Below are 72,089 nucleotides of genomic sequence, written 5' to 3'. Positions count from 1 at the left end.
AATGTGTAATATCAAATGCTATTCCAGATGTCCATTAGTATCATGGGCTCACTGATCTCTTTTCTTGGACCACTTCTCATCCTGTCAGTTGTTTGCATGAAAAATGCTTGACAGTGTTATTCCCATTGAACACCTTGATTTTACAGTAAATAGGATCTCCTTTTTCAGCCCCTTAATTTAGGTCAGTCTTTCTATATTATCAAGCTGACCTAGGGCAGCATCTTAGCTCTTTCTTAGGAACTTACAGTCAGCTAAACTTCAAATCCAGAAATTTTAATTTAATACATTTCATAATGAAATATATAAAATGGAATTTTGCAATAAATTTAAGGAAATGGAACTTAATGTATCTTAATAGCTTCTCTTGAATCTATACTTTCAATTGTTAATAAGCCATATCACTGAAGAAATTATTTCAATGATTGATTATGTATCTTCTAACTCAATTTTAATTTGTTAAAATCCATAAATAAGAATCTTTAAAAGATATATGCATAATAGCCTCTGAAGTAGTCATGTATTTCTTTTAAATCAGAAGAATAGAATTACTACTGAAATATGTGCATGTAATTTAGATTATATACATCTTAGCAAGTTAAATATTCATTATGGGAAATACTGAATTATTTTTTATCTTTCAGTAGAAACTTTGTTAACTGATATCCATTTTAACCAATTCCCAAGCAACAGAATTAATGCTGGCTAATTTAAAGGGAAAAGCAATTTGTTGGAAGCCTATTAGGTAGAAATTTGAATAGCTAGGCTCTGCAAACATGCAGTGATGGGCAGCTTGGAAGCCAGTCAAACAAACTAGGAAACTATTTAAGGCAGCTGGAACTCCAGCCACTCTGCTGCTGGACATTCATGTATCAGCTCAACACTACATGAATCTTCTATTTCCAGCTTCTGAACACTGAAGTCTTAAATGTGAGTAATTGCTCAGTTATGCTCAGTCTTATTATCATTTTCCTAGAAGCCAAAGTTCTGAGAGAGAGAGCTTGGCTAACTGACATTGGACACTTTTGCCCTGGCCCCGAGTACATAAAAATAGAGTGGAACTTTCTCTTTGACTTTCATTGGAAGAGATGTAAAGAGGAACTTTGCCTTTCAACAAAACTCACACAAAGGGGCTTCCCTCAACTAAGAAAAGGATTTGAATATTGGGCTACAAGAAAAGGCAGATGCGCATCCAAGTAATTATACTTATTATCACTCCATTCCTTTTCTTCTCAAAGTAAACCTTCCCACCTTATACCCAAGGGATTCAATTTTTAAAAATCATAATTATAAATTTCCATATTGGTTGTCTAGATACAGAAGAAGGCATTTTACATATCACATATTAAAAGGAAAATCTTGGGTAGAAATGAGTTTGAAAATCCATGTGAAGGACAATTTAAACAGGAGAATATAAGAGCAATTCTGCTTCTGTTTAATGCTGTTATGTAATGCAGAACACATTTCATTAAATTCATAAAAAATAATCTTTAATTTACTTGAAAGCATCAGAAGAGTTATAAGATAGCAAAGAAAAAGCAGATGAGAGCCAATGGAAGGATAGAAGCCTAAGATAGAGGGTGATACTGGCATTTAGGGTCACGTTTACCCAGAGGTTATTTGGTACATCAAAGGGGCTGACTTGAAGCTGGGATACTGAGCAATAATTTTGAAATCTTGGGGAGCTTAGAGGCAGGTGGGTAAAGTCCAGAGCCTGTCAAAAAAAGAGCCCACATAAAACCCAATCACATTAAATTGGGAATTCCAGAAGACTCCTCTCTTGTAACAACGATGATTAAAAAAAGAGATAGGTTTTTACAGAAAGAGTGGTTAAGCCTCAAATTATTTTAGTCCAAGAAAATGCCTTAAAGTGATTAAGATATTTAGTTGTCACATGTCTTTTACCAAATCAAACATGAGTCATCTCTGAGGACTCTTTTAGACCTCTGAATATTTCTATGGGTAATTTTTATAAATACAAGGTTTTTCACAGAATAAAAAATTAGTAAGACACAGCAAAGGGACAAGACAATATAAATTAAAACTAACAGAAATAAGAAATAATAAAAGTGGCCCTATATGGTCTCCAAATATTGAAGTAATCAGATATAGACTTCAAAATCACCGTCTTTTCTAGGTACAAGGAAATAAAAGGCAAGATTGAGGAGTCTGACAGAGGACTGGAAACAATAAAAAAGAAAGAATTCTAGAGCTGAACTTTCAAGTAATTGAAATAAGAACTTGATGGATGAGTTTAACAGCATATTAGATAACAATGAAGAGAAAATTAGAAGATTGGAAGGTATGTCAAAAATAAATATCCAGCAGGTAGAACAGAGATACAAAAGGATAAAAAAATACAAAAGTTAGAGACCAAAAAATAGAATGAGAAGGTCTAACACATACATTCCGCTTGAGTCCAAACGGAAGCAAGAAAGAAGAGAAATGATCATGGGTGGAAAATGGAAATCATACTGGGTATGATTATTTAAATTCAACTATAATAGGTAATTATTTCAAATGTGCTTACCTAAATCTCTAAATAAAGTCAAAGAATCATAGTGGATCAAAATGAAGCATAAAAAGAAAAAGTGAAGGAGAATACAGCAAAAGCAGTTTTGGTAAGATAATGGATAAGAACTTTCAAAAAATAATGAGGGACTTCAAGCCACAGATTCAAGAAGCTCTGCTAGCACATATTAGAATAAAAGTAGAAACAAATTAGAAACAAAAGATATGCCTATTATACATCACAGTAAAACTCCCAAAAATCTAATGCAAAAGTGAAAAAACTTACAAACAACAATATAAAAAAAGATTACCTGCAAATAAGTCACAATTAGACAGTTAATCAATTTTTCAATAGAAAAAACAACAGATCATATTTTTAAAGGGACAAAATAAAAGTTTTAAAGATACATTTTCAAGGGGATAAAAGGGTAAATCTTATTTGAATGGTGGCATTAAAAATAATGATAATGTCTTATTACGTAAAAATAGAATAAATGATAACAATAACATATAAATTATGGGGGATAAATAGACTTAAAGTGTTTTAAATTCTTGCATTATCTAAGAACAGGAGAAAATTACAAATAAATTATTCTTTACAATCCAAAAATTGCAGGCTACAATTTGAAAGAAAACCAATTCTATAACAGTAAAAGAATAAATAACTTCTAAGCAAATAGGAAGAGGACCGAGAATGTATTAATAAAATATAATTAGTCCAAATGGAAGCAAGAAAGAAGAGAAACGTATCATGGGTGGAAAATGGAAATCACTGGGTATGATTATTTAAATTCAACTATAATAGGTAATTATTTTAAATATGCTTATCTAAATCTCTAATTAAAGTCAAGTAATCATAGTGGATCAAAAACAAACCCTAATTATGTGCTTCTTACAGAGACACATCTGAAATAAAAGAACAAAACGTTTGAAAACAAAAGATCGAAAAGATATATGATGTGGAATTCAAATGAAAATTAGATAGCTAATCAATATCAGACAATATTTATAATTTTATAAATATTATCCTAATATCAGACAACTTAAAAACTGATGATAGAGAAAGGCATTTCACAAAATGACATGTAAGTCACCAGGAAGGCATAACATGTCTTTTTTTTTTATGACTCTAGATACACAGCCTTAAGTCAAAATTAATAGAACACAATAAAAAATAGAAAACTCCAAAATTATGAAAGATTTTTAACAAAATTCTCTCACTAACTGATTCAGCAAGCAGCCACATACCAACAAGGGCCTAGTAAGTCTAAACAATGAGATTAGTAAACCTCACCTAATGGATATCTATAGAACCTTGCATCTAACATACATTCATTTTAGGTGTATGAAACATTAAAAAAAAAAAACAGGACCATAATCTGGCAATAAAGTAAATCTCAGCAAATACCCTATTTGTTCTCCAACTACAATGGATTTAATCTCAAATCAATTTTCAACAAAAGTAACTAGAATGTCTCATATATTCAAAAATTAAGAAATATTCTTATAAATTCTTTCAAATCTGTAAGTTCAGCAAGGATATCACAATACAAATGAGAAGATGAAAATAGCTTATCAAATCTTGGATGATGCAGCTAAACTTTAGAGAGGCGCTGACAGCTTTAAATGTATGTATTAGAAATTAGTATTAATAAAAGCTTACATAACAGGCAATAAAAACAGGCAAAAAAAAGTACACTAAAGGAAGAAAAACGATGCTAGTAAAATTGAAAATATGGTTGAAATGTACAAATGCTTAGAAAAACACAATTTATAAAAAGTAGCAAAAATATATTAAAGATATGAAATATTAAATCTGTATGTAAGCACCTTTCCCCAAGAAAATTTTAGGCTCAGATAGCTTCGTGTTAAATTCTACAAAATAGTTAATGAAGAAATGATGTCACTCATACAAAACATTTTCCATAGTATTGAAAGGAAGTCTTCAGAATAGGCACTCCCCAACTTCACAGAGACTAGTAGTACCTTGATCAGAAATCGCAAGGAACAATAAAAGTAGGGAGAATTACAGGAAAATTGCAATAAGATAAAAGCAAAAATCTTCTAAGCAATATAGAAACAAAATCCATAAATACATAGAAAGGATACCATATCATGACCAAATTGTGTTCATTCCTGGAATGCAGTGTTGATTTAACACTTAAAAGTCAAACAATTTATTTCATTATATTAACATAATAAAGAATTAAACCATTAGATTGTCTTGATAAATGGCAGAAATACATTTGACAAAATTAAATCATTTGTGTTAAAATTCATAAGAATTAAAGGTAATTTCCATATAAAAACCCTAGAATAACCACTCTCAAAAATCAAATATGTTAAGATTTCCCTTTGAAATTGGGATGTGGGGAACAAAACTAAAATGTCTGTTATCAGTAATATTCAAATGTCTTGGAGAGTTCTACTAAGGAAGCCAAATCAGAAAAAGAAATAAAACATAAATGGTGTAGATAAGAAGACATAAAATTGTCATTTTAATATGATGATTGTATTTGTAGAAAATCCAGAAGATTATAGAGATAAATTATTAGAATTAATAAGCGAGTGCAAGACAAAGTCATATAAAAATCATTTTCATTACTATAAATCAATAAATGGAATATAAAAATTTTAAATATAGATATAATTTATAAACTTTCAAATACCTAGGAACAAAATATGTGCTAGACCTTTATACAGGGAACTATAAATATTATTAGAGAAATTAAATGGAAAGATATGTCCTGTCTAGACCCTTGCTACCCAAAGTGTTTCCAAGTGACCAGAAGGATTGGCAGTATCTGGGAGCTTGAAAGAAAATCATAATCAAGGGCTCCAACCCAGACTTACTGAATCAGAAATTGTATTTTACAAGAATCCCTTGGGAACTATTTGCATACCTTAAAGTCTCAGAAGCCAAGTCTAGAAAACCCTATGGGAAAGACTTCAGCTCTCTCTACATTAATATATAGATTTGTGCAATCTCAATAAAAATTCCAAAAGACATGTGTGGGAGTGTGAATATGTGTTTGTGTGGAAAATATATATATATATAGTATTGTTTCTTTTTCTCTGGAGAGTCCTAATACAGTCACGAATGACATTCATGTTATTAAATCCCAAGATCATTTTCAGCTGTCTCCTTTCTTGGCCTTTATAAGAATTTTATCCCCATCAATGGCTCTCTCTGTTTTCAATCACTCTTTTCCTTTGACTCTTGATTTTCTTCCTTATTGTCTAGTTGCTTAAACTTACCAAGTTTTAAAAATACTGATGCCTGAGTCCTACCTCCAGCAATTCTGACTTAATTAGTCTCAGGTGCAGCCTAAGAGCTGAAATTTATATATATATATATATATATATATATATATACACACACACACACATATATATAAGCTCCCCAGGTCATTAAACGTTCAGAGCCAAGGTTGAGAATCACTGGTCAGTCAGCCCATGAAGCCTGACTCTGGCCTGTGTTCATCTTCCCCTACATAATGGGGAGCCTTGGTTACTCCTTCATTTCTTGATGTTGCATCTTTCCCTGGACTCCAGAAACATCCCTATTCGCATCTTCAATGGCTAAGACTTAACTCCAATCCAAAGGTCATTTTTAACTTTTCAGTATAATGTGAAACTCCATTCCTTCTTTGCTGGAGAAGGGAGCAATATTGGGAAGAGACCTAGTTGTGCTCTAATTGTCCTTACCAGGCTTTGGGTAGGAAACGTGAAGTCCCCTGTCTTTCTCTTTGACGCAAGACAGCTACCACTTCATCTCAACGTGCAACTACTGCATCAACCCTCTATCCTGAAGGCCTACTTTCAATTTCATTAATGCAGAAAAGCTTTACTCTTAACTAAACAGGGTCAAAGGGGCAATAGATAATATTTTTATATTGTTTTTGAAAAGAGGATGATAGAATGAGTTATGCATCCCCTTAATTCATGGATTCATGTGAGCTGGAAGTCAAATTATATATTCTGAAGCTGATGAAGGGGGGTAAAGACCACTAGTTCCTCAGTTACTTCTGTTCCCTAGGCATAGCTTTATCAGGAGTGTTCTTGCTTTACTTGTGTGATCAGTTCACTCTGTTATCACCCTCAGGATTCTCACTTTAATCTACTCAATCTGAAAAATACGCTAAAATTGAAAACTTAGTGCTCAAACTAATTTTTTATCTGAACTCACGCACCAGCCAGATGCAGTCTGTCACATTGTGCTAGTATATGCTGTTTGATGTTGTTCACCATGTCGTTTTTTAAATTATTCACATATTGAATTTAAATTTATGCAATGATATGAAGTAGCAAAGATGTTCTCTTAGTTTGCTTTTTTGCCTCTATTTATCCACATCACTTTTTGATTCAAATGGCAAATCTCCAATTTTGAAGTTTTATGCTGGTGCCTGAAATCCAAGGAGGGTGAATGTTGTTATTTTCATTGATTGGGAAACAAAAATGTACCTCTGATAATTTTTGTCTTTGATTACTGCTTCTTCAAAGGATTTCAACCAGAATGAAAGCCTTTGAAATCTTCAGAGATAAGGAGACATGAGAATTATTCTGTATGCACTGGATAAACAGATGTCTTAGCTTTTCAAACCAAATATGAAAGATAAAATCACAAGCTTCATCTGAAACAGAACAATTTTTGCAGGTGTATAGTGTTTTATATTTTACTAATGTGAAACTGAAGCGGTAATGTCATTTTATTCCTTTTTCTTGTCTAAGAATTTAGTTCCAATTAACATTTCAGAACATTTTTTTTCTTTCCTGTATCAGGAAGAAAGCTACATTCCACAGGCAGGGAAAAGAAATATCTTTTCCTTGCACTTTTGAGTACAAAAATTAGCACTATTAGAAACATATCTATAAATTGCTTGGGAATTTAAGATCCTAATTGAGAAATTCCAAATTAATAAAAGCCGAACTTCAGTCATTTGCTCAATGGAGCAAATAGTGTAAAGTCAGATTTATTCTGAGATGCCCATTGACTTCAGTGAGAGTTTCTCATATGGAATAGTTGTAGAATTAAGCTCAACGCTACTAACAGGAAAAAACAAAAGCAAAACAAAATCACTAATAGACTTTGCACTGTGGCAACTGAAGGCCTCAACTGGGTAACCTATAACCTATCTTCGGATGTTGATGACATGGTTGCTTACGAATTCACAGCGGTACAGAAATGGACTTAACCATGCAAAGAAACAATCACTGTCCATTATGCCTTCAGTCTTTCCAAGACAAAGGCATTTCTTACTTACACAATTATAAGAAAAAAGAGAACCTTGAAGTTCATTGACCAGAATGTTTCCTTGGGCCAAATGAATGTGGGTATTTTTGATGTTTAAATTTTAGTGAAAACTCAAATAATAACACAACTTGCAATGCAAGCGCCTTATTAAATATCCACTCCACTATATTCCAGCCAGTTTTTGAAAACATTGACAGCAGCTATTCTATTGGAGACATTCTAATCCTTTGGGTGTTGATAAAGAAAAAAATGGAGCGAGTCTGCTTAAATGCGTCCTCCACTAGGCAGGGGTCAGGTTTGTCCTCAGGGCCTTAGTGCGTGCTTGACTGGAGCCTTAAATCTGAAGATACTAATTTTGAAAATTAAAGATAGAAAATGAGATAAATTGGCAAAAATGTGCTTCAGAGAGCCAAACGGGCCCCCAAATTGCCTTGTACATTCCTAAAGCCAAAATGGATGCTAGAGATATATTCCTTTTATTATAACCAGTAAAGAATTGAAGTTTAACAAGGGGATAAGTGACTTACAAAAGGTCTCACATTCCTTAGGGATAGAAACTTGGCTCTAATATTACAGCTCCAGTGATGAGCTACTAAGGGTTTCTCTTTTGCTCAGACCAGCTTGCCCTGCATATCAATAAGAGCAGTTGCTGCTAACTGGACCTGCCAGTGATTGATTCAGATGCCACGCAGGGCCCTGAACATGACCCTCCTTTGCTCCCTCTCCAATCCAACAACTAACTCAGTGTGATTTCAGGGGCAAAGGAAAAGGACCATCACCTCTTCTTTTTCAAGGTAACTAACTCCCTACTAGACCATGCACATGGTTTGTGCTTTAAATCTGATTTACCCTTCTGCTACCAGCTGGGGAAAATTTTGCTTTTAAAGGTTCATGTAATTAGATTAGGGCAGTTAATTTATTATTGGTAACCACTTGAAGATGGCCACTCAGAACAAGTAATCCCAGGCAAAGGAGCAAATTTCCCAGGCCTTCAAGTACTCACAATGGAAACCCGTGAATTCCTTTATGAATTTCTTTTTGCCATTCTTAGGAAAATGGCCTTCTTTTGGTATTTGTCTCCATCTTGGCTCCTCCCAGTTGTCTGGGGGATTGTAGTTACGAGCCTACCTGTTCTCCAGGTGTACATAAATGCGGCAATTTTAGGACATTCTACGTGCATCCAATGAGACTGGGTGGATCAGGCCTGAAAAGTCTCAAGCCTACTCTTGCTCTTAGGTCTTCATATCTAGGGATGTTTATTTAATACTGAAGACTATAGATAATAGGCTGCTGAGATCCTGGATTCTGCTATCTTCCACTGGAAAGTTTGATTTTTGTTTCCCTAAATTGCTCAATTAATGCCTGATCATCTCAAATTTGTGTTAGTTTTAAACTTTGTTAGTGTGAATCTGTGGAAAGTCCAAATATTTCCTCAAGCCTCTTCAATTTAGTGGGACTCCATCCCTAAGCTGAGCCCTGTGCAGTGTGTTAAGGTGTGACTTTATGTTTGCTCATGTTCAGAGTAGGTCTAGAGTAGGTCTTCCTCTAGAATGTGGTCCTTACTTCTAAGGCAGCCTGTCTGACATCTCAGTTGGATGCCAGATTTGCTAATAAGGTATCTACATTCTCTCTCTAGTCTGGCAGGACGAGGGCTCCAGCGCTATATCTTGGCACGACTCAACTTCTAGTATCTTCTTCATCCCACCATCAGCTTCACAGGGCCTGCTATCTAGTAACTCTCAGGAAGCTTTCCCTATTGGTGTACAATCCTACCCTCAGGCGTAGTCTCACAGGAGACTCCTACATGGACTTCTGTGACTCTGCACAGCTACCCCTTCACAGCACCCTTCCCTAAAGATTTCAGCCACTTCATCTGCATCATGCTCTGGTCTCTACCTCCCGAGCCCAGCAGGACCGCTCTCTCTAGCCAGCTGCCATTCTCTTCCTTTAGTTGGTTAATGGTCCCCCAGTGGAGACCTGGATGATTGTGAGACTTTCTTGTTTTCCTTATATCAAGAACCAAAGTATTTTAATGCTTGTGAAAACCCTTATTTTATATATTTTTCCATTTCTCTGTTTGTTTACTAATAGAGGATTAGTCCAGTACCAGTTACTCAACTGTGGTTGGAAGCAGAACTCAAACTGATGCCTTCTTGTGCAAATAATTTAATCCCATCATTCTTAGGTATAAAATGAAAGATCTTGCCTCTAAATGACCTGCTCGTTTTAAATGCCTTGCCAAAGTGCAATGGATAACTCGGGGTTTATTCAAATATGAAGATGTCTTGTTTTACTGAATCTCTCCAAGTGCTATGATTTTCAAATTATGTTTTTTCTTAAGTCCTCATTTGACAACTACTGATTTATGGAGCTGTATTTGCTTTCAATATTAATGTTGTTACACATTAATTCACCAAATATTTATTAAGCTACAATTATGTTTCAAGAACTATAATAACTGGTGTAATGCATAGTTTTTAACTAACAGTTTTTAATATTCTCTTCTTTAATATCTTTCTGTATATTGTAATTAAATCTGCCTCTTACATTTTTCAATGTTTACCTTTATGTTTTTTTAGTAATTCATTACTTAAAACATCATTGATTGTCCACTAAAGATGTACAGACATTGTTGCTTGCTGTGTGTATAATGAATGGCTGAGATGTAGCATCTACGTCTAAGAAGTTGTATCTATTAAAAAACACTTAGCCTTATGAATAGTAAAAGTTCACTAATAAAACTGAGCCCAAATTTTGGGGGATATTGATGAGAATGATTAACTCTGATGAAAGTTCCTGGAAAGGGTTAACTTTAATCTGGCAGACTGGGTGAGAAAAGGCAGTCAAGGTCTAGGGCTTTAATTCTGATCTTAGTACTTACTAGCTAAGAGGTCATTGCCAAATATACATACTTTTCTGTTTCAGTTTGTACACTTTTGTTAGCTTCGGTTTTCTCTCCTCTGAAAAGGGGAAAATAATACTGACTTTGCTGTTTTGTTACGAGGATTAGAGATTTTGAAGTTTAGAGGTATAGAATTGTTTAAGCTTATAGATGCATAAAAATGGTATTCATCATCATTTTGTTATTCACCATGACTATTTTACTGTTGGCATATAGAACTTCATTTATTTCACTATAGGATGGGAATTTTCCCCTGTATATTCTTATTTGTAAAATGTTTTGATACAAACCCTGCATGAATTATCAAATCTTAGAAAATGAAAATATCAGCAAGAATAACATTAAGTTGTACCTTTTTTCCTTCATTCAGGAGTTACACTAGCATTTTGCAGAGTTTCAGGGTAACATTGCATGTTTCTATTCTCCTTGAATATTGCAATAGGTAAAGGAGTTTGTGCTGAAAATTTCCACAACCTGGAATGAATTTTTATATTTATAATATAGGTTATGTAGTAAAATGAACTTTTTGTACTTTTTCAGAAAAAATGCGGCCTATTGTTGTGAATTTGTCATATCATTTCTCCCAAACCAAAGTTCCTTTCCAAAATTACTATTCTGGATTTCTATAACCATTTTTTTTCTCATTTTCTTTCATGTTTCACCATTATTTTTCTTCAAAACATCTCTCAATTAAAGATATTTTTTAGAGGGGCTGGATTGTTTATTGTTCTCATTATTATGTAATCAATATTATTAGGGAACAAATAAATACAATAAAAAGTACCCATTTCAAGTGTATAGTTTTGAATTCTGATATATTTATATTTTCATGTAACTACCACCACAACCAAATCATAGATCATTTCCATTGTCCCCAAATGCTCCCATAGGCTCTTAGAGTTAATGCCTCCCACATAACAGAAAACAGGCAAATCTTTCAGTCACTACAGATTTGATTTGCTCTTTCAAGACGTTCATATACATCAAATCATATAGTATGTGCTGTTTTGTAATTGGATTCTTTTACTAAGCATAATGTACTTTTCATTCACCCATGTAGTTCCATGTATCTGACATTCCTTTTTAGTACTGAGTTGCTATTCCAATATATGGATATATCAGAAAATATGCTTCTCCATTCACCTGTTGATGTTTGTTTGGTTTTTCCAGTTTGGAGCTACTGTAAAGGAAGCTTTTGCTAATACACAAATATTTGTGTGAACATATGTTTTCATTTCTCTTGAAAAATTTTGCTACTGAAGCTCTATCATTAGATGTATACATACTTAGGAGTATTATAGTGTCTTGATGTGTTGATCCCTTTATCATTATGGAAGTTCTCTCCTTATTCTAAGTAACATTCCTCATTTTGATGTACCATTTGTCTCACATTAATATGACACCACCACCAGTCTTTTTTATTAGCTTTTACGTGGTATATCTTTCCTATCCTTTTTCTTGTGTAAACTATTTATGTATTTATATTCAGAGTGTTACATGGTAGACAAAAACATTTAGTTGGAGTGTCTGTTTTTACAGGCTCTTTTTAAATTGGATTATGTAGACCATTTATATTTAATGCCATTTTCAAAGCCATCATGCTGTTTAATTTCTATATGCCCTACTTTTTTGGTTCCTTTTGTTCTTTATATAAACTGTCTTTAGTGCTATCAGCCATATGTCCTTGGTTTACATTTGTGTGTGTGTACGTGAGTGGTGGCTCTAGCATTTATAGTATGTATTTTATTAATCATAGTCTTCCTTATTCTTCCATCTGCTTTCTCCCCCTCACTCTTTGTGCTATTATTTCTATACATTTTACACACATACATGCAAGAATTATACATATAATACATACAAAAAGTCAGTATTTTTATACTTCATTAGTTGATATTCTTGTAAGGAATTTTTAGATTAAAAACTTTTTTACATTTATTACATATTTGCCATCAGGTGCTCATTTCTTTTGTAGACACAACTTTCCATTTAGTATTATTTTTTTCTGCTTTAAGAACTTCCTTTAACATTTTTTGTAGTGTGATTCACTGACAAAAATTCTCTAAGCTTATGTTTGAAACAAAGGAAGTCTTTATTTCACCATAATTTATTTAAAGAAAAGTTTCAACTTATCCCAAAAGGGGTTAACATCCAAAATATATAAAGAACTCATACTCCTCAACACCCAAAAAACAAATAACCTGATTAAAACATGGGTGGAGGTTCTGAACAGACACTTCTTCAAAGATGAAATTCAGATGTTCAAGAGGCCCATGAAAAGATGCTCCACATAGCTTATCATCAGGCAAATGCAAAATAAAACCACAATGAGATATTACCTCACACCAGTTAGGATGGCTAGCATCCAACAGACAAGAAACAACAAATTCTGGAGAGGATACGGAGAAAGGGGAACCCTCCTACACTGTTGGTGGGAATGTCTATTAGTTCAACCATTGTGGAAAGCAGTATGGAGGTTCCTCAAAAAACTAAAACTAGAAATACCATTTGACCCAGTAATTCCACTCCTAGCAATTTTATCCAAAGAAAACAAGATGCCTGATTCAAAAAGACGTAAGCATCCTTATGTTTATTGCAGCACTATTTGCAATAGCCAAGATACTAAGGCAACCTAAGTGTCCATCAGTACATGAAAGGATAAAGAAGAGGTGGTACATATACACAATGGAATATTATTCAGCCATAAAAAAAAATAAATCTTACCATTTGCACCAACATGAATGGAGCTAGAGGATATTATGCTCAGTGAAATAAGCCAGGTGGAGAAAGACAAGTACTACATGACTTCAGTAATTTGTGGAGTGTAAAAACAAAACAAAACTGAAGGAGCAAAACAGCAGCAGACTCACAGACTCCAAGAAGGAACTAGCGGTTACAAAAGAGAAGGGATTGGGAAGGGTGGGGAGGGAGGGAGAAAGGGACTAAGGCGCTTTATAATTCATAGTCACAACATGGGTAGGTCAGAGGGCAGGGAGTACGACATGGAGAAGACAATTAATGACTCTACCACATCTTACTACGCTGGTGGACAGTGACTGCAATGGTTGGGGGAGGGCAGTGAGGATCTGATTATATGGGTGAATGCTGAAACCACAATGTTATTTATGTGAAACCTTCATAAGATTGTATATCAATGACGCTTTAATAAATAAATAAAAGTTTCATTTTGGAATAATTTAAGATTCATAGAAAAGTTGCAAAGATAGCACAGAAGAGTTCCCATATATCTCTCTTCCAGTTTCTTCCACTGCTAACATCTTATTACATCACCATGGTTCATTTGTCAAAACTAAAAAAAACTGACGTTGGTGTATGAATAGTAGCTAAACTCTTGTCTTTTTTGAGGGTTCCACCAGTTTTTCTTTTCCTCTTCCATTTCAGGATACAGTCCAGGGCATCATGTGGCACTTTGTTGTCATGTCTCCTCAGTCTCCCCTGGTCTGTGACAGTTTCTCTGTCTTCCCTGTTTCTCATGACCTTAACGGCATTAAAGAATACTGACCAGGTATTCTTTAGTGTGTACTACAGTCTGGGTTCATCTGATGATTTTTTTCATCAATAGATGGGTTATTCACCATCATTTTTGAAGGAATTTTTTCTGGGTATAGAATTCCACTTTACAGGGATTTCCCTTCCACTCCCTTTCAGCACTTTAAAGGTGGTGCTCCATGTTATCTGGGTCATATAGTTTCAAATGAACATTCTGAGGTAATTCTCATCTATATTATTTTGTATATGATGTTTTGTATAGAGAGGATCATTTTTCCTCTCTATGATATCTTCCCACATCCCATTCTGGCTGTTTTAAGATATTTTTCTTTACCACTGGTTGCAGAAATTTGACTATGATGTAACCTGATGTGGTTTTCTTTTCATTTATCCTACCTGAGAATACAAATTTGAAGAAAATAAACTTAAACATTAATTTTTCAATTATATCCTCTTCTTCCTTCTGGGTTCTGGTTATGAGCATGTTATTTTCCTTAATATTGTACAACAGGTCACTGAAGAGCTAGTAACTCTTTTTTCAATATTTTTTTTTTCATTCACATACCTCAGTATGAAAAATTTGTGATTTCAAGTTCACTGATTTTTTTCTTCTAAAATATGTAATCTGCTGCTAATCCCTTCCACTTATTTAATTTCATTTCTTAGATTTTCTTATAATCTAGACATTTTATTTAGCCCTTTTTCACATCTTCCATCTCTCTCCTAATTATCATTTCTTACTTTAAAACTTTAACACATTTATGATAGCTCTTTTAAAGTCCTTAAATGATTATTCCATTGCTATCATTTGTAAATGTTTTTATTTAATGAGTTTTTTTCTGATTATGGTCTCATTTTTCTGTCTCTCTCTCTCTGAGCTATTTTTTATTAGATGCTATACATTGTGAATTTTATTTTGTTGAGTGCTAGATTTTGTTGTCTTCTTTCAAAAACTGTTAGACTTTGTTCTACCAGTTATGTTAACATTAGTCTGGACCTTTCAAAGATGGTTTTAAAGTTTTATTAGAGTAGAATAATTTTATCTGCTCTAGTTTAGTCCTTTTACTAAGACATGATCCTTCTGGGTCTCTACTGAGACTTGGGTGTTTCACACAGACTCTGCACTGTGCTGGGTGGAATTCAAAATCTGCCAGCTTTGTGAAAGCTCTAGAAATTACTGAGCTAGGATCTCTTTCTCTGTGTTTCTTCTCTGGTCCTTTGCACTGCAAATTTCAGCAGTTTGGGTTTCTTCAGACTTTGACCTCCATCTCCTAACTTAGTTCAGAAACCATTATCCTTGATCATAATCAAGAAATTGCTCACTTGGCCAGATCAGTTATAGATTTACTTCATTTATCTTCTGATTTTCAGAGATCCTCATCTTGTGCTACCTGTTAGCTAATGGATAAAAACATGTTCCTTTTATGCATCTGCTGCTTTGTTTCATTCTTTAGCCTTTTTTTGCTAAAAAGATGAGTCTAGTTCTGTTTAATACCAGGGCTGGAAGCAGAAATCCATCTCTCTCATTTATATCCTCACCATAAGCAAAAGCCTAAATTCAAATTACTTAAAATCTGGATATCTTCAGTGTCCTTTGAAATGATCACCTTGACCATCCAGCGTCCATATCAATCTCCAGAGCATCCTTCAGACCACTGCCAGGTTAATCTCCCATTAGTAGCCCTTTCTTTACACCATTCCATTAAAAAAGAAACCTTTATTGAGTCCCTCTTACCCATCATATTTAATAAAATATGAAAGCTTTTGTGCCAGGATTTTAACATCTCTGCTAGTGCGTTCCTCCCAAGAACATTTCCTTCTAGTCCCTGTGTGTGCCATCTACTCTAGGTCAGCTGCTCATTTTAATATCCTAACAAATACCACATACACTCTGGCTTCATTTAGAATTTCTTAATTTTTCTTGTAATTTATGAGATTCCACTTAGTTTTCAAGGCCTGGCTCAAGTGCCTAATTTCTAGCATCTAGGACCCTGTAATAATGTTAGGAAATTTTGTTCCTCCCATTTCACAGGAGAGAATGCACTGGCCCCCGAGTCTCATACATAGCAGTTCTGAAGTCTGTCATGCCTGAGTATGAATCAGCAGGATAAGAATCCACAGGTTCATGGCATTCTTCCTCCCACTCACAGGATTTGGACAATTCTTGCCACAAAAAAAAATGGTTCTCTTGTTAAAAAATTCTCATTCCAGCTGATAAGAAAATGAAATTATTCCAGAACATTTAAATGTAAATAGATTTTATCAAACATAGTACATATTATGAATGCAGCCTTATTTAAATATCCCATGCTATCATCAAAAAAGTTGTGATCTAAAATGAAATATGTTTAAAAATACATAGAGCAATTAGAGAGCAGTAAAAATAGTTTACAAATGAATATATGCATATAAGCATATATGAAAATATACATATATTCTTCAAAAAAAAGGGAGTATCTTGGATATTATCTAAAAGTTTCTGTGTTTACACAAAATACTTGGCTGCTGGTCTTTAATAAAACTTTGATTCAAGTTTTGGCAAAATGTGACCATCTTTGGTTTCAAGTACTTTCTGTGATAAGTCATGACAGAAATACTACCGGGCTATCTTTTCTCATCCCAGTGTCTGCAGAATTTGGAATTGAGAAGACATAAGAAAAAAACAGAACAAAACAGAGATATATGCATACGTGCAAGCAACTGTGCACTATGTTTACTCTTTCAGAGGTTTCCAGAGTGGGATATGGAAGAGTCAGAAGGCTCCTTCTCTTCAGTCATTCCAAAGGGACTGGTGCATGTGTTGCTTTGTAATTTGGTCCCCAGGACTCCCTGATCAGTGTCTGTTGTTCTCTTCCCCAAACTCATGCATTTTCTGTGGATAACATCTAAAAAAGGTAGCCAGAAAAAATGAAACTCTATTCCAAATAGTTTTTCCCCTCTCTGGCAGCAATAACACTAAAACTTTGTAGTATATTTGTATACACTGAGTGTTAATTTATTCATATTTTGCATGTATATGTAGATGCATGTGTTCAGGCATGTGCGTGTGTTTAAGAACCAATCACTAGCTTTCATATAGAGAGGAATATGGCCAAAATAAATATGCATAAAAATTCCTATTTATTGAAAATGTAACTATTATAGCAACATAAAAAATCAATGTTTGTCCAATTATTTTCTCTAGGCAGAATCATGCGTTACAGCATAGTTTCTCATTAGATTAAATCAAACTGTTCTTAAATACCATTTTACCAGCTGTTACTGGATAAAGGGTGAACAGAACAGTTTGTAGTAGAAAATATGTAGCGATCTGGCAAGTGTCCTTGCCAACATTGCTACCAGCTGTGTATATTGTTTATAAAAAACAAATGCCCTTAGTGGTTTTTTCTTAAATGTGTGGTTTTTTCTTTCCAGAATAATTTCATAAACTTATTAGACAGAAAGGTGTTTCCAAAGCCTATAAAATAAGTTAAATTCACATAATAATTGCAAGTTTTTTCAGGCTTTAATTTGGAATAAAATGCAAGAATCGGGTCACTGAAAAGTAGATGCATCAAAACGGAGTCAAACAGATTTTCCAATTCTCCCATGCAGATTTGTATATAGCAGCTTGTAAAACAAGATTCCACATTTCCAGTAATCTAAACTGGGATCTAATCAAATCATTAATAGCCAAAGCTTCTTAAATGCTATCCAAATATGATGTTGAAAGGACATACTGTCCAACTTTTGGCCTTATTTCCAAGTTTAAATAATTTTTCTTATTTCCAGTCAAACTTTTTTCCTAACAGGTGAAAAACTGAGAGATCCAGATGCTGAAAAGTCTGACCAAGGTTATGCAATTTATTAGTAGGCAGGACCATCAAGCTACATAAATTCCAAGGATACCACTTATGTTATGCAAATGGAGTTTTGTTACTGGAGGTATCAACTGCAATATCTGACTTCAAATCCAATTCACTTTGACTATATTCTGCTGAACAACAAAGGTTTTATAAGTTATAAAGCACAAGGGAAATACAAAGTGTTAACATTCTAAACTATAACAAAAATGAAATTTTAATGGTGAGTTTTATGAAGGCATTATAAAGAGCATTTGGATTTCAAGCAACTGATAAGTCATCCTGAGTATATAAGTGTATATTAGATGATATTAAAGAGTAATTATTTCCTCATTTTATAATCAGTCCATAACCACTTTTCTTCTCATCCTCCTCTCACATTTTAGTTTCTCTATGAGTATATATATATATATACTTAATATTCAAACATAATATTTATATATAATATTATGTTGGGAAGTATAAGAAAGTGTTTGGCTAGCTAAATAGAAAGTTAGTTTATATTGCCCTTCCCTACATGCTTCATTCTAAATATAAAAGATATACTTAGATACTTTTTCAAAACATTGGAATCATTGTTCCTTCTGTGCTTCACCATGAATTTCAGTACATACCTGAACCCTGAATTAAACCATTCTGATTATTAGGTTAAATATTTTTGAAGAAAATAGAAACAGGGAAAAATAACCAAAATTTTTGCCAAAATTGCCATACATCAACATTATGTTGGAGAGAAATGACTGTCCAGGGATGGGCAAGAGGGCCTTCTTCACCAGAGTCACCACCACTCCCTAATGGCTTCTACCAGTCCGCTTCATACACTTACTTATTTGCCAGACAATTACAGCAATTACATTTGAAATCTCTGGTAAATACTGAAAGTGGCTGGAAATACTACTTCAAGAGCCAGATAAGGAATATAATAGCAGATTCCATGCGGCTATCTAGAAGGTCATATTTGAACACATCCATAATGCAGTCTTTTAAGATTGTTCCAACTGATAGTTTTATTTCATGTTTAAAGTAAGTCAGTGGTTCAGAAATAGCTCCTTAGGATTCTACTTAGCCTTTTCATTGGAATATCTTACCACGGACACTTACCATCCTTCCACAGTTCTCACACAAAGCTACACAAAATGACTTTCCTCTATATCCCTGCTGTGATTGTAGGATGCAGGAAGGTAGTGTCTATGTCTTTTTCACCATTAGATCCCCAATGCCTAGCCCTGGGAAAATAAAAAGCACTTAATAATATAATAAAATAAAAGTGGATGAATTATTTGGGAGGATTTAGGGTCTGAATGGTTTGCTGTGGGAGAGGGTGGTGTGGGTAAAATTGTAATATTTCTACAATATCTCGCCTGGCTTTAGTGCATCTGCATATCAATAGGCATTCCTCAGGGGTGAAGAGTAGTTCATCTCCACATCAATGGGTGATTACCTGGGTAAATGAGGGCTTTTCTGAACCTGAGAGGTTAGGGGAGGTCTGGTTTACTTCAGCTGGAGCAGGAAAGAGACAGCCCCGGACTTCAGTTTGTAAGAAATAAATGAGTTTTAAACTTTATTTCTCCCTTTGACTGATTTTGGTTTTAGAGATATTTTGTCCCAGGATTTCCTTTCCTTGGAATTACAGGTGGGTAGACGGTGAATGTTCCCACACTCTGCAATGGGGGACAGAGAGCCACAAGAAAATGTTTTGTCATTCTTCCTGTGGTCAGTTGACTCCTGTCCTACCTTGGCCTCCTTGCCTTGATACTTTGTGTCTGTATATTAGTTCTAATAAGTGTTAGGCCTTGATAAGGTCTTATCTTATCTGTTTATCTATTTATTGAAGCCAGTTGTTTGCCTCCAGAAGGGACAGTTCCTGTTTTCATCCTTCATCCACCTGTAGGAATGCCCTCCTTACAAAGACAGTCAGCATCTTGAACTTGGCTTTAGCCTCCAGCCTCTGCCTCCATTAGTTTCCCTGAACCTTCTTCTGCATCTGGACCTCACTGATTCCCGTCCATTTGCTCCTTCCTTGGAAGAGCAACTACCCTCCCTGTGAACATCAGTTTGGCTCTTCATCCTTCTTTTGTCCCTGAACCCTGTTTCACCACAGACCTTAACCCAGTGCCTTACCACACCTCTGTCTCAGTGCCGTGACAACACCCTGCTTCCATAGAAGTACAGGAACCATCCTACCTACAGCTTCCTGCCCTCATTTCCCTTAAGTTGCTTTGCTCTCCTCAACCTTCCTCCACATCCTTCTCCACTCAATGTCTTTTTCATTTTTTACCAGTTTTATCCAATGATTTGGGGGTAGATTTATGAGTTCACCATTAGGAAGCTTAAGTTTGAGTTTTTCATTTTGATGCTAATTTAAGAATTAGCGTAAATATGCTTTGGATTATTTGGGTGACCACCTTATAACTGCCAAATGATTTTGCCATCCACACTTCAGTTTGTGTTTGCTGTGGTATTGATGCCAAATTGCACTGCTTTCGTAACCCCAGCTTAATGAAAAAATACTGAAGGCAGAATAATATGTAAATGATACTGTCCACTCAAGTGAATTCCAAATAGCAGCACAGACAGAATACCATGTAAATAAACATTTTTTGCAGTAATTCATATAAAGACAAGTGTCGGGAAACTGAGTCATCACAAAATAAGCAGTAGCATAAGCATGATGAACTCAAAATATTTCTGTGGTAGCCACTGGCATCACTGAGCTAACATTTTGTTTTTGGAAACCACATCATTTGTCTCAGAAAATTGTTAGTTTGAATTGCTTGGTTTCATAGAATTTGTATTCCACTTCTCAAATTAATTTTTTAAATAACTTTTTATTATCAAACTATTTATATTAGTGTTGGGGACAGTTGGGAGGGCATGTTATAAACACAAATGCATGGTATCTGAACGCAAACTTTTAAAAATGAAATGCATTCAATCCTGCTAAAAATACACTTCATGATACAGTTTTTGCTGCTGGCACTCTAAATAAATGGAATTCAAAGTATTGCAGAGGACTCATTTTCTCAAGAGAAAGAAAGAATTTGCTTTTTAAAAATAAGAGCTGTGTATTGATGAAATTTTATGTTTGAATGTATTTAAGCAAAATAAGAATAAACATAACAACACTGCAAATCCATGATAAAGAAAAAAAATTGAGGAATGCTGACTTCTTTACATGCATTGCAACTGTTGCCTCTTCTTAAAGCTTTTTCTTGGAAGGCTTATCTCCAACTATGAAATTCAATTAAGTTTACTAATTCATTTGTGACAAAGATATAAGAAAAATATTTAATCATAGGTGTTTGCAATCTGCCACCTCCCCTTGCCTGCCAAAGGAAATTCTGTGTATACCCCCGACTATACTTCCAACTCCAGACTTTTCAGATGGACCTTCAAGGAAAAGTGAGGATCTATCAGGTAATATGAAAGTCGAAAAGCTGAAAGGAAGAAGACAGCTTTAATGAGTTTTTTTATTTAAAAATGAAAACAATCCTGTTATCAAAGTCAGAAAAAGACACTACAAGAAAATAAACCTATAGGTCAATATCTTTTATAAATACTAATGCAAAAATCCTTAATGAAATACTAGCAAAGTAAATCAAATTCAAATACATATTAAAGGATTATATACTACAACCAAGTGGGATTTTGTTCCTGAAATGGAAAAATTGTTCAATTAATACAAAACAAAATCAATCAGTGTTAATATAACACATTAACAGAATGAAGGAAAAAAATACATATGATCCTCTCAATGGATGAAGAGAAAGTATTTGCTAAGATTGCATACCATTTCATGAAACAAACATTCAACAAACTAGGAATAGAAGGAAAAATACCATAGCAAAGGCATATATGAAAAATGCACAGCCAAAGTTATAATCAATGGTGAAAGAATGAAAAGATGGGAAGATCTTTCTCTATCTGGAAGAAGGCAGGGATTCCTGCTGTCACCACTTCTATTCAATATGGTAGTAGAAGTCCCAGCCAGGGCAAATAGGCAAGAAATAGAAATAAGAGGCACCCAAAATGGAAAGAATGAAGTAAAATTATCTCGGTTCACAGATGATATGGTATTACACATAGAAAATGCTAAAATTTCCATGAAAAACTGTTAGAACTAATAAAAAAATTCAGCAAAGTTGTCAGGATACAAAGTCAATACATTAAAATTTGTTACATTTTTGTATATTTTGTGTAGTACTAACAACAAATAATCTGGAAAAGAAATAAAGAAACAATTCCATTTATAATATCATCAAAAAAACACAAAATACTTCAGGGTAAACTTAATCAAGGAGGCAAAAGAATTTTACACAAAAATTATAATTTTTACACAAAAATTGCTGAAAAAAACTAGAGACACCAATGAATGGAATAATACCCCATGTTCATGGATTAGAACACTTAATATTGTAAAGATGTCAGCACTACTCAAAGCAATATTGAGATTCAATGTAATCCTTAAAATTCTAATGATGTTTTTTGCAGAAATAGAAAATTCCATCTTAAAATGTATATATGGAATCTCAAGGGTCTCTCCATAACCAAAGCAATCTAGATAAAGGAGAACAAAGTTGGACATGTCATACTTCCTGATTGTAAAACTTATTACAAAGCTACAGTAATAAAACTGTGATATTGGCATAAAGACAACACATAGACCAATGAAACAGAGAGGAGGCCCAGAAATCAATCATTGCATATATGGTCAAGTGATTTCCAACAGGAGAACTATGATAATTCAGTGGAGAAAGAGCCATCTTTTCAACAAATAGTATTGGGAAAACTGAATGTCCAGATGAGAAATAATGAAGTTGGATCCCCGCTTTTCACCATGTGGAAAAAATTAAGAGTGATCAAAGACCTAACTAAGCCTAAGAGCTAAAGCTATAAAACTAGAAGAAAATATAGGGGGAAGCATATATTTGTCAATATGACACCAAAGCACAAGCAACAAAAGAAAAGGTATATAAGTTAGACTTCACCAAATTAAAAAAATTTTGTACATCAAAGACCACTATAACAGAGTGAAAAGGGAACATAAATAATGGATGAAAATATTTGTGAATCATATATACGTAAGAAATTAATATTCAGAATATATAAAGAGCTCCCACAACTCAAGAACAAAAACAAAACCCAATTTTTTTAAATAGGCAAAAGACATGAATAGACATTTCTGCAAAGAAAATATACAAGTATGTGAAAAGGCACTCAACATCACTAGGGAAAGACAAATCAAAGGCAAAACAAAAAACTATAGATACCACTTCACACCTATTAGGATGGCTATTATTTAAAAAAAAAAAAAAAAAAAGGCCAAAAAACAGAAAAGAGCAAGTGCTATTGAGGATATAGAAAACTTAGAACCCTTGTGAATTGCTGGTAGGAATATAGAATGGAACAGCTGCTATGGTAAATATTGTGGCAGTTCCTCAAAAAATAAACATAGAGTTCCCATAACCTATAGCAATTGAACTTCTGGGTATACACCCAAAAGAATTGAAAGCAGGGTTTCCAACAGGTAATTTATACCCATGTGCATAATAGCACTGGCACACGAAATGTGGTGTATACATACTATGCAATATTACTCAATCAGAAGGAAATTCTGACACATGCTACAGTATGGATAAAACTAGAACATACTATGCTATATGAAATAAGCCAGTCACAAAAAGGCAAATATTGCTTGACACCACTTACATGAGGTACTTATGATAGTCAAATTCATAGAGATTGGAAGTGGAATAGTGGTTATAAGGGTTAGAGGAGGGTAGAATAGAAGTCACTGTTTACTGAATACAGAGATTCAGTTTGGAAAGAAGAAATTTTCTGGAGATGGACATGGGTGATGAGGATAATATGAATGTGACTAATGCTACAGAGATGTACACTTAAGAATGGCTAAAATGGTAAATTGTGTGGTATGTATATTTTACCACAATAAACAAAAGGAGAATACTGATTGCAAAGAGGAGAACAAAAGAGAAAATGGAAGATTAGGGATTTAAGGAGATGGGCTGTCTGGACTTGGGAGTAATTTTAGGTGAAGAGTTGAAAATGGAGCAAATTTGTCCTTTAAGATAACAGTTTTGACTTTATCCTAACTATCCCCAAAAATGTTTGTCAAATTTTTTTGTAGCATTTTGTCTTTCAATACTTGATTTGCTCACTTAGAAAACAAATGGAACATTAAAAAGCAAGGAATGACCTCTTGTAGTGGAGAAGCAGCTAAATATTCTGTTTTAGAATAACAAATGAACAGAAAAATGAGAGGGTAGAGTAAACATTTCATTTGACAATCTGTCACATGCAAAATGGAGCAGCAAGGCTGGTGAACAGACCGCTGCCACAAACCCTTCACATACGGGAGAAACAACCACTTCTCCTCAAATGCTCTTGCTTGTATTTTTCTTCCGTCATTCTCTGTAAAGCCACAAACACAGAGCATATACACATGAATAGGGGAGAAACTGAAAACAGGGCACATTCAAGAGCAAATGTGTAAAAATGAATTTACCACTGAAAAATATGAGAAATGTCTATAGATTAGCTTAAAAATTATAATTTGTCCCTTTAAGATAACAGGAGTTTTCAGCTTTCAATTGAAGTAAGTTCAATAGGAGATGCTTCTTTTCTTTCAAAACATTTTTAGGTCAAAATTCAGTTGAAATATCAATTAGCTTTCTTCTCAGGGCAACACCCAAGTTCATCTATTTTTCTTCAAAGATTTTTTTTTCAAGAAGAAGGAAACCTCTGCTGATTAAAATCCTGCAAATGTTGGGTTGATGCTATCAAAACATGTGTGGTGTCTTTAGTGCATCTGAACTTGTTCCACTCAGAAAAGCTTTTGTCTTCCGACAGCTCCCTCGTTCCCGTTTGCTCTTATGACTCTCTCAACCTCTCAAGACCACTGCCTGATAACTTGCCGCTCTCCTTCTCCAAGTGAGCTCGTCGGCTAATCACTACAGCTGCATTGATCAGGAATCCACTGCTTTGCATCCTGCCTTATTGGATACACCTGAAAACATCCTTATTTTCTTTGCAAAAGTGCTTAAACTCATTGCATGTCAGTTTCTTCACCTATGAACTGGGATAATACAGGCTGGTATATGAATTGATTAATATTCCGAGTATTGGTCAGGGTTTTTTTTTTTTTGGTAGATAATTATTTTTTATTGAAGGGTAGTTGACACACAGTATTACATTAGTTTCAGGTGTACAACACAGTGATTCAACATTTATATACATGATAATTCTAGCTACCAGCTATCACCATACAAAGTTGTTACAATATTTTGATTATATTCCTTATGCTATACATTACATCCCAGTTACTTATTTATTTTACAATTGGAAGTGTGTACTTTTTTTTTTTTTTTTTGAGAGGGCATCTCTCATATTTATTGATCAAATGGTTGTTAACAACAATAAAATTCTGTATAGGGGAGTCAATGCTCAATGCACAATCATTAATCCACCCCAAGCCTAATTTTCGTCAGTCACCAAACTTGTGAAGCAAAACGAACAAGTTCTTACATGGAGAACAAATTCTTACATAGTGAATAAGTTACATGGTGAACAGCACAAGGGCAGTCATCACAGAAACTTTCGGTTTTGCTCATGCATTATGAACTATAAACAATCAGTTCAAATATGAATATTCGTTTGATTTTTATACTTGATATATGTGGATACCACATTTCTCTCTTTATTAATATTATTTTTAATATAATGCTGAAGTGGTAGGTAGATACAAGATAAAGGTAGAAAACATAGTTTAGTGCTGTAAGAGAGCAAATGTAGATGATCAGGTGTGTGTCTGTAGACTATGTGTTAATCCAAGCTAGACAAGGGCAATAAAACACAAACGGATGCAGAAGATTTCTCTCAGAACAGGGGGGGTGAGGTTATAAGCCTCACCTCTGTTGATCCCCAATTTCTCACCTGATGGCCCCCCTGCGACTGTGCCTGTCTTGGGTTGTTCCTGCTTTGAGGAATCTTACCCGTCTCTGGCTAACCAGTCATCTTCCAGGGCCATACAGGGAAATGTAAAGTTGGTAAGTGAGAGAGAAGCCTTATTGTTTGAAAAGGTTAGCTTTTTACTTCTTTGCATATTTATGCCCTGTGGCTTCTATGCCCAGCATTTGTCTTGAGGTATCTTTACCACTTGGAAGAATTATGATACTCGGTAAATTTGATATGAGGCACGAATTCTATTTAAGGGTTGTAATTAGGAAGGAAGAAGAAAAGCTATAGAAATAGCAGGTGGAAGAAAACTTGGGAAGATTATTTCTTTGACATATCTTCTTGTAGAGAAACTTCAGCATGTATAGGTTTTAAACAACTAATTAAATTGCGCACACATATTAACATAATAGGAATACAGTTACATAACCAAAGCAGACCTATAATTACCAGCCATCTCCAGTGAAACCAAGAAAACCAGTTAGGCACCTTAGGCATTTATGAAAACTTATCTATGATATGGTGGATATTGTCCAACTGAACTTGAACAGTCTGAGAGAAATCAGACAAATTAAAACAACCCATTCCTGGGAACTGTTCACATCCCATATGTGCTTTTAACAGTAGATAGTCTGTAGTTGTAAGATTTTGGAGCACTACAATTTGCACTTCTCCTAATTCTTGGTTGAGTTCCAACAGTATAGATCCAGTCAAATTTGTTGTTTTTCTGGATGCACAGGCCAGCTTAGATATCTCCTTCCTCATTCCCATGGCAAGTCCAGGAACCGGTGGGATGAGTGCATCTACAGCTGTAGCAGCGCGTGGATCTTTGTTGGGGTTTTTCAATGATCATCTTCTGGTATGAGTCTTCCCGAGAGTGCTGATGTTGGAAGTTCTTTTTCATATCATATCTTAGTTCATTTTCGGGGTAGCCAAATTAGGCTTTGATCTTCTGTATAAACACAAACAGACCCTTTGCCTACGCTTTTATATGCCCCTTATACCATTGTGTACAACTCATTGGAGGTCACCACACAGGAACTGCTTTTTTTTTTTTTTGGTATCACTAATCTACACTTACATGATGATTATTATGTTTACTAGACTCTCCCCTATACCAGGTCCCCCCTATAAACCTCTTTACAGTCACTGTCCATCATCATAGCAAAATGTTGTAGAATCACTACTTGTCTTCTCTGTGTTGTACAGCCCTCCCCTTTCTCCCACTCCCCATGCATGCTAATCTTAAAACCCCCTTCTTCTCCCCCCCCCTTATCCCTCCCTACCCATCCATCCTCCCCAGTCCCTTTCCCTTTGGTACCTGGTCGTCCATTCTTGAGTTCTGTGATTCTGCAGCTGTTTTGTTCCTTCAGTTTTTCCTTTGTTCTTATACTCCACAGATGAGTGAAATCATTTGGTATTTCTCTTTCTCCGCTTGGCTTATTTCACTGAGCATAATACCCTCCACCTCCATCCATGTTACTGCAAATGGTAGGATTTGCCCTTTTCTTATGGCTGAATAGTATTCCATTGTGTATATGTACCACATCTTCTTTTTCCATTCATCTATCAATGGACATTTAGGTTGCTTCCAATTCTTGGCTATTGTAAATAGTGCTGCGATAAACATAGGGGTGCATCTGTCTTTCTCAAACTTGATTGCTGCGTCCTTAGGGTAAATTCCTAGAAGTGGAATTCCTGGGTCAAATGGTAAGTCTGTTTTGAGCATTTTGATGTACCTCCATACTGCTTTCCACAATGGTTGAACAAGTTTATATTCCCACCAGCAGTGTAGGAGGGTTCCCCTTTCTCCACAGCCTCGCCAACATTTGTTGTTGTTTGTCTTTTGGATGGCAGCCATCCTTACTGGTGTGAGGTGATACCTCATTGTAGTTTTAATTTGCATTTCTCTGATAATTAGCGATGTGGAGCATCTTTTCATGTGTCTGTTGGCCATCTGTATTTCTTTTTTGGAGAACCATCTGTTCAGTTCCTCTGCCCATTTTTTAATTGGGTTATTTGTTTTTTGTTTGTTGAGGCGTGTGAGCTCTTTATATATTCTGGATGTCAAGCCTTTATTGGATCTGTCATTTTCAAATATATTCTCCCATACTGTAGGGTTCCTTTTTGTTCTATTGATGGTGTCTTTTGCTGTACAGAAGCTTTTCAGCTTAATATAGTCCCACTTGTTCATTTTTGCTGTTGTTTTCCTTGCCCGGGGAGATATGTTCAAGAAGAGGTCACTCATGTTTATGTCTAAGAGGTTTTTGCCTTTGTTTTTTTCCAGGAGTTTAATGGTTTCATGACTTACATTCAGGTCTTTGATCCATTTTGAGTTTACTTTTGTATATGGAGTTAGACAATGGTCCAGTTTCATTCTCCTACATGTAGCTGTCCAGTTTTGCCAGCACCACCTGTTGAAGAGACTGTCATTTCACCATTGTATGTCCATGGCTCCTTTATCAAATATTAATTGACCATATATGTCTGGGTTAATGTCTGGATTCTCTAGTCTGTTCCAGTGGTCTGTGGCTCTGTTCTTGTGCCAGTACCAAATTGTCTTGATTACTATGGCTTTATAGTAGAGCTTGAAGTTGGGGAGTGAGATCCCCCCTACTTTATTCTTCTTTCTCAGGATTGCTTTGGCTATTCGGGGTCTTTTGTGTTTCCATATGAATTTTTGAATTATTTGTTCCAGTTCATTGAAGAATGTTGCTGGTAGTTTCATAGGGATTGCATAAAATCTGTATATTGCTTTGGGCAGGATGGCCATTTTGACAATATTAATTCTTCCTAGCCACAAGCATGGGATGAGTTTCCATCTGTTAGTGTCCCCTTTAATTTCTCTTAAGAGTGACTTGTAGTTTTCAGAGTATAAGTCTTTCACTTTTTTGGTTAGGTTTATTCCTAGGTATTTTTTTTTTTCTGCAATTGTGAATGGAGTTGTTTTCCTGATTTCTCTTTCTGTTGGTTTGTTGTTAGTGTATAGGAAAGCCACAGATTTCTGTGTGTTGATTTTGTATCCTGCAACTTTGCTGTATTCCGATATCAGTTCTAGTAGTTTTGGGGTGGAGTCTTTAGGGTTTTTTATGTACAGTATCATGTCATCTGCAAATAGTGACAGTTTAACTTCTTCTTTACCAATCTGGATTCCTTGTATATTTTTTGTTTTGTTTGATTGCCGTGGCTAAGACCTCCAGTGCTATGATAAATAACAGTGGGGAGAGTGGGCATCCCTGTCTAGCTCCCAATCTCAGAGGAAAAGCTTTCACTTCTTGCTGTTCAGTATAATGTTGGCTGTGGGTTTATCATAAATGGCCTTTATTATGTTGAGGTACTTGACCTCTATACCCATTTTGCTGAGAGTTTTTATCATGAATCGATGTTGAATTTTGTCAAATGCTTTTTCAGCATCTATGGAGATGATCATGTGGTTTTTGTCATTCTTTTTGTTGATGTGGTGGATGATATTGATAGATTTTCGAATGTTGTACCATCCTTGCATCCCTGGGATGAATCCCACTTGGTCATGGTGTATGATCCTTTTGATGTATTTTTGAATTCGGTTTGCTAATACTTTGTTGAGTATTTTTGCATCTACGTTCATCAGGGATATTGGTCTGTAGTTTTCTTTTTTGGTGGGGTCTTTGCCTGGTTTTGGTATTAGGGTGATATTAACTTCATAGAATGAGTTTGGGAGTACCCCCTCCTCTTCTATTTTTTGGAAAACTTTAAGGAGAATGGGTATTATGTCTTCCCTGTATGTCTGATAAAATTCGGAGGTAAATCCATCTGGCCCAGGGGTTTTGTTCTTGGGTTGTTTTTTGATTACCACTTAAATTTCGTTGCTGGTAATTGGTCTGTTTAGATTTTCTGTTTCTTTCTGGGTCAGTCTTGGAAGGTTGTATTTTTCTAGGAAGTTGTCCATTTCTCCTAGGTTTCCCAGCTTGTTAGCATATAGGTTTTCATAGTATTCTCTAATAATTCTTTGTATTTCTGTGGGGTCTGTCGTGATTTTTCCTTTCTCATTTCTGATACTGTTGATTTGTGTTGACTCTCTTTTCCTTTTAATAAGTCTGGCTAGAGGCTTAACTATTTTGTTTATTTTCTCGAAGAACCAGCTCTTGGTTTCATTGATTTTTGTTATTGTTTTATTCTTCTCAATTTTATTTATTTCTTCTCTGATCTTTATTATCTCCCTCCTTCTGCTGACCTTAGGCCTCATTTGTTCTTCTTTTTCCAATTTCGATAATTGTGACATTAGACCATTCATTTGGGATTGTTCTTCCTTTTTTAAATATGCCTGGATGCTATATACTTTCCTCTTAAGACTGCTTTTGCTGCGTCCCACAGAAGTTGGGGCTTTGTGTTGTTGTTGTCGTTTGTTTCCATATATTGCTGGATCTCCATTTTGATTTGGTCATTGATCCATTGATAATTTAGGAGCGTGTTGTTAAGCCTCCATGTGTTTGTGAGCCTTTTTGCTTTCTTTGTACAGTTTATTTCTAGTTTTATGCCTTTGTGGTCTGAAAAGTTGGTTGGTAGGATTTCAATCTTTTGGAATTTACTGGGGCTCTTTTTGTGCCCTAGTATGTGGTCTATTCTGGAGAATGTTCCATGTGCACTTGAGTAGAATGTGTATCCTGTTGCTTTTGGATGTAGAGTTCTGTAGATGTCTATTAGGTCCATCTGTTCTAGTGTGTTGTTCAGTGCCTCTGTGTCCTTACTTATTTTCTGTCTGGTGGATCTGTCCTTTGGAGTGAGTGGTGTGTTGAAGTCTCCTAGAATAAATGCATTGCATTCTATTTCCTCCTTTAGTTCTGTTAGTATTTGTTTCAGGTATGTTGGTGCTACTGTATTGGGTGCATATATATTTATAATGGTTATGTCCTCTTGTTGGACTGAGCCCTTTATCATTATGTAATGTCCTTCTTTGTCTTTTGTTACTTTCTTTATTTTGAAGTCTGTTTTGTCTGATACCAGAATTGCAACACCTGCTTTCTTCTCTTTGTTGTTTGCATGAAATATATTTTTCCATCCCTTGACTTTAAATCTGTGCATGTCTTTGGGTTTGAGGTGAGTCTCTTGTAAGCAGCATATGGATGGATCTTGCTTTTTTATCCATTCTATTACTCTGTGTCTTTTGATTGGTGCATTCAGTCCATTTACATTTAGGGTGATTATTGAAAGGTATGAACTTATTGCCATTGCAGGCTTTAAGTTTGTAGCTACCAAAGGTTCAGGGTTACCTTCTTTACTATCTTACTGTCTAACTTAACTCGCTTGGTGAGCTATTGTAAATGCGGTCTGATGATTCTTTATTTCTCTCCCTTCTTATTCCTCCTCCTCCCTTCTTCATATGTTGGGTGTTTTGTTCTGTGCTCTTTTTAGGAGTGCTCCCATCTAGAGCAGTCCCTGTAGGATGCCTTGTAGAGGTGTTTTGTGGGAGGCAAATTCCCTCAACTTTTGCTTGTCTGGTAATTGTTTAATCCCTCCTTCATACTTAAATGATATTCGTGCTGTATACAGCAGTCTTGGTTCGAGGCCCTTCTGTTTGATTGCATTGAGTATATCATCCCATTCTCTTCTGGCCTGTAGGGTTTCTGTTGAGAAGTCTGATGATAGCCTGATGGGTTTTCCTTTGTAGGTAACCTTTTTTTTCTCTCTGGCTGCCTTTAATACTTTGTCCTTGTCTTTGATCTTTGCCATTTTAATTATTATGTGTCTTGGTGTTGTCCTCCTTGGATCCCTTGTCATGGGAGTTCTGTGTACCTCTGTGGTATGAGAGGCCATTTTTTCCCCTAGTTTGGGGAAGTTTTCAGCAATTATTTCTTCCAAGACACTTTCTATCCCTTTTTCTCTCTCTTCTTCTTCTGGTACCCCTATAATGTGGATATTGTTCCTTTTTGATTGGTCACTCAGCTCTCTTAGAATTCTTTCATTCCTGGAGATCCTTTTATCTCTCTCTGCATCAGCTTCTCTGCGTTCCTGTTCTCTGTTTTCTAGTCCATTAATGGTCTCTTGCATCTCATCCATTCTGCTTTGAAGTCCTTCCAGAGCTTGTTTTATTTCTGTATTCTCCTTCCTTAGTTCTTGCATATTTCACTGCAAGTCCATCAGCATGGTTATGACTTTTGTTTTGAATTCTTTTTCAGGAAGACTGGTTAAATCTATCTCCCCAGGTTCCTTCTCAGGGGAAGATGTAGCAGATGCTGAAGCTGTCTGGGTTAGTCTTGTCTGGATCATATTTTTTTGCCTTTTTATGTTGACAGGTGCTATTGACTGTCAGCTGGGAGGGCCAAACTTTTCACTTGCTACTGGCCTTTCTTTACTGGGACAACTGCGACCCCTAGTGGCTTGTGTTGTGTAAATGTGTGTAGGCTGGTTCTTTGTGTCTTGCCCGGCCGGAATGGAGGAATTTCCCTTTCTGTGGGCATGGTCTCCCTTAGGCTGCTTGTCTGCTTTCGCAGCACCCGGAGGGGTAATGCACAGGGGGGCTGTTTGGCTGTTTACCTCCGTGAGGGGTCTCAGAGCTGTTGCCCAGTGGGTTAGTGCGCCCGGTTTTCCCTGTAATTTCCAGCCACTGGGCTGTGACCTGTGTTATTTCCATCCAGCTGTTATGTCCCTGTCCCTTTAAGACTTTCAAAAAGCACTCACTTTTCTTTGTCACAGGGGCATCAGCTTCGGAACCCGCTCAGAGGTCTTGCTGCCCTGTTTCCCTAGTTTCCAGCCCTCCACGCATGCACTGTGCCTGCGCTCTGGTGCGGGTGGCTGGGCTGGGTGTTTAGCAGTCCTGGGCTCCCTCTCCCTCCTGCTGGGAGCTGGGGGGAGGTGTGTTCTGGTCCCGCCGGGCCGGGGATTGTATCTTACCCCCTTTCACCAGGCGCTGGGCTCTTGCATGTGTGGATGTAGTCTGGCTGTTGTCCTGTGTCTTCTCGTCTCTCTTTTAGGATTAGTTGTATTTGTTGTATTTTCAAAAATATATATGTTTTTGGGAGGAGATTCCCACTGTCCTACTCACGCCTCCATGTTGGTTCCACCTCTGGTTAGGGTTTTTTAGAGAAACAGAACCCATAGGATATAGACAGATAGACTTAAAAGGAGATTTATAATAGAAATTGGCTTACATGGTTATGGAAGCTGAGAAATCCTGTGATCAGAATTCCACAAGGTACTGGAGAACCAGGAACACTGGCGTGTCATTCATTCCCAGTCCAAAGTTCTGAGAATCGGAGGCTTTTGCTCTAAGTACTGGGTGAGTTCAACAGCCAGAACCAGGACTGCTGATGTCCTAAGGCAGAAGATGAATGTCTCAGCTTCAGCAGAAAGAGAGAGAGAGAGAGAGAGAGAGAGAGAGAGAGAGAGAGAGAGAGATTCACCCTTCCTGTGCTTTATACTATGCAAGCCCTCAGTGTATTGCACGTGCCCACCTCCATTGGGGAGGGTGATCTTTAGTCTACTGATTCAAATGCTAGTGTCTTCCAGAAACACCCTCACAGACATACCTCAAAGTAATGTTTTACCCATTGTCTGAACATCCCTTAGCCCATTCTAATTGGCACATAAAATTAATTACCCTAACAGCTTGTACCTGGGGAGTATACTATGTGCAATGCCCTGTGTTTGCTAGTATATGTTCAGACAAGCACCATGGTCTGGTGGTTAAAAACCTGGACTCTGCATTCAATCAAACCAGCTAACTGGAAATCTTGGCCAATTATTCTCAGCCAATTACTAGCATGTAATCTGGGCAGGTTACTTTACCTCTCAATGCTTCAATTTCCTCATCTGTAATAATATCTCTTAAAACAGATATTATCTCTTACAGATAAATAATTATCTGTAAATAATAATGATAACTGTTATGAGGATTAAGTGAGTGTGGATAAAATGAAAGATCCTATGGCCAGGATTCTCACCTGACCCTGGTTGGCTAGCTCACTACACATGTGGTCAATACATTGTTATTGAGTCTATATAAAGAGTTCCACCCAGTGCTCTGGGTGACACTGTGGTATGTGTACAAGGCTGCAAGAGAGCAGAGCAGAGGCTGGAGTGGTGGCAGCACCGAGGACAGAGGCCCAGAGGATGGCTGTGCAGGCAGAGAGGCCCAGAGGCAGAGACTGGCTTGCTGCATGCAGACTCACTCTGAGTGGACGGGATTCTAGTGATTGATCTGCCACCGTGGAAATAAAGTTGGTATAACCCTTTGTCTTGCCAGTGGGTTTCAGCCCGGGCAAGTTTGCTATGGATTCAACGTGACCAAAGAAATTGACAGCAAAACATTCTTTGGGTTGAAAGGGTTTATTACCTGGCTTGTTCTTCCGCCCCGGTAGGTCGAGCACTAGGATCTCTGCTTCCGCCCAGCTCTTTATATAGCGCAATAATAGCTTGTTGCCTAAAGGGGTGGAAGTGGTAGCCTAGCAACAGGCCAGTTACATCATCAGGTGGTCTAAGTTCAGTGAGGATCCTGACCAGAGGAACCCCAACTTCCCCATACCCTTTCACCCCAAGAAGGTTCTGCTGTCATGTCTTTGGTCACACTGAATCCACAGTGAACCTGCCCGGGGCTGAGACCCATTGGCAAGACACTGAGTTACCAGTAGTTCCTGCTGTAGTTAAAGAAAAATATATTTACATGGATTAAATGCTTCCCATCTTGAATACTTATGAAGTACCTGAAAATCACAAATACTTAATAAAATATAGTTATTATTAATCTGCATTTAGGTGTATTGTTTTTTAGAGTATTGATAACTTATAACTGAGAAACAGATACAGTAAGAGTGAATCTCAACACCTAGAGGTCAGACTGAGCCAGGCCTTCCCTCATCCTTGGCCAGTCCCTGGGATGGCTGTGCCTATAAGAGCTAGAGAAAGGGTGGGGTCTTCCTGGGAAAGTGAGACGAGATAGTGTCTTTGTGGAGCAGTTGCCATTCCTACGGCCAGGATCCTCACCGAACTTAGACCACCTGATGATGTCACTGGCCTGTTGCTAGGCTACCGCTTCCACCCCTTTAGGCAACAAGCTATTATTGCGCTACATAGAGAGCTCGGCCCAGTGCTCTGGGTGGAGGCAGAGATCCTAGTGCTCGACCTACCGGGGCGGGAGAACAAGCCAGGTAATAAACCCTTTCACCCAAAAGAACATTTTGCTGTCAATTTCTTTGGTCACATTGAATCCATAACGAACTTGCCCGGGGCTGAAACCCATTGACAAGATAGTCTTAGGAATTTTTGCTGTTTTCCTTTTCCACGTATTGGAATTTCCTCTGCCTCAGGCACTATGAAGAAAGGGTTACAAATTCTGCAACCTCTCCGGTACCTTTTCATGATAACCTTGGGGGTCACAATGCACAGTTTGAGGAACACTGCTTTAAGCTATATTTTTTCTGCTTGTTGATGAGTGTGCCATTTGGGACAAAATCAAAGGCCATTCTGAGGTTGAGATACATTGTGTTTATTGCCTTTCTGCTATCTACAATGTGCCTTGCTCTGTCAGCAAAGGCTATTAGATCAGTCTTTGATAATTTGCTCTTCTAACTCACATTAGTATTACTCTGGGATTTTAGTGTTTACAAATTGATTTTCTGATGATATGCTTCTGTATTTTTATCTATAATGAAGTTAACCTATATTGGTCTATAATTTCCAGCATTTGAAAAAATTTTAAACAACTCTTAATAGAGATGTCTCATATCCTTTAAGCATCTCTTCCATCTGTAAGTTCTCAGGATAAGTCAGCCAGTTCATTATTACCCTGTAAGTTGACTGTCACCAGCTCTGCTGAGATAAGCACCTACAAATATTCTAGGTGATTAGACTTGACTGCTTATATTCAATCTTGTTATCCTTCCTTTTCATCTTTCTCTTTTATTCCCTCTTTATATTTCCACCTTTCCACCTTCCTACTTGTTTCTTTTTCTATACATGTAAAAATAAAGGCCAAGTGAAGATTTACTTGCTATGGACTTCCTTGAAATTTCTATCTATCCCATAATGGAGGACTGCTAAGCCTCTCCTATTCCAAGTCCCCTAAGCAATGATTCTCTTCTCAGTACCACTTAAGGGACAAATTAACAGTCCTGAGAGGATTTAATAACAAGCTCAATCTGTGACTGTCTTACCTTTTCGCCTGGGACCTGTAACAAAAAAGTGTATATATTTTCCCAGAAAACATCCACACTCATACACTCAACTGAAACAAAACTTGGACAGAACAAAACAACATCATCGCATAAAAAAAAATCTATTTTGTTTAAATATAAAAAATATTGATCATAATCTACTAAATTCATTTATTTGGCTTCCAGTGAGCTGCAATTTGCAGTTTAAAGAACTCCATCCTAGAGCTGCTCAAACAAAAGGACTGAGAACTTGAGCCTGTCTGGAAAAACAGACATGCAAGAGAGTAAAAAAAGAGCTATTTCTTTTCACACAGAGGGGGGTGTGTGTCTATGCATGCCATGTGATAGCACACTATTTACTAATTTCATAAAGCAGAATGTATTTTTTTTAAAGTGTCCCAGTAACACATTATGATATTTGGCTAATAAATACATTCACTATAGGAAAGCTCTTTTCATGTAGCTATAAGCCATTGCTAATGTTGTTCTCTTGCTTAGGAAACACAGAAAAAAAGAAATCCACTCTCCACATGAATTTCTGTGGTGCATATTACCATCATTGGGGGAACAATGAGCTGGAGGGGTCTCCCCTTTGCAAACTTTGGTTTCAAAGTCCAGAATTTGCATTTTGTTATTGACTGGACAATGAAAAAAATTCAATCCTCTTTTATTAACATCTGACATTGATTCTTCTTTCTTCCTTTAAAAAATAAGTTGAACTTAGGTATTTACAGTTGTGCCATTTGTAAATGACCTATTTGTGCACATTTAAACGTGTGTATGCTTACTTATCCCATTTGTGCTTTTGTTGTTCTATGTTTTATTCTTATTATGAAGAACCTGGAGTAACAAAGCAAGGAACTGCCATAATTAAAATGGAGAAGAGGCATCAGAATTTAACATAATCATAAGAGATTAATAGTAATAATAATAATAAGCTTTTGAGTAGAATAAGAGAGCAGGTGGGATGTTATGGTCAACAGACAAATAAGAATGCAGAATTCAACGAGAAAGAAAGCAAACTCTGGCAAGTAAAGAAGCTGGAATCATGTAACGAGATTCATTAGGTTGACCAGAAGCGGCAAACCCCCAAGAACAGACTGGAAAAGATGTAGATGGGAGATTTGGAAAATGAGAAGTGGTTTTAGCTGAGAAGTGAATGATCTAGGCTGGCATTTATACTGATATTTAGAAAAATTACAATAGCCCTGGGGACTGAGTTTGGGAAGATTTGAGTCATTGTTAAGCTGAAAGAGAAACACAGTGCCAGGGACTCTTAGAAGAGACCTATTTTGTGCCACAGGAGGAAGTAGAGGGAGGAATGTGGCTACTCACCAACTTTCAGCTTCCTTTTGCTCAGGGCTGTGTCAAATCAGCCTCTGCAACCAGCAAAATGTAGAATGAGAAATTCCATGGATCCTGGCTTTTCCACAAATAATTTACAAAGGGGAACATTTACAGGGAAAGAGATGCAAGAGACACAGCAACCAAAAGAAATGCATGCACCATGCATGCATCCGAATTTGAACAAATTAACTCAATAAAAACTGAAGGAGACTTTTGGAGAAATTTGATTTTCCCAATATTTGATGATATTAAATAATTAGTGTTAATTTTTGAGATGTGATCATTGTATTGTGGAAATGTTATTAAAAAGACTCTTTATCTTTCAGCAATATATGTGACAATATTTAAGGATGTGATTATAAGATGTCTGAGATTTTCTGCAAAGTATAGCAGCGTTATAGACAGATTCAAGTATATGATAAATATTCCAGGGCCCAGGAAAACATGAACACTAGCTGAGTACTTAATCTCAAAGCAGGTGGTCCATAGAAGATGTGATGTTGTGGTTATGGAAAGAACCAATAGTGGTCCATGTGTGATGTTATATTTCACAGGTTTTTATTAATATCCATTTAAAACTTATTAATTGTAATTCAACTGTGCTTAGAGAAAACGAAAACCTTAATGTGAGGATTTGACAGATAACTCTGTCCTTGTTCTTTCTTTGCATCCTCCGTGTCACCACTGCCACATACTTCACCACCATCTCTGTATGTTCCAGTGCTGAGTTTTCCTCCAGCTCAAATGCCAGCTCTGCAAGAAGCCTCCTATCGTTCCTCTGTATGGACAAGACCCTAGCTTGACCTCTTGTATGACACTTGCATGCCCTGCAACGTATTATAGTCATGTCCATACATGTTCATATCCTTTACTTAACCAGAAGCTTCTTAAGGATATGGTCTGTTCCAGTCTTGTATGTCTTTGTATTCGCTCAGTGCGTTGCCAGGCCCCCAAGAGGCCCTTAACCAATAAATAAATGTCCATCAAATGAACAAATAAATAAATGGTAAGTGGAAAGTTCTCAAAGAAAGGCAAAAGTAAAACAACAGCATCACTTTAGATTTCTGTGAAGTCGTCTTCATAGATGAAGAGATTCTTCTAGACTTAATTAACAATAAAAACTTCATCAACTCATAACAGCAACTAGTTTTAGCTACAGCCTTTTCCACAGAACATGCTCTTCTTTCAAGAGCAGATCAATGGCCACATTTTGTAGAATGGTTTCCTCATAAGCTGTCAAAATCCAAACAGCTCTTTTGTACATAAAGCAAGATAAACTGAAGTTGGAAATGGCTATCCTGAAAGTTAAACTGCTTCTCTAAACACAGAATGTATGTTTACTGCTTCATGAGCCTGTTGGCAGTTTCCCTAAAATGACCAACATTAGCGCCATGTAAACATTTTGAAGATTACACCACAGCCATTCTTGTCTTCTCTCTTCTGTAACGATTACCATAATGCGTTCATTATGGGAAAGCACGCCCTAACAATGCCTCACTGAATTTTAAGGGAGCAGTGGTTGAGAGAAATGCTGTGTGTCCCAACAGCCATTAGGAAATCAAGATGTACAGACCCAAACTGATTTTCAAAGAAGTTAAGTTGCAGAAAGTTTCTGGGGGTATATCTGTTTTGTCTAGTTAATATCCTGCTGCTAAATATTTGAGTAGCTGGAATAAAAGCAGTCAAGGATTTTTAAATTATTTAATTAAAAAAATACAGAATAACAAAATTGGCACACTTTGAGTAAAGAGATATTTGCTATGGATTTTTTAATACAGTAATTTAATTATTACAACTTTAGTGGAATGAAAAAGAAAGGGAAACAATGTTTGTTTCTATATGAAATATATGAAATAAGTAAACATCAGGCACTGAATATTTTATTTATTTTCACGGTAGTCCTGATGGGTAGATACATATGGCGAGACTGGCTATTCCTCCTCAAACTGTTTACTTTGGGAGGGGACTAGAGTGAGGTAAGCAGGTGTCTGTGGAAGCCAAGTGTAAGGAGGTGCTCATTTCCAGCTTCCTGCAAATACCTGCACTCACACAGTCCTGCACTTTCCTGACCTTGAGAATGAATGACTCCTTAATTTGCATTCTAGACACCTTCCTTGCTTCACTCTGGTTCCAGCACATTTCTTGCTGGGCAACTAGACCACATTTCCCAGCTTCCCAAACTGGGAGTTATCTTGGGACTCAATTCTGTCCAGTGGAATATCGACAGAATTGGTGCCTGCCCTTTCACGTCACCATCTACAAAATATTCTAAAGCGCCATGATCTGTGCTTACTTCTTATCTACCAGCTGGGTAGAGAGGACTTTAAGGATGTAGGGGAGGGCTTTGGAAGAAACCTAGGCAACTGACTTGTCCCTTAGAGAAGAAATGCTCAAGAATGCTGCCCAGCCACGGACACCCATGTCAGATCCTTGAGTGAGCAAAAAATAAACTACTATTGTCTTAGGACCATAAAATTTGTGGGTTGTCAAAAATTTAGCCCACTCAGACTTACAGCAGGTATAATTCCCATTTTTCTTCAGAAAACTGAGGCTCAAGGTCACATGTGATGGTAGGTCTAGTATTTGAACTCAGGTCTCTGTGACTCCAAAGTTTGTGTTTATTCAACCTGCTCACATTATGTTCTAGAAATTGCTGGAAGTAACTGCTGAAAATATACTTGATGAAGTTAGTAAATCTGTCTAAATATGTGTCCAATATGCTGTGTAATAGTTTCTCAACACATTAACCCATAAAAATTTTATGACAGGAACTAAAATGGCATTGTCCCTTACAGTAAGCCATTTTTGGTAGGTAAATTTACTTACAAAATGCAGCCCTGTTCTTTGGATTTGAGCAGTTCCAGGAGGCCCCTTTCCCAACCCCAAACACATTATAGCCTCTACTTTCCACTTTGACTCACAAGATCCTGCCAACTTCCAGAAGCTTCCTGGCTCTGGTTTCCCTTAGGTTCAGCCACACAAAAGTTGATGTAATAATAAGATCTCCTAGAGAAGAAATACTCCCTTTACTTCTTAATCAATCCTAAAATTTCACTGGGAGAAACTCCTATTCAAACATTGAGGCCATCATTATCTTTTATCCTTGCAAAGGAGAGCTCATTTAGAGATCTATATTCTGCAATATAAACAAATAAACAGGGTCTCTTCGGGGTCTATTTGCTTTCTTTTTGTGGAGAGGCAAGCCAATTACAGCGAGCAACACAAAGACAAGGACAGGAGCAGAGCCTGTAGAAATGTGCTGCTGAGTCAATACACATTAACGCTCCAAACAATGAGGTCACTGATTTTTCTTTCTTCAAAGCAAATCAACAAGGAGAGATGTGGATTCAATAATAAAATAACAAAAGGTAAAAAATTTTGAATTCTCCATGGTTTTAATAAATAGCTCTTTGGCAGCTTCCCTCATGATGTTTTCTAACAGAAATTTTGAAACATTTACATTTCTATACTGCTTCTTTTAAAATTTGACAAATAAAAGATTCAACCTAAATATCGTCAGTGTTGGCTTCCTTAATTTAAATAGTGATGCAATATGACCTGACGGAAAATCACAGTAAAGCTTTTGGAAGACCATGGTTATCTTTCTGGTTCCTTTAAATACTAAATAAATAAAATTAGGAAAGTCATTGAATGTTTCTAGGATTCTATTTCCCCCTTGTTAATTGAACACATTAGTAATACCTAAATCACAAGGTATAATGATAAGGATATCTTTATAAAACACTTGATCACGGAGGATAACATTGAGTATGTATGTGTCAGGGTTTCGATTTTTTGTTTGTTTCTTTTTTTCTCTGTTTCTCAGGATTTGTGATGCCACAATAAACTGAGGTATATGACTACCTAAGAGCTAACATGTGATAAGCCATATTTTTTAAAAGAACACTGCCTACTTGGTTGGCCAGCAAATGCACCACCATCCTGATTACACTTTCCAAGCAGGGTTAAATCTAGATTTCCCTCCAACCATTAACTCTCCACCTTTCCTGAGGACTCCAGGAGAGCAAAAGCCATGCCTGTATTGTTCTCTTCTGTGTCTTTAGCCTCTATATAAAAGAGCTCTTAAAAAATATACACATTCCAAGTGTTCTGTTCTAGATTTACTCCTAATTACACTAGGTAATTTTATCCACTCTCAAGATTTCATACCATATTTATGCTGAAGAATATGAAGTATGTATGAACCTCTTCATCCCACACACATACCCATTCCCACACTGAGCCAACTGTCCGAGACTGTTGGATTTTCTGCAGATGCCCTCAACTCAACAACCAAACAGGATCTCTTGACCTTCTACCAAATAACCACTCTTCCTTCTTCTTTTTCATTTTTTAGCAGGCAATGACACTGTTCTTCATCTAGGGCAGGAGTCAGCAAACTACAGCCAGAGAGCCAAATGTGGCCCATGGTGCATCTGGCCCACTTGAAAATAAAGTTGTATTGGGACACAGATATTTATACCATCTGCAACTGCATTTGCACTTAAAACATCAGAGTTGAGTAGTTACAGCAGAGATCTTATGACCTAAAACCATAAAATATTTATTATCTGGCCCTATACAGAAAAAGTTTGCCAACTGCTGATGTAGGACAACCAGGTAAAAATCCAGGACAGATCATTGAAGTCACCCCCAACCCCTGTCCCTCATTCCCTTATCCAGTTAATTTCCATATCCAGTAAATTTACATCCTCAATAGTTCCTCAGTTCTGTCTCTATTTTTACTATCACTGAGGCCTAATTTAGGCCCTTATCAATTTTATTTAGACTATTACAATATCTTAACTGGCCTTCCTGCCATTATTCTTGACCATCTTAAAGACATCCTCCACACTATAGTGAAATCGACTGATTAAAAAACAAATTTGATTCTGTCCTCCATACTGAAAATTTCCTTTGGCTCTCTAATACTCGCAGAATCAATCACCATTGCCATGACAGTGCCTAAAATAATCTGGCATATTTAAATATGTTTAGTTTCATCACCGACCTTCCCTGTTCTAATTTTACTCCGTAGTATCATGATATTACCTACTCTTCCCCTGCACACAATTTGCTATTCTTCCCCTGAATTAATGTCTTTTTCCATGCTGCCTTCCCTTTCTCGAATGTTCTCTCCCACTCTCCACCTCACTTCACCTTACTAATATGTAGCCATGTTTTAATTCTCCTTACCTGACATAGTCAGGTAGGTTAAGTCTCTCTTTTCTGCTCTACCATAAGTGCTTATATTTACCACAGCACTGAATGAACTACATTTTCAGTCTTCTGTGTAATCTCCAGAGTGTGCTGCTGTTTTGAAATAACAGAATTCCTTCTCTTTCCCCTTCCTAACCAGACCCTGACTGAATTTCCTTGGCCAAAGTTTAGAGTTGAATTTGCCACACCCTCAACTTGAGGGGATAGGCTATGATCAGTTTGAGGCAATCAATTTGTCCCAGATTTCTAATCATAGTAATAAGTTTATCCTACCTTCTTTATCAAAAACCACCAGGAAGCCCAAGCCTAAGGCAACTGCAGAAGAAAAGTGATGTTTAATTGATGAACCAATTGAAGAAAATCTCAGAACTTTTGCTGGGAATTATAGGACTTTGACTCCACTTCTTTTGCTGAGCATGGTGGTAAAGGATGTGATCCTTGGGCTCACTAAGGCCCCAAGGAGATCTGGATCTGTAGGAGATCCTTGAATGGAGGCTGAGGATGGATCCCATCAAAGGAAACAGTCATTTGTTCCTCAGTCTTGGTGACATTTCTTTAGCCCAGAATCCCTTTTGTTTAAGCCAGTTTGGGTCTGTGACTATTTTTTTACTTTTTCACTTTGAATCAAAAGAATTCTAATAATAAATATATTCAGTTACTTATAAGTACCTTAAAGACAGGAACTCTGCTTTATTCATCCTTGTTTCTTTAATGTCTCATGGAGTACCTAACACAGAAGAGGATCTGAGAAAATACTTCCTTAATAAGTATCTATAGCAAAATCCAAATTATTCTGTAATGTAAAGCCTATCTAAATCAATAAATGTACTCAAATTGAAAATCACTGAACTTATACTACCTGTGGAAAGCCATATAAATTCACCAACATTTAACTAGTTTACACAAACAACGATAAATAATATTTTGACAGCCACTTCAAATCTAATCCCATGTGGAAATTCCTGTACTGTTTCACCTATGGAGAATGTCCCGCCCTTGTTTTTATCCAGTTGCTCGATGTGTTGTTTCTGAGTCTGTGTCATCCTCTCCTCTCCAGTATCATACATGTTTCATGTTCCACTTAAATTTCTAGACAATAGTTGCTTCCATTTTTTCAGCTGTATATACCCATTTAAAAATATTTATATCCTCTGTAGTTGCATTTATTCAAAAATTCCATTTTAGGTCAGACTGTTCGTCCCATGGATTTCTGCATCTCTAGCTACTACAGCTCCAGTGCAATACTTCAGGTTTGGGCAACACTCTCTATTTCAATGCTCACTTTGAACAATGACTCCTGCCTGTTACCCCGAGAATAAATCTGTCTTTGTGGCCTATAAAGAAGAACTTCATTATATTTCACTGAAACTCTCTCATGAAAATGAAAAAAATTTCATAGTCAGTCCTGATTTTTTTTTTTTTTTGTCAATATTACCATAACTGTTCCCACCAGTTTATAGCTCCAGGAGCATCTGCCCCAGGTCAGCAGATTTCAATTGGTGTTTCATTTTGGACACACTAGTCTCTCCAGATATCAAGGTGGCAGTTTGCCCTGAGACTACACTCTTCTTTGAAGAGTCAAAAAATCATCCTTGTTTTTCTGTTTGTCCATTTTTTTCCTTATAAAGATGGAAGTGATGACTTCCAAGCTTTTTATGTATCAGAGCTGAAACTGCAGGTCAGTCCAGGTTTTTTGAAGAGCAAAAAAATTACAACTGGAATTGAAGATAAACTTCCCTACTTCAAATGAACAGATAACCTGGTTACATTTTGGGTGTCATTAAACAGATATGTCAGCTTTCAGCGATGATTATTTTAATATTTACGTTTCATGCCTACTGTAAGGGATCAAAATCCCAGGAATATTTGACAAAATAAACAACTGGTCTCCCAGTAGTTTTACCACTCGTGCTCATCATGATATCTGCCTGGCTGAAACTTGATCTATTTGTTTATTTCCTTGAGGTTATCCAATTTCAAATATTTAAGCTAATCCAAAGAATAAATGAAAATCCAAGTATGATTCAAAGATTCTTAAATTAGATTAAACCTAGAACTTAAAATATTTAACTTTCACTTAATCTTTGGAAGCTATACTAGATTTCAGAAAAAGGATTCCTTCCTTCTTTCCTTCCTTTGACAGCAGCGGACTTTTTTTATAACTATTCTTGGAAAAGCCCCAGATATTCTACAGAAAACCTGAAGTGACAGGGAAGATGAGCAGGCAGTGCAAAGACAGAAAGCTCTTAAAGAAAAAGCCCCACTACTTAGAACAAAAAGTCTAAAATCATTGCTGTAGAATGTAAGACAGTAGGTACTCATATATTTCTAGTCCTACAAATATCACACACACATTGAACAACCATTACCATTAGAAAATCAATACATCTAAACTAATATCAGTATGATCTTATCATTCAAAAACTAAATTTAATGCCACTACTTTTTGTTTAATCAGGTTCATTACTCTACCCTGACAATGAAGTACATTTATTTTGCAGAGAGCTTAAGATCGTTGTCATGTGACAAGTGATTTCATAAGATGGTTCGACCTCCACTCAGGGAGTTGATTGAACTTCCACAGTGCCAGACCATTAAGTCATTTTTGTTTCCTCCCTCAGTACCTGCCCTCCAAAATGCATACTCTGCAGGTTAATCTACAGGACACAGTGAAAATGCCCAAATGTTCTCTGGAGTAATCTAACCCTGCATACTGATCAATTGGAGAATACATCGCCTTGCATACTGATCAACCTTGAAATACAAGGTTCACTAGGAGTGAAATGGAGAATGAAGGCAATAATCCTCTTGAATTTGGATCTAAACATGATTTACCTCAAATATCCAGACAGTTGCATAGAAGTAAGAGTTGTTACATATACAGTTTTGTTTTAATTTTAATTTTTTGGGTAATTGCTTTAGTTTTTCCTTTTTGCTAGCATAGACCTTGGAAAGGTCACATTAGTCCTATAAACCTGTAAAGGAGTGATTTGGAATACTATAAATAACAGAATATATGGGCACATATTTATTTGGGTTCCTTAAAATAAAAATATAAATTAATCACATATTTATATATTCTCAAGCTATTGGTGATTATTACTGTGCAAAATATTGTACCATGTATTCAGCATCTATAGCATTTATTCTAGCATGCTGTGATTTATAATCCTATGAAGGCTCATCTATTGCAAAAAACCTTTAAAGAATTATGTATTGAGATCCCCATGAAAGAAAAATCTGCTTTTTAAGGAATACATAAATGCATCCTAAGTGCACACCATTTGATTCATATACAGCAGCTTAAAAATGCAGCATACATCTTACTTCACTGATGGACAGTGACTGTAATGGGGTATGTGGTGGGGACTTGATAATGGGGGGAATCTAGTAACCACAATGTTGCCCATGTAACTGTACATTAATTATACTAAAATAAATTAATAAATAAATAAAAGACTTTATTGCAAACTAAAAAAGAAAGTGCAGCATGTAGTTCACAAGCTATTTGTGAGCATGTTTATTCTGAAAGTAGGGATAAATATGTGATGGAATATTGGAAACTTTGATAAAGTATGATTGGTATCTAAAGTCAGTAGTTATAAAAAGTATTTACTGCTTACTTAGCCATGCTTCTAGAACTCTGTTAACAGTTAAGGAGAAAAAACAGTAGCTAAGACTAATATTAAATTTCTTTGTCTTTTATGTTTTTTATTATATTTTTATTGAGTTTCCTGTTATATTATACTTGTATTCCAATTAGAAACTCCCAAAGATGAAGAACCACCAGCTTCCTTGAGCAGCTGGACTTCCAGCTGGGTGTGCTTTATATCTAATATCTTCAGTAATTTCTTTTCTTTTCATGAGTCTTTTTTCTTGTTTGGCTGCATTTTTTATAATGAGATCTTCCTTGTAATCAATACTGTGTCCATTGTTTTGTGACCAACTTTACTTATAAACTTACATTTTACTTACAACAATCATTACTAGGAGTGTTTCCAATCAAACTAATCAGTATGCAGTGAAAGCCTTTAATTTTTTCCATTATTCTAATATAAATTCAAATTCATTTAGAATAATTGTTAAATATTTTGTATAGTATGATATTTATCTAACAAAGGGTTGACTAATATGAACACATTAAAATTTGAGATGCGAAATCAAAATTTGACATAACTTTTATTATTCTCATTCACAACAGAAAACAGAAGACATACTAGTTATGATAATTAAACAGTGTTTTAGATCTTGGAGATGCTCACATTTAAAGAAAATTATAGGTGATTGAAGGGTTAAAATGTAATCTGAGTAAGCAGAATTGGAATTTTTGCTATGGAGTAGAAATGGTTAAGGTTTGATTTAATAACTTACAGGAACTAAGTCAATTGTTCAGCACTGATGCAAAATTTCAAGCGTAAGTTTAAACAGGAGAACACCATTTCACAATTTTCTTCTCTCACTGTCCTTCTGTGGACTTCTTTCCTCCTTGGGATAGGCCATTTTAAACTTTATATGCAGATACAGTTTCATGGTCATAAAAGGAATTCATAGAGACTACTAACTGACACAGCCGTGGTGGTGTTCCATATCTATGGAACAATCACATTAAATAACTCTGAACAATTAATGCTATAGCAGCCTCACTATATTCAAAGAACTTAGAATTGCAAGCCAAAGGCTTAAATTTAATAATTTTTTTCTGCCACAGAAAAACATCTATTGTTCAAAGTCTCATAACCCATTAAAAATATCTTAGCCACTTAAAGAAAATTTCCCTGATTCATTCCTAAATCAAAATGATTGAGAATCCAAGAGAATGAAAGAGGAGATGAGGTTTATAAGACAAGAACTGATTTGATTGCTAGAATTACAGAGTTAATATAAGGAGGGAGCTTAGAGACCATTAGACTCCAAACCCCCTTTTCCACTTGCTAATTTGTTCGTGGGCTTTGGATAACTGGAAGATATGATTTACGGGCAATGTTTTTTTTAATTGCATTAAAATATAAGCAAATATAGAAATAAAGATTACCAGTATGATCACCTTTAAGAATATGAAGTCTTTGGAAGGCAAATCTTTCTGTATGGCACTGATTCCTTTAGTTCAATGAAGGACAAGCAGAGTTGAAGAAATACGTAGCCAAGTCGGAAGGAAATTGGAGCCACATTCTCTTCAGTAGCAGCAGGTTGCTTAAGTCTGAAATCAAGCTATAGAAAAGAAATAGTAGAAGAAAATGAATTTCCTTTTTTCTTTCTTGTGTTTCCAATAATAGTTGTCATTTATTAAGTGCAATTAATCAATACTATGATAGGTGCTTTAAATATCAAAGTTCAAATTATAAATTTAAGCAGAGATGCTATCTTAGGAAGTTGAAGATTTTTATTTCATTTTTAGATAAGGAGATTTAGACTTAGGTAAATTAACTGCTTCCTTGAGACCACACAGATGGTAGTGACAGAGCTAGTTTCAGACCACGGCCTATTGACCCTGAGGTCTATTTCATTCCATTCCATAACACTGCTAGACTCCAACGTCAATCCCCACAGCTGGTAGGGTACTTTAGTTGCAAGCAATAGAAACTGACTTTGTTTAATGTAAATAAACAGAAACTTTATGAGGGATGTAAGGAAAATAACAGAATTAAACAAAAAGAAGAAGAAGAGGAGGAAGAGGTAAATAAAAAATCCAGAAAAATCCAGAAGCTTTGTAGCAGGAATTCTAGAAGATACCATATCACACCTGTTTGAGTTATGTTCTTAACATTATAACGTTTCCTCTAAATATTAAAATTAAATACTGCATATATGTACACAAATGTATAAGTATGTAATATGTAATTGTGTACTTATATGTTAATATATTGCTGATTGATTAAATATGTATTTGTATTTATTACTGTATAAAATAATACACATATGGTGGGACTTGATAGTTGTGGGATATGAAAGAAATCTAGTGGAAAAGCTTAGAAACATGCAAACTTTTTGCCATTAGTAAGTTAGCAGAAAATGATGAGATGATGACAATGATGACAAATCATATATATCTTGATCATCTTATTTTAACTTAAATCCAAGGGTACATTTATTCATAAATCTTTTAATATAAAGTAAATACTTTTTCTCTGAAAATGGAACTAGCCTAATAGAATCCAATATAATTTCTCTTTCATAAACCATACTTATAATGCATTTTCTCTGATTTTATGAATTATCTTATAGTGAAGCCACAGCTTAAAATCATTTACATTTATTACAGTTGTTCATTACATAGTGATTTTCTATCATTCCCAAAGATAGTGTTTGTGCAATCATACTTATTATCATTTATGCTATTCTGGTACAGAATTTTCTCCATAAGCTTAAAAATGTTGGCCAAAGTCTCATAAAGCAGCTGTTTAAATTGAGTTTATTCTCCAGGTGGGTTTTCCTGGTTATTGTCAAATCAAGTAACCATGACTCAGTTATTTTAAAAATTGAAACAAAACAGTTTATAATTCATTATTTCACAAAGGTATGCCTAATTCATGACAACTACACCTTTATTATTGGCATAATAGAAAAAAAAGATCTCTTGTGGTGAAAAATGAGAAGAAATTAAGCTGGCAGTTTAGGATGGGAATGACACTTAAAGTGAGCTCTGTGATTCATGTAGAATAATCTATCCTTCTAACATATTCAGCAGCTAATTACAATGCTCCTCTAAATCAATCTGTTTTATAACCATATTTTTTGAGAGACTACTCTTCAAAAGCTAAATATAGTCCTTAGACTCCTCAAAATTAGAGTGTTTCCAGGAAAATGGTGACTTTAAAGAAATGTTCTAGTTGTCAAATTTGGACTATTTCACCAGAAAAGTGAGCATGCTCAGTGAGTCAAGAATTTATTCTACAATATATTACATTCAGGGTTCTGGTTCTGAACAAATCTCAAACACTTTTCTAATTGTGAAGACCTCATTGTCTTTTACTTGAGCGTTGGTTGCCTGGTTGTGCTAATAGTTATACATTTAGCTATAGTCCTGTTCTGTGGTGAAGTGACAAATACGTATTTCTCTTAAAAATACCTTCTGATCTGGATGATATAGATCTGCACTCTTAATTTCTACAAACTGCAGTTTGCCTCATTGGCCCTTTACCTGTTTAGGCCAAAGAAAGTAGAATAACTAGGAATAAGTATTCTTATAAATATTGCAACATGTTCGTCTGAATTGCCCCTAAACACTACAATCTTTTCTGGATATTGATACTGTACAACAATAAACACAGAAATAATAATCCTAGCATAATATATCCTCAGATACAAATTATTGTGTTACTTAAGTCTTATCCTGGTCCTTAAATACCATTTTCATCTTGAATATATATTAATTGTCCATTTTCTTTAAACTGGCAATGGAAGGAGGAGAGAACCCAAAGAAAATTTTGTATGTATTCTAGAACCTACCAAATTAACATAACTTAGCATTCCACTGACCATTATAAATCGACAATACTAAATGATGGCCCTAAAGTATCTCTAAACTCCAACTTTATGTTTGGTTGTGCAGGATACAGCACCATTCACTATTCCGTGTTAAACCATGTATTCAGCTGTTCCCATTTATATTGCATCAAAGCAGTTGAAATCCAATTGAAAAGTTTCTTTAGACAGCCATTGTGTGAGAACATGATGTCAATATTAATAAAGGCTGAATTTCCCCTTGGCTCACTTCTTACAGATAAGCTTTTCAATAATACACTGCTTGCACCAAAGGTCTGATGGGACTGGGAATAGTAAAAAACACTAATAAAAGAATGTTGAATGTTTTTATATTAAATTTCCCCACAGGCAAACTGAAAAGCCTACTTAGAGAACGCCAATCAACATGGCACTTATTAAATGTAACAAGAGTCCTGTTACAACAGATCTTTAAAGCCCTAAAAATGAATTAATAAATAGAGACAAAAGACAGTCACATATTCATTTTTAAATGCAAACCTGGGCATCTTATTCGATATGCACTAAATTGACCCTGGCTTATTTGATCTTCAAAAACTGTCCATTTACGGGAGTTCACAACTTTTCGAATTCTTTTACTTTAAGGAAGAAGTAGACTCCTTTACTAAAATAAATTCTAGATATGTCTTATTAAGCTATCCAACAGAAATAAAAGACTTTTACAGAAAGTAAGTCACATTCTGCTTATTTTTTAAAATATGGAAAGAGAAAACACACCAGGACACTGACTTAAAAACTGTTCAAGTTGGAGATAAAGAGGCAATTGTTTAAGTTAATTACTATGAACCTAGCAAGATGTAGTGCAACTTAGAATGAAAGTAAACATTTGGGATTCTCGTAAACAAACTCAGGGTTTGTCCTCAATTCACAGACTTACCAACTGTCATTCTTATATGAAATTAAGTAATATCAAGGTGGTGACAAATATATTAAATCTGCCCATCTAAGAGAACTTGAACCCCAGGCTGAGACTAACTTGGGTTCAGCAATTAAAAAAACTCAATCGCTAATATTACTATTTCTCAAAGATGTAAGAGAAAATGGGAGGTGGTCATTGAGATTTCAGGAGAGACTGTAATGACTTAGGAGCAATTTTTTTACATGTACTCTATAATCCTGTTAAGTATGATGTTTTTCTTTGGAAAACATGGAACTTCCCACAAAGTCATATTAAATTTCCCAATGTCCAGGTAAATAAGATTTTTGACTTTTAAAATGGGCATTAGGATAAGAATTTCCAAAATGATGTAAATGACATAAACTTCCTAAAGTATTTCAATTCAACAAAAATGTATTGATTATATACTACGTGTTTAATCTATGTGTATACATGTATATGTAAATAAAACATTTGCATTTTGTAAAAAAACTTTAATATATCTTTAAAATACACTTAGTTATCCAACTTACATGGCTTTCTCCATAAAAATTAACTAGAATTAGTTAAAGTTACAGAAGAAAATGATAGAATATTCAAACTTCAGTTTGTAGATTAGGAAATATTTGCCTTTATTGCTTGCTTGAATTACTTGTCAACATGACTTTCATGGAATTTTATGTTACAATTGAAGCTTGCCAGGATACAAAATTGTTCAGGATGTACAGTATTTTTTTTATTTAAAATAATATGTATTTCTTTCTTTTCAAATTCCATTTAAATCCTCAATGTGGAAAGGATTTCAAAAGAGAGATCTCAACTTTTAGACATATAGCCATGGTAGATTCTAGATCTTTTTTCGATACGTCATTTCTAATGCAACTTACCCATTGTTAAAATACAGTAAGGTCTTTTTTTAACAAAATCTTACACTCACCTGTACTTTACTTATAAGCGTTGTTTTATGTTAGTTCACAGAGTTTTGTGTCTTTATGTAGATCACTAATAAAAATCTGTTGCAAATATAGAGGTTTTTATCTGATCTATTTGGATTTATAAGATTTATTTTTGCTTTGGATTGTGAAATTTATTACAACTAAGGTATAATTCTGTTCATTGTAAGCTCTTGTAAGAAAAGGTTCATATCAGAACCCTCTTTGAGCCTTACCTGGTATCTATCATGGTACTTTACATATTGTAGATATGTGATTGAAACATATTATTAGTAATAAAAATAATGTGATTTTTTTTCTAAGGAGGAAGCTGACACACAGTTTGTAAGCATGATGAACTGAATTTATAAAATGATTATACTTTTTAAATAATTTCCATAATATTATGACCCTAATACTTCAGGTGTGAACTCTTATATTTTTGTTATAATTAAATTAGGTTGAATCTGGTTTGATAAACCTTCATCTTACTATAAAAACCAAACCAATTTAATTCAACCCCACAGAAACACATTTTATTTTTTCTTAAAATCAGTGGTGACGAAGTGGCTTACCATTCATGCTTCTTATTCTTTGGTAATTTTTTCTCATGGCATTTATATTCTGGTCACTGCTTTTATAGTATAGATAGTTTGGTTGTCCAATGATAGTGGCAAAGGGACATTTAAGGGTAACCGAAGCTGGAAAGCAGATGAAAACAACTGGAAAAAAAAGTCTCTCTAGGTTTTTCTCTTTCCTTTTGATCTAAAATGAGACTGCACAAAAGCACATATGTCTTGTATATGTCTTGTATAAGAGGGAATTCACTCTAATCATTTACACAGGATCTTGAAGTACCTGCTTATATCAGTTTGTTAAAGAATCCTTAAATTTGATTTTATTGGTAAACCCGTAACAGCATTCCAAAAGATCACATAATGTTTCCAAAGTTGCTTTGTAAGCCATAAATACGAGTAAAGTTATTTCTTTAGAGTAAACTGAGACCCTACTCCATTCCTTATTCATACAATTTTGATTGTTTAGATGCCAATATAATTTGAATATGAAGAAGGTAGCACATTTAGATTTTAAGTAGCCATATGCCTGTATGTCTTTATATTTATACTGCACATTTGTATTTTCTCTAAATTTCTATTCCTTCCTAAATATGAATGATGAAATTAAAATTTAAATAATAGCTTATATTTATTCTATATTTTTCTTCTGGTTTATCATTGCTTATTTTTTTATTATTTTTTATTATTTCTCCATTGACGCAGATTCTAACAACCAATATTTTGGAAGTTTAAGTCTAGATCTAACTTGTACAGTTACAATATTGCTTTGTGCTCTTTGTATCTAATAGAATTTCCACTCTGGTTATATCTATTTATATTTTACAATATAAAATTGATAGCTTCTGGTGCAATGTCCCAATAATATTTGAATTATGCATCAAAGTGTGAACACTAATTTTTAGGAGAACTCAAAATAAATTAGAATAAAATTACTTCTAATATTTAAAATATGTTGTTTTTTAATTGAAACTCAGTTCAGTACAAAGTCAGAAATGTTATGGATACAAAAATTCCATATAAACACTTAATACAGGACAAAGGTATTAAAAATCTAAGCATTATAGTGAATTGTGTGGTTTGTGTCATGTGGTTCCTTGTAAATAAGAAATAGTATTTAAAAATGAATACCAGCACATGCCAAAATAATCTATATTTAATCAAATAGCAATCAGACAATTTGAAGGCAAATTATTCTAAAGTGCTTTTAAGTTTCACCCACTCATGTCTCTGACATTTCTTTTCCTGTTTCTAAGTTTGGTAAAAAGGAAAGATCCTAGAATAGGGAAGAGAAAAGATTCTTTTTTTGACATTAAACTTCTGAGCCTCAGTTTCTTCTGTCTGTAATTTGAGAACAGATATCCAACTTACTTGGTTGTTATAGAAAAGATGATTAGAAAAGAAGTACAAATTGTGAAAAGATCAACGAATATAACATTAAAATACATAGAAGGAGAAATTTATTTCATCTTAATGTAAAACTAGTTATCAGCAAAAACATAACAACTTAAGCTAGAAACTTTATTAGGTTTCCTTTAGGTATTTTATGTGTATGCTTACATCATCATTTGTATAGTAACATGGTCTAGTGACCAGAACACTGATTAGAAGTGAAAATTGAAGTCTATTTTCAATACTGATGCTATTCATACCCCTTGGGGAATTTTAGAAACTCTTTATCTATATTTTTCTAACTATAAAATGCCTGTTACCAAATGAAAGGATGTCTGAGAGTGAAAAATGTTTGCTTTTACCTCCAGGAGAGAAACACCGTAGTATTACAGGTGAGAGTTTCAAACATCACAGTAATACAGTATTCGAGTCAAGAGCTTCACAATGTAAAGGGACAAAGATGACATCCATTTCAGCTTTTCTCTTCCCTTGAATTTTTGATTTATCTGACTCAAAAGGTTAATCTTAGTAAAGCACAGGAAAAGACAGTTATCTAACTGACATTTTTAGACATGCTACAGGTATGATATATTAAAGGGTGCATTTAGGAGTCCAAGGAATATTGGAAAATACCACACATAGACAGTTTTAATATCACCGACTTCTTGTCAAGTAAGAAATGATCAGCTTGGAAAGCCATCATTGTAGTCAAACATTGGAGGAGACTATAATACAGTAATTTCAATTCGGTTGTTTTAAATGAAAGTTTTTGGGCACCTATTCTGTAGCTGGTAATTATTTTCCAAATTACAAATACATACACAGGGATGGAACGAAGCCAGGAGGTGAGGGGAAAAAAAAGATGGATGAAGATATCTTCAAGGAGCATGAAGTCTTGTGAGGCAGATATATTTAAACATGTAAATAGTGCAGAATAAAGTAATTGCCATTTAGACGTTCAAAGTGCTTGGAGAGCCCATAGGAAGAAGTAATTAATTCTGATTTGTACTGTGGGGAAAGCTCCATGGAAAAGTGCTTTTGAAAAGAGCCTTAAAAGCGATGTAGTAGTTTGGTGGGTCGAGAAAGAGACGACGTTCCACACTGAGTCAGGAACATCAGCAAAGAGGCACAAGGTTTCCTTCCTTCAGGCCTCTAGGATGCAGACAGAGAAGCTGGAGTTTATATATTTTAATCAGAAATTTCTGTAACAGTAAAGCAGTAATGAAAAGACTGATTTTTGTATTTTCTCCTTCCTTATAGATTCACATCTAAAAATTTATGTAGGATTTTTGGAGTTCTGGAAAAATTCTTTTGAATGAGTATTATAAAAGAATTCCCCTTGTAGTTTAATGCTTGCATGTTTCAGATTAAGTAATACTTACAGCAATTTAATTTCTAATCAATTTTTTATGTAATGAGAGAATACAAAACTTCACTCTTTATAAATAACTATTTTCTAGTTTAATTTAATAAAGGAAGCACATTTATATACATCAGGCCTTGTTGTCCTATGAAATTTGAGATGCATTTCACCAAGATTGCTAGAGTTGAAATGTTTAATAAGGAAGCAGTAAAAACATCAACACCATTGTGTGCTGGTTATTTAAGTGAGATACAAAATTAAACTTGAGGCCAAACTTCCAGCATCTTGTAACACTGTTCTGGACCACAAAATGCAGAACTTTAACCTTCTTTAGTCATCTTGCAGTAGGATTAAGGGAAAACAGGAAGCCTTTTCTTTCTTAATCTTTAGAACCATTTTAAAGAATGTTTATGTCAAATAAAAGTTGGGATCATTATTTTAAATGAATGTTTGTGAAACAAGGAGCCAATGCTTCATTCATTTACTTTATTAATAGCTATTTTAAATGGAAAGCACTGTGTTAAGATACAGTTGGTATCTCAATAATATATTTTTGTCCAAGGGAATAGAAGACCTCGTTATTTTTAAAGGTTTCTTCTTATAGCTACGACTAGAACTACTTCTATCTACATTTTATTGGTCATTATTTTTAAAGAGGAATCATAAAGTAAATTCATTTATTTTTATTTTCTTGTTTTACCTACAAATTTTCAACCTATATTCCTAATAATACAGTAAGTAAGGTGAATGCAATTACAAAAAGCCATGAAAACATACCTATTATCCTTTATGCCTGCGTGAAAGTACATCTTTAGAGGCAGACTGGAGTTTGAAAAGCCTGGCCTGGCACTGGGATCGGATCCTGTGGCCGAGTCACTGAGGGACAACAGAAAACAGGTTCATGGGCCAGTTGGGACTGAAAAATAAGCAGACAGGATGCTAAATGCTGTGAGGCATCATCTTATCTAGTATCCCAGATGGAAACTGGAAATCCCTGACAAGAGCCGCAAGGGGATGTTCATCAGGAGGCAGAGCCTGGAGAAATTGCTTGAACCACTGGGACCCAACTGGGCACTTTTGACAGGTGACCTAGGAATCTTTTACCACCTGAGGGTGGGAAGAAATATGTTAAGGACATCTGACTGGATATTAGAATTCCTCCAGATTTTTGTCACCCAGTGTTTTGAACTGACCAAAGAAAGACAAATAATAAAATGAAACAATAACTTTTCTTTCTAAAAGACTGGTCATTCTTCACTGCTTTTTACTTCAAAATATCTCTTGAGAATAAAGTTCAAAGGAGTCTTAGTATAGATAGGATTTTGATGCATCCCTATGTTTGTCTAAGGAAGAAATAAGTTTTGTAAAGGAAAATTACACTTATTGTAGGGACTGGAGGCAACCTGGATTTAAGAATCTAATACTGTGTGAATTTGTAGACTGATTACTTTTATTCCATATCTGTTTCTTTATCCAGTTACTACCTACCTATCTATTTTACTGTTTTCCTGATTTGTCACCTTTCAGTAAGTCAAACACAAAGACTTTTTCCTCTAATATTGATCCCAGGTGAAATACTTGGTTTGGGTCCAGGAACCAGGTTTTATGGAATAAAAAAGTTACTCTTTTGTGTTTGCCAATAAGAATTTATAATTTGCATAAATAAAATCCATATCTTCATCATAAAGTAGAATTAATATGGGGGAGATCATTTGAGACATAAATTGTGGGATCTTACGTAGTGATCCTTATTGAGCCTTGTACTTTTTAAAAATAAGGCATAAGTGATGTAATAAAAGCCCCTTGAAAATTCAAGAGAATGGGCAGAGATTCTGTCTTAGAGAGGAAGAGGAATTACAAGTAGAGGGAAGGAGATAACAATGGCATTTGAGGCTTGTACTCACTATCCATCCCTGCATATCAAACTTTCCCCCACCATCAGTGAAGATTCATTATTCACAGTCTGTAGGTAGTAGGGCCCACTTGGCTAATTCTTCTGCTTCATGGATGTTCCAAGATCACTCATGCTATCGAGTCAAATTATGGAACCAATTATGACATATTAATAAAGTTTTGATATTTTGGGTTATTTCATTATTATCCCATGGAGAAATGAAAAGAACAATTTTTTAGGAATTTATTTCTCAATATAGCAGATTTATCAGAAAGTTAGATTATTGTTGTAAAAATTGTGTATTTCACATATCACAACCAAAGGATATTCTGTCAATTACTTTAAACTGGTTTAACTTCTGCTTTTCAATTGAATACGGAGGATTACTCAGATGTTTATCTTTGACCAGTACACAAACTTTTTGAAAAGAAAGTTTTATTCTGTTATGTAATGCTAGGTAAAGGTTAATGACCTTGGTGAAAAGTTAGCATTATATCATTATCTCAATGATACTACTTTTCACTGAGAATTTGGGTTTCTATGGCTGACTCCTTAAGATAGAGTTTCCTGAACTATAACCCAAGAAACACATGTATGTAATTAAGAAAGTTTTCCTTAATCAAAAATATGTGTGGGAAATCCTGCATAGTATGACTTTTCCAGAGTAGTTATGCAAGTTCATTATCGTATAAAAGACATGAAGAAATACTTCAGTAAAGCAATCTGATTAACTTTCTTCAACCTGCATTTTCTTACTCTTAGGCATGGAACAATTTCTTATAATACATATCTTGTTCAGACCGCCAATTTGGAAAATATTTTATGGCATGGAATTCATATAATATTAGCTTACTTTTTAAAACTGGGCCCAAAAATATAGTTTAGTTTTATGGCAAAAATATATTTTTAACATAATATGTGATTTGATTTTTTTATCTCTGTTACTGAAGTCTTTGTAAGTGTAACTAATCAGTCTTTTTTTTTTTGCCTTCTATTTTTGACACTTTTCTTCTGACAACAAAAGCATCAACCCAACAGGGATACAGTGCAATATTAAATAATGTGGACAAAAGAAAAATCTTTGCTGTAACATTGTTTCAAAAAATCAGTTTCTCAATAAAATTATAACTCACTTTTATTATACATGTACATAATATTTTCAGGAATATATACTATGTAGGAGAAATTCTAACTTTTTATTTCTATTTTTCATGACATATATGGTTGAGGAAGTAAAATCTATCATAGAACCAACCATGTGAAATTGTTAAAGTTCAATTTCTTTTGATATGCAAAAAAATGGAAATTTTGTATTGTTCAATGTAAATATTAGAATCCACATTTATTCAAAGACAATCCAAGTGGTTTGCTCAACTTCCTCTTATTTGTTTATTTGATTTCATCATTATATATTATAAAAATGAAGGCAACCCTAAGTATCCATACCACTTTTAACTGAGAAATTATCTCTGCATATACTTCAGAAATGATGCTCCTGAAATAATGTCATTCTGATTTATTGCAACTCATTGACCTAGTAGCAACTGGCTCAAGGTTTCTAGCTTCCACCACTCTGCAAGTTGGTCTACTACGGACGACATTAATGAGAGTTTTGAAAGCATACAAATCTTTCTTCTATGCATCAATAGGAACTGCATCTAATATATTTTTAGATGTATTTTTATTTAATTTTGTTGTTAATTAATATTTATTCAATAACTATGTCTCCCGAAAACCTACTGATTCTGCTTAAAAAATGATTTGTAAACAAAGATTGCCTATATTTGCAATATAACTGTGAATGATCCTTCAGTAGGCCTTTGATTTATTTTTTTTTGCGAGAATTATAGTGAAATTTGATATTCATTTTAAGTTAGGTTACCAAAATGCAACACAACTAAACCATTTTCTCTGTTCCTTCCCAGAATTCTAGATTATCATTGTTTTTGTCTCCTACTAAGGTCATATAAAAGAAATTGGTCACCTAAAAACTTTCATTTTGACATTTGGGCAATATTTCATTCAATGGTTCTTATTTTAAGGGAAAAAATCATTCAAAATTTTACGTTCCTGACTGTGGAAAAAGAAAAAGCTGGTTCTTTCCAGTGAACTGATATGCGCATTTTCTGTAGTATTTTTCTTTTTGCCTGGGCCACTTGGAATCCCAGAGTTACATTTGTTTTTAATTTTAATACTGTCAGTATGATTTTTAAAATACTTTTTTGTTCTCTTGCTTTATTGCTTGGTTTTATCCACTCTACAAGGATCCTTGGAGTTTTTTTTACAAAAAGCTATACTTCCAGTTTACATTTTTTTTAAATTAGGTTAAATACATATAAACACATAAAAATACACCAGGTGAAACTGGCATGCAAAATTATTTTTATGTTTATAGACAGACTAAGAAAAATAATGCCTATGAAAGCAAACGGATTTCAAAATATGAATTTATAGTGGTTTGGCAGAAAAATAAATAATAGAAATGAAGATTTTGAGAGGTAAGTTCTCATAAAAAAATACTAGAAATTAGTAAGAATTTATAAGTTGCTCATGTTCCCAATTGAGATTTTTATCAAACGGTCTATTTCTGGGATTCAGTAAAAAATATGTTACCACAGTGGAGAGACAGATTCTACCAAATATTAACCCTGCTAGCATTGTGTCTTCAGGGTTCAATGCTGACCATCACTTCAGGTTATGCAAAGTGTTCAAATGCCAAATCGGGTAATGCCCATTTTCACTGATAACCAACCATTGCAAACATCCCAGTCTTTTGTGAGCACAGCAGAGCTGGGGCCATCCATCAGTGCTGGTAGTTCTGTCATATACATTTAACTTCAGCATCAGCCAGCAGCTCAAAGTCTTTGTTACTGAACACTGTCATTGCCACTCTTAAGCTGAGGCAAAGACAAAGCTAAAAGATTTTTTTAATGGTCTTTATGGGTGGTTATTAAGAAAAAAATTTTCTTTATAGAATTACTGACCCTGAAAACCTTCGGAAGACATAATCTACCATACTGCTTCCTGAAACTTTACAAAGTCTTTTGATTTAGAAGTAAGGGTCTGAGTTAGTAACAATTGCTGCTTTGCTTGTTTTAAATTCCAAAGTGGAACAATGTGCCTTCACCAGGACAATATTCATACCATATGCTTCTTAATGTTTTGATTCTCTAGGGCACAGTTGAGCAATCTGAACATCAGATAATATCTTCAATCTTCCCTAACACCTAGGTCATATTCTGGGAATAAATTAGGCTTAAAGAAGTTCATTGAGTCTTTCAGGCCACTGGGGTACTATTTAAGGAATCACATGCTGAGGACAAGGGGTGTTGCTGTCTTTCCAGTATCTGAAATAAAGATTTATTTCAAGTGTTAGAGGAGTGGACCAGCTAATTGTCCACAGTTTAATCTTTGGCTGCAACACAAATAGACATAATTTTGGAAAAGGTGATCATACCCAGTACACATTGAGATACGATGAAGGGCAAAAGGGGAATAGTTCAAGACATTAAGAACTGATAATGAGATCAGTGTATATATTATAACTTACTGTGAATTTGGCTTATTAAAATTTCTTGGCCTTTTTATTTTGGGGGGAAGAGATAAAGTTTTAACAAAGAGGTTATTAGTTCAGATGGACGCTAGCATATAAAAGGAGATGAAGTAAGCGTAAGTGAAAACACATTTGATAGTTTAGGTCTATTTGAAAGAGAATATCTTTTATGAGAGAGAAAACTGCAAAGACAAAAAGAATGCCTTGAACATATATCTAATAAAAATATCTTCTCTTCAAAGGGCTTAAAGCATTTTAATGAGTTAACCTGCCCTTATAACTTCTTTGTCAGAATTTTGAAAGAATGAAATAAACATAAAGTAAACCATCTTTATGTTTATTGTCTGATGAGAGGGGAGATGTTTCTGCTAGCTAGAAGGATAATCTTTGTGATATTTACTGCTCTGCAACTTGCCCTTTTTCAATCCCTGATTCTGGCTTTTCACATATGAAAAAATAACTAAATGTACACATCCCTGTATTTCTTAAGCTCATGGCTCAAAACATTTTCTTTCTCTGCCCATCTAGCATGTGTTTCTGAGAACCACTTTGCATAAAGACTACTGTGCCATTGATTAAGTCTGTTACAAAGGATTAGAAAATAATTTATCATTTTAGTTGTCTCTGAAAAGTTGAAAATTGGGATGATATCTGTTTTTACCCTTGATGGCATCCTAATTATCCTAGAGGGCAAAGGGATTACTGTGTGTAGAAGTCTTTTCTGATTGCATGCACTCTATGGAGAACCGAACTGGAAAAACAAATGAATTGACTATCACTACAGAAGCAAAGCAACAAGCTCAAAATAACATGGCATAAATTGGGTACATAATTATGGAGGGAATGAGTACAGTAGGGTGGAATAAGAAAAGTTTCACAGGAAGGGAAATGAGGAATCACACTAGAAGGAAATGATAGTGATAAGCCAAAAACCAGAATTAACTGAGCATTCAATGAAAAAAAAAAAACTGTAATAGGTAATGGGCTTCCATTTATTTAAAAGAGGCCTAAACATAGAATTTTACACATGCAAATATGTTCACAAAAACAGAACATTGGCATCAATCCATTAAGCATAGACCAGCTGGTTTCCCAACATGCTGGTCTAAAATCCAATGGAACAGTAAAGGAATCAGACTTCTTTATACCAACAACAGATACTGCCTTGTTTCTCTAAACCACCATTATATCTCCCCATGTTATTCCATCTGGTCTTTTTGCCTTTACCCTTGCTTGAGTCCTCTATAATGTATTCTCAACACAACAGCTACAGTGATACTTTCAAAATTTAACAGCTAGGTCACCCTGCAGCTTAAACCCTTCAATGACTTTCTATCCCATTCAGCGTAAAAGCCAAATTCTAAACAAGCTTATGTGAATTGCCCTAATGTTCCAGTTACCTTTCTGACTCACCTTCCTACTAATATAATTCTCTTGCTTACTACCCTTTGGACACACTGGGCTGCTTGCTGCTTATTAACCACACTGTCTTAGTCCATGAGCGCCACTATCATAAAAATACCACAGACTGGGGGGCTTAAACACAATAGTTATTTCTCACGGTTCTGGGGTCTGGGAAGTCCAAGATCAAGGTGCCAGTAGATTTGGTGTCTGGTAGGAGACGGCTTCCTGGTTGATAGATGGCACCTTCTTACCGGGCCTTCACATGGCAGAAGTGGCCCGGGTGATCTCTGCTCTCTTTTGGAGGGCTTTAATCCCATTCTTAAGGGCGCTGCCCTCATTACCTACTCACTTCCTGAAGGCCCCACTTCCAAATACCACCACATCAGGGTTTATGGTTTAACACATGAATTTTAGAGGGACACAAACATTCAGTCTATCGTACATGCCAACAATATGCCCACCTCAGGGTCTTTGACCTGGCTAAAGAAAATTCTATGTTATATGAATACTTACATCAGAATGTCATTCTTACCAAAAATATTCTACCACTTCTTTGGAATTGAGAAAAGTAATACATCATACCTGAATTTTATGAAGTATAATTACTCACCGATCATAAGAAAATAGGTTATAACTAGTTGGAGAATCTGTGGGTTTATGGACGAGTGTATGTGTGGTATCATATGTCTCTATGTGCATGTTCGTGAGTGTCTATGGGTGGGTGCCCACACTTGTTTTTGACGGTGTTGGTGGTGGTGGCAGGGATGATATCCTTATTATTTCTCAGAAAGAGACAAAGGGTTGGTGACCAAAGAAGGTAAAGGAAGTAGGTGATCACAAATTGGACTTCGAGCAGGAGTCATTCTGAAATACTAGAAATTGAAAGAAAAGTTTGAAATAGTTTGAACTTATAAAGTGCTTCTTTAAATAGGGTTTCTTATAAATTATATTAAATACTAAAGTCAGGTCTGGTTTTCTATTTTGTGTTTGCATTCTCATAGCTATGCTTTTTTAGAAGGAAAGCAAAACATTTTGATCATCAATAAGTTCTCTAGCTTCACTTTATTTTTGTGTGTGGAAAATTCACTATCTCTGGCTCTTCTAAGACACTTCACTGAAATTTTCTATTAATTTCATTGGATCTTAAAAACCTTTTGTTCCACAGGGAATTACTTTTGTCTCTTTCGGGAAATAAATTGGCCTAGAAAAATGTTACACTGCAATAGGATAGAGGCATCATATGGGACTGAAGTGATTTTGTGTATATAAAAGAATTTTGAACCCTAAAGTTCTGTATCTAAGAAACCAAATAAATGTAAAGCCAATAGGGAACCAAGCTTAAACTGCTATTAAAAATGCAGCATATAACAAAGAGGTAATGTGAGTTCCAAATTCTATCCCAACATTTGGAGTCTTCCGACATCAATTTTACTTGAGATTTCAGTTCAGCTGTAAGAGTATGTGTGTGTGTGTTACGTGCTCAAAACTTTTCTTATCTCATCTGAAGGCATGAAAATTAACCATCTGGAATGCCAACTGAAATTACATGTGAATCCTTAAAAAAACAAAACAATAGTTTTGAAAGTTAGCATAATCTGCATTCTTTCCTTGAGGTCATATCTTAAGTATGAATAAATACAAAGGTTTTAACCGGCCTCATAGCAGCAAAGGTCAGATTGCAATAATAGATTGTTTTCTCCATTTAATCATCCTATATTTTAGAATTTAATCATAGTATTCACAATAATGCTTTGGAAGATAAACTCTTAATTTCAGTATTTTAAAAACCATAATATTATGCAGTTTACAAAAAGGAGTTCTCCATTAATATACAATGGATATTAAATTACGAGCTTTAGTATTTAATATATCAATATAATATTTGCTAATCTAATTGATCTGTCAGGTTGGAAACTCTAGATTTGAACAATTTTTGAACAATTGCTTTTATCCTTTGATATATTTTGCCAACAAAAACTAAAAGCAATCCTTTGTTTTAGCAATAATTTCCTAGCTGTTTTCCAACTTCCTATTAATTTCCTAATTATTGCTGGTTATAACTCATAATTTTTAAAGAACTGTCTTCCTAAATATATTTGATTGATATAATTTTCATTATATAATTCTTCTGTTAATGTTTCCAAATGATCTTGTTTGCTCACTTTTCTCACTGTAGTAATTTAAAAAAAAAATCTGAACTCACAAAGGTTTGTTATGAAAATTGGAAAAGCTCTAGTGATTCTGTGAGGGGTTCATAGATGCCACAGTTTGATATACGAATTATGCTGTAACTCTAAAAATCATAACATTTACAATTCTGTAAGTTACCAAGCCCATGATTTATTCCAAAATATAATGCTGGTTTAAAGTCTGGCTTTCATGATCTTGGGATTGTGATGGCTTGATGCGATAGTCTTGTGATTCATGAGAGTGGCTCATTCATTATTTTGAGTGGGATAAAGATAGTACAGCTTATTTATAACTCCCTTAATTGTTTGAAGCTAGAGATGGAGATATAAAAATTCTACAACTTAGTTTGCCCTATTCTTGCTTATGTTGTATCACAAGGACAAAGATTCATTAAAGAGACCTTTAAAATGTGTTAATCTAGGTACTTTAATGAAATTTGTTTGCAGGGCAACCTGTCCCACTTATTTATGCTTAGTAGTATTCATACATAATGGTAATGTGACTGCTCATCTCTAAACCATTAAGGAAAGAAATATGAGAAAAGGGGGCATGATGATTAATTTGGGGTGGACTGCTTGGAAGTTTTTTGCCTTTTAAAGCAAACTATGCTTATCTTACTTAGCCTTTTAAAAAAACATTAAAATTTTGAATTAAAATATGCAGTAGACCAGGAACACTGTAATATTGAAAAGGTAAGTAGTATTTATCACCATGAATAAAGTATGTGAAGTAGATTTAACACCCAGTTTTTAAGAAGTTAAAGGTTTACGTGTTCCAGAAACACTGTTATCTAAAAAATAAATGTCTTTTAAGAATATTTTCGCTATTGTTCAACTCTCTTTATATTGTCACAGTCTTTCTCTCCTTTCTCAGAGAAAGAAATGTCCCAGATCTTCTACGACTAATCACCCTTTGCATTTGATCTCACATTGTCCCTTTCCCTTCTACCTTTGCTCAGTCCTCTAGTCACTCCTGCATGTACTAAACAACACTTCTTCTGTGAACCAAACCACCCCAAACTGTAGTGGCTTAAAATACATGAAGATTTATATTTTGTTACATTGGACAAGGGTCAGCATGACTAGCTCACCTGTAATCCTTGCAGCACCAGCTGTAATGGGTCAAAGGTTGGAAGCTGGAATCATCTGGAGGGTCACACACTCACATGCTGGGAGAGTGGTGTGGGCTGCCCTTTAGGAATTTAGCTGAAGCTGTCAGCCAGAGCACCTCTGCAGATGGCCTGGGTTTCTTCATAATGTGATGGCTGGATTCCAAGGGAAAGCATCTCAAGAGAGAGGGATCCAGGTAGAAACCAAATCACTTTAATGACCTTTCCTCAGAAATCATGGAGGGTCACTTTCACTGCATTCTATTCACAGAGGCAACCAAGAAGGTCTGCCCAATTCTAATGAAAGAGTAAACAGCATTACCTCTTTGTGGAGTACTGGCAATGTTCTGAAAGAGTATGTGAGACTAGTGATACACAGTGCTACTTGGGGCCATTTTTGGAAAGTACAATCTTCTGCACTCTGCCCAGAAGAATTCACATTACCCACAAGCAATATGCAATCTCACCCTCCTCCCAGAAACTCTTCTAATTTCAGCTCACAATCAGTCTCACTCTTGTGTTCCAGGACTTCTTCATGGAAAACAAATGCAGAAACAAATGGGGCCACTGAGGAGTACTTCTTTGAGCCCATGTCTTTTGGGTAAAGATCTCAATCTAAAAACTTGAAAGCTATGGACCTATCTCCTCTTCCCCACTCCCAACATGCAATGGTGAGAAAGACTTTGACTCCTTCATTCGAAAAGTGGAAATAGGAGGCCTACAGCAATCACTAATCCATAGAAATTCTGAAATCCAGTTGGCTAACATTAGTAGTATTCATTGGAGCTCAGCTACTGCCTAGAGATGATCTATCCCAGCTCTTGTTACTGTTCTTTGGACTCTCGGTTATGCCTTCTAGGATATCTTCATTATCCGTAAAAGTGGCTAGGGTTTGCCACTGAATAGTTTCCTCAACCTCCTTCTTGCCCACAGTAGTATGGGGATCCAAAGACCTCTTTTCATTTTCCATTTTTTTTAGTTGAAGCCATCAGTATTAGTACTAGTGAAGTTTTCTTTAAACTTTGTGGACTTCCTATGATGGCTACTGGAGTTTAGTCCATTAGACAAAAGGCACAAACACAAATCTCATCAAGAGAAGCCCTTCTCTGTCTTAGGCTTCCTGTAAGGTCATTGATGGACATAGCCTGTAAGATTCTTGGATACTCAAGTATTATTTAATGAGTATAATAAGATCCTTAAAGATCCTTAGAGGGCCATTTGTCAGATTGAAAATTTCTCTGATGCATTTCCATAAACCTTTCTGAGGTCTTAACAAATGAGGTTACAGTGTCACCCATGATTTGATCTTTGTTCCGAAACTCTGTCCATATTGAGAGTCATATTGTGGTTGGGTATGAAAAACAGTCTTATTTTTTAACTCAGTAAGTCTGGGCTACTTCATATATTTTCTAAATTTTGTTTGAAAACTGAACAATTCCTTTTTCACCTATATTTCTTGTCTCTCATTTTATAGGCAGCAGGTAGACCTTCAGTATTTTGTCTGGAAATCTCCTTGGATAGATCATCTAATTTATCAAGCATGTTTTCTATTTTCCATGTTATCATAGGCAGTAGCTAAATTTTCTGTTAGTTAATAATAAGAACCCCCTTATTTCCAGGTAACCATAATATTTGTGTCACTTTTTAAACCCTTACAGACAGCCTCCTCAGGAGTAATCAGGCTTTTCTAACAAAAATCCTTCAATAAAAATGCTCTTCTCAAAGGTCTCCCATCTTTCACCTGGTGGCAAAGACAGTTTTAGGTTTTGTTATAGCAGCTTAAAAACCCTGGCTTCCAACGGTAACAAAGAAAACCCAGATACATTTCTGTCACTCCCTGTCTTAGGGTTCACATACCTGCTGGAGGACCGATGCTGTACCACCTTGGTCAGCCTACCTTCAGGTCATCTCCCTACATGTAGGTTGCACTAATCATCCAAACCGCATCAGAGCCTAAATGCACACTTCACACTCATATACTTTGCTCACATTATCCCTCCTATTTTGAATTGTTCCCACTTGCCATCAATCTGGAAAATATGAATACATCCTCTGTTATTCTATAACTATCCCTTCTGAAAATATCCTTTGACTTTTCACTGACCCTTTAACAAAAATAACACCTTTTTCTTATGTGCTCATAAATTGTTTATATGTCAATCTTCCACACAAAACTGTGAGCTTCCCGTGGACAGGAACCATATATTAGTAATCTCTCTAACATTTACAGGTATAATTACAGGTCATCAACTTTCATATAATTGACTTTGAAACAACCTACGTATTTACCTAAACATGGACTTCTACCGACTATTTTGCAATCCTTAATTCATACTTCAAAATATACTCAAATGATCAAAGTTTGAAGTAATGTAATGAAAATATTTGACAACTACTATTTGTGTTTTGTTAGCATTTCCATCTGTGTTTAGCAGTGTTTGTGCAAAGATAAGAGTATTTTATTGTTTTAGTTTTCAAAGTGTGTTCCAGGGAACTCTTCCAGGGAAGAGCCTAGGAGTAGGGGCTTGAGTATGCAAAATCTAAACCCAGCCTTTTTTATTCACAGTACCTACCTCCCCACCATAGCAGTTTTACAGGTTAGACTTTTGGACACATTTCCCTTTTAAAAAGTTTCCATTAGTGAAATATTTTGAGACATTGTTTATCCATTTTTGCCCTTCTCCTTTTTGTTTTCTTAAAAAACCAAACTGGGGGGAAAAAAAAGGGTACTGAAGGGAATTGTAAGCTTCATAATTCATAGATAATTTCAGTTAGACATTAAAATGCCCAGAAAAAAACAACATATCTTTGACCTCAGTTGAATGCCCTGGAACTTAAAGTGGTTGAATATGTGTGTTATGATGAAAGAGAACAGAAAACAGAATTTTAAAATCTAAAATAAATTGTAGAGAGTTTTCTAAAAGGTAAAGTATAGTTAGAGATTTTTATAACATTTTTATACCTATGGGAAAGACACCTGAACTTATAAACATCATGGATTGTTTAACTTTTGCATTTCTGACTTGACTTTAGCTTTTCGGAAATATATTTTGTAAATGGTAGGAGACTTCCTACATTCCTAAGTTATCCATTAATTGAACTGGAACAAGATGAAAGTTCTCTGTTTCAAGATTGTGTGTCTTCTGTCTATAATAATATGATAATAATAATGATGATAATAGACTGTAAAATCCATGGAGTTTTAGGGATTTTATGAAAGAAGTCTACATTTCATGGTTTCTTAACTGTTCCCAATATCTGCAAGTAGACTGACAAAATTAAACATCATTTCTATTCTCTCACTTAAACATTGATATTTGTCTACTTCTCTCACTTTATTCTCTTAAAAAGGAGGTTGGCCTGGAAAACTCAAAGTGGGAGAAAAGCAGTGTTAATACACCATTTAAAATAATTACTTACTGTGGGTCTTCTGGAGCCCAGTGCTCTCTAACGGTGGTTGCTCAGGCCCCCAGGCTCTGCTTGCACACATACATGGGTATCTGAATATGGTTTACAATCAAATGGGAGACAAAGAATCTGCAATAAATCACAGTCTCATTTCATTCAGTTCTGATTGGACATTCTCATGGTACATGCCAGGAGATATCAGATGCCTTGAGTGCTGGTTTGTAAGCGATTGCCTTTCAAGCTTATCACCCACCCCTATTCTATAACTTTGGGGGGATGGAATCTGCAAATAGTTATTTCTCTTACCAGCTGGGTTCTCTGTTAGGCTATTAATCATGGGTGCTAGAGGGAACCTACAGCAGAGAAACAGAAAGTGGGAATCATTCTCTCCTGTTTGCTTTCCACTCATCTCCATGGCATCCTACAAAGCTCTTCACTCTAACAGACTCTTCCAGTAACTGTAATGGATTCCAGCTTGCAGCTGTTCCAACACTCCCAAAAATAACTTCATCAAGCTCTCTGGAGACTGATGTCGGTTGGCTGGTACCCATCCTAAGATGGGGTGCCAGCCCCATACAGTCCTATCTCTAGCTCACAGACTCCCATACCGTCTAAGAACACATCCTCCTCAAAGGACTGAGTTATGGCTTTCTGGGGCCCCTTCACCCAGACTCAGGATTCAATAATACCGACCTTCTTCCATTCCTCCACTGACAGAGGAAGCTGCTTCTTGTGGTTATTCCCATGTGGTAACTCTCTGCATGTCCTCTCTTTGCCTCCTCAGTTCTTTGTTTTCTGGTTAATGATGTTTCATATTATATCTTTTCTGTTGAAATACTGGTTCCTGGAATCTGAAATGAACACTAACTGACATGCCTGATAAACTTTATATGTCTTACAGAAAATCTATAGATATTAATCATCTTTTATGATTAAACCATTTCAGTCTGCCTCACCTTCCTTGTCAAGGGATATGTGGGAGAATCAAATGATTCAAAACTCTGAAGTGTTTTGGGATGTGTTAAAAAGCCTTAGCAATTGCATATATTATGTTTAGAAAATACAAACGATGACAGGGTATTAAGGCTAAGAATAAAAGTAAACAAACAAGAATGCCATACATTTTATCACATTTTTTTTCTCGCTTTCATTACTTTTGCATTGGCTTTATGAGTCAGAATGGTAAAAGTGATGCATGAAGTCTCCAGAGAATCAATATCTGGTTACATTGTTTCTGAAAGTACTATTGGGCATGTAAATTATATCTCTTTTGTCACAAATAACCTATGTGAAATGCACAAATCTTATTTAATGTTGGCTGGCCTATATGATTTTTAAGATGATACAAATAAAAATGATCTAATAGCATTATTTATAATAATAAAAAATTACAGCCTCAAATTAGATTTTTCTGTCATATGTTTAACATAATGATTTTCTAAAAAGCAAGAAGGTAATGCAACTTTATTTTACTTTTGTGTGGTTCATGCATTAATAGGAGTAAGTTGGATAAAATAAAATACTGTACTGTTTTGATGTTAGTATATTTTCCTCCAAATTTACCAATATTAGGTTTATTACACACACGCACACATATATACATATATCTATTTCAATCTTGCAAATGACTATGAAATTTTTAACTCTAGTTCATAAATAAGTTACTGTCCTCACATAACCTCTTATCTGCCCTAATTCTTGCCTCTTTGACTTTTGCCCAAGGAAGTCAAACTCTCAGAAGGATAATATAGGGCATTTGTCCAGTGAGGTGTGGAGTAACCTGCACTTCTGAATGTCTTGAGGGCTTGGGAAGAAGAGAAAAAGATGACCTCCATTTTGTGTAATGTTTCTAGAAACTTGCTTATTTGTTTCTATTTGTTTGTCAGAGGTAGGTCAACCCTAAAGGCACTCCCGCTCACCCTTTTTTTTGTAAAAAGGAAGAAGAGGCAACAAATATTTAGTGGAACACAAACAGGACTATTAAAGAAAAAGATGGCTCCATTGATGATAGGAACCTTAGGGACATAACTATTTAACTGACACATAGCAGCCACTTAAATAACAAATAAATGTTTAAAAATTTTGAAGCTTGAAGTAGACTCATAGACATGGAGAAGGGGCTAGTAATACCAAGGGGGAGGAGTTTGGGGTGAGTGGGGAGGAAGTGGGTGAAGGGGCACAATAATTCACAATCACAACATGAGGACGGTGGTACAGCACGGAGAATACAATTAATGATTCTGTAGCATCTTGCTACATTGATGGACAGTGACCACACCAGAGGCGGTGAGGACTTGATAATATGGGTAAATGTTGAACCATGATGTTGTGTATTTAAAACCAACATAAGACTATATCAATGATACTTGAAAAAAAATTTTTTTAAAGCTTGAACCACTTAAGAATTTCCCAAGGAAAATGCATATATTACCCTTGGATTTGCCTAAATGCAGAAAGAATAGCTGTTTTCCTAATTCAGAATTTAAAGTAAATTGGTAGAAACTTCAGTCTAGTGAATGAAATTAAATAGAAATTGTAAGAATGTAAAGAAATATAGAAAAGGAAGAGTTTGAAATATTTAATTATTATCCACATTATCCTCATTTTACACTGGAAAAGAGAATCCCAGAATGGCAAATAAATTTTTTCCAATGTCACAACTAATATTTGACAGAACATGAATTTCAACCCCTGGTCTCAAATATCAGAGCCTGAAGAAAGGAGAACTTGAAAATAAAGGAATAGTTTCAAAAGTTGGAAGGATATAAAGCAACAGGTAGGTTTTAACTTATCTATTGTAAAATTTAACAAGTGAATCTCAGTTTTCCAGGGGTATATATTGCAGGAGGCCATACACAGTATTTATGAAACATGGCTATGAGTTACAATCCAGGACTATGTGGTAGCAGACAGAAAAGAAGTAGAAGCATATTTGCTGTCATAATCCTCAAAATTTAGTAACCCTGGGTCTTCATGCAGTCTACAGCCCAATTTTGGGAAATCACCAAATGGAGGTACTCCTGCAGTATTCACAATTGACGAAGTTAACCTAGTTGACCTCAACCTGAAATTCTGGGACTGTCTCTGACCTTTATCATTTAGCTCTCCTAAAAACAAAAAGGACTTGGATTAGGAGATTAAAAATATACTAAGACTAAACACAGAAGACATAGATTTATTTCACAAAGGAAATGTGCCTCAAGAAAGAGTTT

The 72,089-nt window shown here is 35.3% G+C and overlaps 1 long non-coding RNA gene across 1 annotated transcript; it reads right to left on the bottom strand.

Annotated features, from left to right (window-relative positions):
* Positions 1–46,936: 46,936 nt before the first annotated feature.
* LOC130681403 (uncharacterized) lies at positions 46,937–69,264 on the bottom strand. Its single transcript, XR_008994532.1, has 4 exons — positions 69,184–69,264; positions 68,890–68,969; positions 65,452–65,625; positions 46,937–47,889 (listed from the first exon to the last, which is right to left on the bottom strand). It is a non-coding gene; the product is annotated as an uncharacterized LOC130681403 (long non-coding RNA).
* Positions 69,265–72,089: the final 2,825 nt, after the last annotated feature.

This window comes from Manis pentadactyla, chromosome 17, assembly GCF_030020395.1.
Source record: "Manis pentadactyla isolate mManPen7 chromosome 17, mManPen7.hap1, whole genome shotgun sequence".
NCBI classification, from domain to species: Eukaryota; Metazoa; Chordata; class Mammalia; order Pholidota; family Manidae; genus Manis; species Manis pentadactyla.
The sequence above is the reverse complement of the archived record's forward strand: the minus strand, read 5'-3'. Positions and strand labels throughout refer to the sequence as shown.